Source organism: Scyliorhinus canicula, chromosome 4 (genome assembly GCF_902713615.1).
Source record: "Scyliorhinus canicula chromosome 4, sScyCan1.1, whole genome shotgun sequence".
NCBI lineage: Eukaryota > Metazoa > Chordata > Chondrichthyes > Carcharhiniformes > Scyliorhinidae > Scyliorhinus > Scyliorhinus canicula.
The window spans coordinates 234,306,077-234,378,165 of record NC_052149.1 but is presented as its reverse complement, the minus strand read 5'-3'; the positions used below and the strand labels follow the sequence as shown (position 1 = coordinate 234,378,165).

The 72,089-nt window shown below is 43.7% G+C and overlaps 6 protein-coding genes and 1 pseudogene across 6 annotated transcripts; all 7 read right to left on the bottom strand.

Annotated features, from left to right (window-relative positions):
• The window catches only part of LOC119964284, a 3,304-nt pseudogene extending 2,887 nt beyond the window's left edge, over nt 1–417 (bottom strand).
• Nucleotides 418–6,671: 6,254 nt separating this feature from the next.
• LOC119965475 (protocadherin-10-like) lies at nt 6,672–11,066 on the bottom strand. Its single transcript, XM_038796294.1, has one exon. It carries the CDS (start codon nt 10,499–10,501, stop codon nt 7,727–7,729), a length of 2,775 nt encoding a protein of 924 aa, XP_038652222.1. The 5' UTR covers nt 10,502–11,066; the 3' UTR covers nt 6,672–7,726.
• A 5,065-nt stretch (nt 11,067–16,131) lies between these two features.
• On the bottom strand, nt 16,132–19,554 carry LOC119965478 (protocadherin-10-like). The gene has a single exon (XM_038796297.1). It carries the CDS (start codon nt 18,711–18,713, stop codon nt 16,320–16,322), a length of 2,394 nt encoding a protein of 797 aa, XP_038652225.1. The 5' UTR covers nt 18,714–19,554; the 3' UTR covers nt 16,132–16,319.
• A 6,733-nt stretch (nt 19,555–26,287) lies between these two features.
• Nucleotides 26,288–29,049, bottom strand: LOC119965476 (protocadherin-10-like). Its single transcript, XM_038796295.1, has one exon. It carries the CDS (start codon nt 28,883–28,885, stop codon nt 26,489–26,491), a length of 2,397 nt encoding a protein of 798 aa, XP_038652223.1. The 5' UTR covers nt 28,886–29,049; the 3' UTR covers nt 26,288–26,488.
• Nucleotides 29,050–41,541: 12,492 nt separating this feature from the next.
• Nucleotides 41,542–44,431, bottom strand: LOC119965477 (protocadherin-10-like). Its single transcript, XM_038796296.1, has one exon. It carries the CDS (start codon nt 44,127–44,129, stop codon nt 41,733–41,735), a length of 2,397 nt encoding a protein of 798 aa, XP_038652224.1. The 5' UTR covers nt 44,130–44,431; the 3' UTR covers nt 41,542–41,732.
• A 4,953-nt stretch (nt 44,432–49,384) lies between these two features.
• On the bottom strand, nt 49,385–52,193 carry LOC119965473 (protocadherin-10-like). Its single transcript, XM_038796292.1, has one exon. The coding sequence runs from the start codon at nt 51,978–51,980 to the stop codon at nt 49,584–49,586; it is 2,397 nt and encodes a 798-aa protein (XP_038652220.1). The 5' UTR covers nt 51,981–52,193; the 3' UTR covers nt 49,385–49,583.
• An 11,380-nt stretch (nt 52,194–63,573) lies between these two features.
• Nucleotides 63,574–66,395, bottom strand: LOC119965472 (protocadherin-10-like). Its single transcript, XM_038796291.1, has one exon. It carries the CDS (start codon nt 66,171–66,173, stop codon nt 63,777–63,779), a length of 2,397 nt encoding a protein of 798 aa, XP_038652219.1. The 5' UTR covers nt 66,174–66,395; the 3' UTR covers nt 63,574–63,776.
• Between the last annotated feature and the right edge of the window lie 5,694 nt (nt 66,396–72,089).

Here is a 72,089-nt window from a genome sequence, read left to right as displayed (position 1 = left end):
AAGAAGACAAGCTGGTCTCTGCCCACGCAGCTGTTCCCTATCTATCCTTTCGTTCACAAATAAAATGCCGGTTTCGAAATTCACCTCCTAACATTGCCTTTTATCAGCTGGAGCCCGTCGGAATTTTCGAGCTGACAGCCTCCGTTCAATTCCAAATCTTCGGCCACATTCCTAACAAATGCGCTAGGCTCTATTTCTTCCCGAATAGAATAGTGAATCTTTCCGAAAACCAGATCCGATACAAGAAGAAGGAAAATAATATCCAATGGCCTGAATTTTAGGGCGTTGGTTATCCGTGGCTCTGCCATTACCGGTTATATTTGGAGACGCGCAAAAATAAACCGATAATCTATTCAGCTCAAGCGCTGCCCGATCGCATAGTCCACAAAATAGCTCAATATCAGAATGCCTAGCGAATTGACAGATACTTTTCCACAAAGTGAACGCAGGAAACGATTATATTTCTGTTTCTGTTCTGGTTCCGTTTCGTCGGAGGAGAAATAGATCTCTGCTTGTATTTGAGATCCTCATCAGTCCGCAGCGACACAGCGAGTCCCTCCCTATCATTACACCAGTTTTTCTTAAAGTGACAGACCTCCTGATGTGAAGGCCTCCAATCATGGATCGTATTAATAGTGTACAACCATAATACGCGTACACCGACATAAATTTCCTCCTGGCAGCCTTTCTCTTTAACGATCATCACTACTCCTTTGAAATGCAATTAAATTACCATCTGGAATCTTTCCATTAATTTCCTTTGCATAAAGACTGCCATGAAACAATTTCAGCAGTTGTCAGGTCAGAATCACACGTATTTTCCACCTATCACCAGGCGATCTTGTTTTGCGAAGGAGAAGCTTCCATACCTATACCTTTTGACAAAGGAGCATGTGGACTCAAAACATTAGCTCTATTCTCGCCCGACAGATGCTACCAGACCTGCTGAGATTTCGCAGCATTTTCTCTTTGGCTTTCTTCAGTACCTATAAATGTATTGATGCCCGTCTTCTCTCATTCACTTTGAATCTTTGAGGAGTTGTTCGACTGTTTTCGTGAAGTACTTTGGAATGCTGCCAATATCGCCTTTTCGGATGCAGAAATTGAACTTTCTTTCGAATCTAAACTTGATTATTTTTCATCGCAGCATTTCAAGTTTAGTTAGAAAACTATATCTTCTGACCAAACGGACACCGACAAGATACATGAAGTATGTCATTCAATTTCGGTTTCTCTAACGAGCTAGCTAGTTTCTAACTTCAGCTAACCTTATCAGAATTCTAAACGGGGGAAATTTGAAAACTGAATTACTAGAAACAATTAAATCATTGAAATAAATTGCGACGGATATGCAAAAAGTATATAAAATGGCACATGAATCATCGCTACTGCTGTGCAAGTCAGTTGTGGAATCATGAATATTTGAAAACTATGTTTTCTCACTCAATCCTAAAACTGCTGAGCTGAGCAACCAATACATTCTATCTCGGACTCAGGCTCGGACTTTCTAATTTATTGATCAGAATGCATTTTGTCCTCAGCGAAATATGATTTTCGATGTTGGTGAACTTGTGATTGGCACATATTTGCCACATTACTCTTCTCGTTATTTTGATTATCGTGTTAATCGAACTGTGTTAGATGGGTTGGACCCTACAGAGAAACGTTCTGAATGTGTTCAGTATTTAGGAACTATTGCGGCTGACCACAATTTGTTGATTCTGGGCATGTTCATGCCAGATCACAGCCCATGAGAATTATACACTATCATTAAGTAGGGCGCAAAGCGCTTAATCATAACGAGAATGAGATATGGAAAATGATAAATGAAATGCAACTCCAGCGTCAGAAACTGTGGTTTTAGATTTTTTAATACAAAAATATTAACGTACAATAAACTGGCAAAGAATTATAAACTAATAAGAAGTAATTTTAATGAGAGTCAGCAACTTACTTCATCCAAAGAAGCAGGATCGGTTTATTGTTGGGTAAATGGACCTTGAAACTGGAACTGGGATTGCCAATGAAATTTCAAGCTTCACTCACCCCGCGGGTAAATCAACCTGGAGTCACAATCACCATTATTTTACTTGATGAAACGATTTCTGCACAGAACCTTGAAACAATTCGCTGTGATGCAAATGTCTGTCACCCTCTGTTACTTGGGTTGTTTGAGTAAAATCATCCTCTACTTTTGTAAATGTTGTTTTCTCCCATTGTACATTTCTCCATACATTGTAAACTGTCAAGCTTCTGTAATTGCTTATCAGATTCACAGTTTGCATATTTCCAGACTAGAGATCAGCCCGTCTGGCACCAATCAGCAAATGTTCAGTACCCTAGAAGAATGTTCTGTTATTGACTACTCAAATGGAGGCATCACGTTATGTAACATGAATGGGATAACATGACCACAAAGGTAATGATCATCCGAATGTCCAATGAACTTACAAGTACAAATACAGCTCAGTTGCAAGTTATGAATCGTGTGTTCTGACCTTTGTTGTGAAAATATTTTCGTAATTTTTCAGCCTTAGCTATTCTGCTTCAGCGCTATTAGTGTGGTTTTGGTCCAATTGATTTTACAAGTCAACGAATCACGGTATACACGGCAAAAGTTCAAACCTTCAGCATTATTGAGGTAACAATACCTCCGAGTTTTGTTATTTTGTTTAACTGAGTTTAGAGGGGGTAAGTCCCTTTCTCTTTTCTGAGGTTCAATCTCAGACCCCGATTTACGACCAAGTTAATGTCAGTTCACGACACTGAGGAAGCCTGGGTCGAGCTCAGGAACATGAAGGGGGCAATCACAATGTTGGGGGTTATTACAGGCCCCCCAACTGCCAGCGAGAGATAGAGGAGCAGATAGGTAGTGCGACTTTGGGTAGGTGCAAATGTAACAGGGTTTTTGTGGTAGGGGAATTTAACTTCCCCTATATTGACTGGGACTCACATAGTGCTAGTTGCTTGAATGAGGCAGAGTTTGCAAGGTGTACGCCACGAAGGCCTCTTGATGCAATATGTCGATAGTCCAACGAGGGAAGGGGCAGTACTGGACATCGTAATGGGTAATGAACTTAGAAAGGTGGTTCAGGTGTCAGTAGGGGGAAGATTTGGGAGTAGTGACCACAATTCCGGACTTTTAAGGGTACTTTTGGATAGGGATGAGCGTAACACTCGAGTTAAAGTGCTAAAATGAGGAAAGGCACATTACGATGACATTAGACAGAATTTGAAGAATTTGGATTGGTTGCGGCTGTTAGAGGGTAAAACAGCATTGGACATGTGGAGTATTTCAAATGACAGTTGATCAGGATTCAGGAAGTCACTTCCCTGAGAGAACGAAGGCTAAGTATGGGAATTTTGGGGACCCTTGGATAACGAGGGATATTGTGAACCTCGTCAAAAAGAAAAAGGAGGATTTTGAACGGTCTAGAAGGGTGGTGACAGTGGAACCTTTGAGGAGTATAAAGAAAGTAGGAAGGTACTTCAGCAAAAAATTAGGAGGGGTAGGGGGGATCATGAAAAGTCCTTTGCAAGTAGGATTAAGGTGAATCTCAAAGTTTCTTATTCATATATATAAATCAAAAGGGTGGCCAGGAAAAGGATTGGATCATTTCAGGACAGTGAGGGCAATCTATGATTTGAGCCAAAAGAAATGGACGAGGTAATAAAAGAGTGCTTTACATCAGTTTTCACCAAGGAAAGGGCTTTCTGTAAGATGATTCTTGGGTAGGGTGTGTGGGTAGTGTGGGTCATGTTTGCATCAAAATGGAGGAGGCATTGGGTGGTTTAAAATACATTAAAGCAGATATGTCTTCTGGGCCACATGGGATTTACACAGAATACTGATGGAAGAACGGAAGGAAATTGTTGGGACCTTAACTGACATTTTTGTATTCTCATTGGCTGCAGGTGAGATCCCAGAGGACTGGAGAATACGTAATGTGCGACAGCTGTTTAACAATGTAGCAGGGATAATCCTGGAAACAATAGGCTGGTGAGCCTCACATTGGTAGTAGGTAAATTATTGGAGATAATGCTCGGGGCAGGATTTATGCCATTTGGAAACAAATGGACTCATCAGCCATAGACCATAGTTTTGAGAAGGGGAGGTCGTGCCTCACTAACTTCATCGGGTTCTTTGAGGAGGTGACAAAGATGATTGATGAGGGAAAGTCGGTGGATGTTGGTTTCATGGACTTCAGTAAAGCCTTTCACAAGGTGCCTCATGGCAGACTGGTACAAAAGGTGAAGTCACACGGGATCAGAGGTGAGGTGGCAAGATGGACACAGTACTGCCTCATTCACAGAAGTCAGAGTGTAGCTGTAGATGGGTGATATTTTTCTGAATGGAAGTTTGTGACTAGTGATGTTCCAAAGGAATCGGTGCAGTGGCCTCTGTTGTTTGTAGTATACATAAACGATTTGGAGGAAAATGTAGCTGCTCTGATTAGTAAGATCACCGATGACACCAAGTTTGGTGGAGTGGCATATGGTGTTGAGGATTGTCAGAGGATACAGAAGGACATAGATAGGTTGGAGACTTAGGTAAAGAAGTGGCAAGTGGAGTTTAATCCTGACAAATGTGAGCTAATGCATTTTGGTAGGTCGAACATATGGGGGAAATATACAGTAAATCGCAAAACTCTTAGGGATGTAGAAAGTCAGAGAGATCTGGGCGTCCAGGTCCACAGATCTTTCGAAGTGGCAACACAAGTGGAGAAGTTGGACAAGAAAGCATAGGGAATACTTGCCTTCATTGGACAGTGCATCGAGTGTAATAACTGGCAAGTCATGCTACAGCTGGAGAGAACCTTGGTAACGCCGCACTTGGAATATTGCACACAGTTCTGGTCGCCATATTACCAGAAGGAAGCAGAGGATTTGGCGAGGGTGCAGAGGTTTATTAGGATAGAACATAGAACACAGAACACTACAGCGCAGTACGGGCCCTTCGGCCCTCGATGTTGCGCCGACCTGTGAAACCATCTGAAGCCTATCTGACCTACACTATTCCATTTTCATCCATATGTCTATCCAGTGACCACTTAAATGCCCTTAAAGTTGGCGAGTCTACTACTGTTGCAGGAAGGGCGTTCCACACCCCTACTACTCTCTGAGTAAAGAAACTGCCTCTGATATCTGCCCTATATCTATCACCCCTCAATTTAAAGCTATGTCCCCTCGTGTTGGTCATCACCATCCGAGGAAAAAGACTCTCACTGTCCACCCTACCTAACCCTCTGACTACCTTATATGTCTCTATTAAGTCACCTCTCAGCCTTCTCCTCTCTAACGAAAACAACCTCAATTCCCTGAGCCTTTCCTCGTAAGACCTTCCCTCCATACCAGGCAACATCCTAGTAAATCTCCTCTGAACCCTTTCCAAAGCTTCCACATCCTTCCTATAATGTGGTGACCAGAACTGCACGCAGTACTCCAGGTGCGGCCGCACCAGAGTTATGTACTGCTGCAGCATGACCTTGTGGTTCCGAAACTCAATCCCCCTGCTTATAAAGGCTAGCACCCCATATGCCTTCTTAACAGCCCTATTAACCTGGGTGGCAACTTTCAGGGATTTATGTACCTGGATGCCGAGATCTCTCTGTTCATCTACACTACCAAGAATCTTGCCATTAGCCCAGTACTCTGCATTCCTGTTACTCCTTCCAAAGTGAACCACCTCACACTTTTCTGCATTAAACTCCATCTGCCACCTCTCAGCCCAGCTCTGCAGCTTATCTATGTCCCTCTGTATCCTATAACATCCTTCAGCACTATCCACAACTCCACCGACTGTCGTGCTATCTGCAAATTTACTAACCCAGCCTTCTACAACCTCTTCCAGGTCATTTATAAAAATGACAAACAGCAGTGGCCCCAAAACAGACCCTTGCGGTACACCACTAGTAACTGAACTCCAGGATGAACATTTGCCATCAACCACCACCCTCTGTCTTCTTTCAGCTAGCCAATTACTGATCCAAACCGCTAAATCACCTTCAATTCCATACTTCCTTATTTTCTGCAATAGCCTACCGTGGGGAACCTTATCAAACGCCTTACTGAAATCCATATACACCACATCAACAGCTTTACCCTGATCCACCTGTTTGGTCACCTTCTCAAAAAACTCAATAAGGTTTGTGAGGCATGACTTCCCCTTCACAAAACCGTGTTGACTATCGCTAATCAACTTGTTCTTTTCAAGATGATTATAAACCCTATCTCTTATAACCTTTTCCAACATTTTACCCACAACCGAAGTAAGGCTCACAGGTCTATAATTACCAGGCTTGTCTCTACTCCCCTTCTTGAACAAGGGGACAACATTTGCTATCCTCCAGTCTTCCGGCACTATTCCTGTCGACAAAGACGACATAAAGATCAAGGACAAAGGCTCTGCAATCTCCTCCCTGGCTTCCCAGAGAATCCTGTTGCCTGATCTAGAGTGTTAGCTCTACGAAGAAGCTGAATAGACACGGACTGTTCTCTCTAGAACAAGAAGGTCGAGGGGCGCCCTGATAGAGGTATACAACATTATGAGGTGCAGAGATAGAGTGGATGGGCAGGCGCTCTTTCCCAGGGTGGAGGGGTCAGTCACTAGGGTCACAGATTTAAGGTCCGTGGGGCAAACGTTAGTAGAATGTGTGAGGCAGGTTTTTTACGCAGACGGTGGTGAGTTCCTGGAACGTGCTGCCAGGGAGATTGTGGAAGCAGATACATTAACGGCATTAAAATGGCATCTCGAAAATCCATGAATAGGATGGGTATAGAGGGAAATGACACTAGGAAGCACTAAGGGTTTTGGCCAAAGTTGTGTCATGGTCGGTACAGCCTTGGGGGGCTGAAGGGCCTGTTCTTGTTCTGATTTGTTCTTTGTAAACCAAACGTCTTCCCAGCAGTACGTATAAAAGGTATGCTGATTGGGTTTGATAACTATAAGTGGGAGGAGACAGGTGCGGAATATCATAACCTTCATTGACCTTCTGGGCAGAAATCAATGTTCCAGTGTTGAAGATTTATTGTAAATTATGTAATTCGCTGTAACCTATGATTTCAGACAGTATTAGTGAACTTCTCGAAATGGTGTGAATCACATCGGTGAAATAAACCTTTTCCCGCTCTTGTTTCTTATCGTGGTTGTTACATCCGATTTGCAGGGTTCCATGATTTGTTGTAGTTTATCACACTAATAAGCTATATTTTGGAAGTATTTTTACGCCATTTCCGCGTCATTGTGCAAAAACCTCGGGACAGCATCTACGTGGGAGTCAAGAGAAGAATCCATTGGGCAAGCTCCGAAAATGTATTGCCCTTCTCGATGTTATGAGGGTATAAAGGCCTTCCAATCGCTTATGCTGGTATTTCAAAGAGCAAACCGTTCAAGGGAAACTATCCAAATGCATTCAGGCATCAATGCACCGAGGTCACTTTTGGAGCCCAACTTACAGCAAAAACAATGTTGTAGCTTGTGGAATACCACGCCTATCGGCTTCCTTTCCGAGTTAACAGATACCAGTTTCAGACAAGTCGATGTGGTATCATGGAGCCTTTTATTTTTCACAATTTCTTTGGATGAACAACACTTGACAATTTCATGACAAGTTCGATCCTTTGATTCTATAATAGAGATCCACGAGAGGAAAGAGTTTAAATAATTCAACCGACAGGAACGAATTTACCAGAAATGGCCATTAATTTCACCTTTGCCATGATGTTGTCAATTATTTTGAATTGGACATTGGTCCTGAGACATGGGCGATGTGTAGGGCTTTAAAAACAAAAAATCGCTCTTTGCTGATTCGGGAGACAGACAAACTGAATAATGATGCGTTTCAGGGATGTGAATAATCTCGCCAGCTCCAGTATAATTTAAAGATTCTTTCAGTGTTGGTCTCAGATTAAAGGCATTATTAGAATCGTCCAGTCCATAGCTAATACTTGTGGAGTTGTAGTCTTCAGGAGTATTTCTGTCCTGTTTACACTTGATGCCAATCAGCAAAATGATGGTTATAAGAAATATAAAGGAAGTTGAACCTAAAATGATAATTAAATAAAGATTTATATCAGAGACATATTCAGGATTTGTCACGAAGTTACTGCTTTCGGCGAAAATTCCACTAACATTGCCCAAGATGGAAAAGTGGATTGTAGCCGTGGTGGAGAGACTCGGCTGTCCATTATCCTTCACCAAGATCACAAGACTCTGAGTGGGAGAATCCTGCTCCAAAATTCCTCGGGCTGTTCTGATTTCTCCAGAGTGAAGCCCCACGATGAACAGACTGGGATCATTGGCTTTCAGCAGCTGATAGATGAGCCGTGCGTTCTGACCAGAATCAGCATCAGTTGCGATTATCTTGGTGACCAAGTGCCCCTGGCCCGCTGACTGAGGCACAATCACGACTCCTGCTGATCCGCTCTGTGCTGAAGGTGAAACAATTACTGGAGCGTTGTCATTCTGATCCAGGATGATCACATTCAATGTTGCGCTGCTGCTCAGAGGGGGAACGCCAGCGTCTCGGGCTTGAACTTGAATCTGGAAGTTTTTCATTCGCTCGTAGTCAAAGGGGCGCAGCGCGTAAATGGTCCCGTTCTTCGAATTAAGATTGAGATAATTTGACAACGGTAAATCTCGAATTAGATTTTCCATGAAAGAGTAAGTGATGTAGGAATTCTGATCCTGGTCAGGATCGAAAGCAGTCACTGCGAAAATAGAAGAGCCGGGAGCGGTGTTCTCCATCACATACACAGTGTCCATAGGTCGAGCAAACCTTGGGGCGTTATCGTTTATATCAGATACAGTTATCTGAATTGTTTTATTTGTTGATAAAGGAGGAGACCCCGAGTCCCTGGCTACAATAACTATGTTGTACAGAGGGGTGGTTTCACGGTCCAACATGTCACTGGTTATCAATTTGTAATGACCTCTCGAAGATGACTGAAGTTGAAAGGGAACGTTCTTAGGGATTTCGCAGTGCACCTCTCCGTTTTTTCCTGAATCTCGGTCGATTACATCAATCAGAGCTGTCACAGTCCCGGGAGCAGCATCTTCAGGGACTATGCCAGCAACGGACGTCAGTAAAATCCCAGGGGCGTTATCATTTACATCAATTACCTTAACCAGAACTTTAGAATGTCCTGCAATTGCCGGTGAACCATTGTCGACAGCATGAATATCAAGTGAAAAATTGTCATCTTCCTCATAATCAATTATACCCTGAACACGAATCTCTCCTGTTCGAGGATCCAAACTAAACAGTTCCTGCATTTTCTGTGAAACACGGTTACTGAAAGAATAAGTTACCTCCCCGTTCGTACCTTCGTCTGGATCAGTGGCAAGGACTGAAACTACCAAGGAGCCTCTTGGAGAGTTTTCTATTAGGCTGGCTTTGTATGACTTGCTAACGAACGCAGGCGCATTGTCGTTGATATCCAGCACAGTAATGAGAATCCGAGCGGTCCCAGATCTGGGAGGATTCCCTCCGTCAGTGGCCGTCAGCATCAGCTGAAAGGATGATTGCCGTTCGCGGTCCAGCGGCTTCTCCAATAACAACTCGACAATTTTAGTACCGTCTTCTGCAGTCTCCACTTTTAGACCGAAGTGCTCATTGGGGCTGATGTTATAAACAGAGACCGCATTTGTCGCCATGTCTGGATCGAGAGCGCTCTCTAGCGGAAATCGAGAGGCTGGCGCCATGGTTTCGGCCATTTGCAAGAGAATGACACTCTCCGGGAAACTGGGTGAATTATCATTTATATCAAGAATCTCCACTTCGCCGCGGTACATCTCCAAAGGTTCTTCCACTACAATCTGGAAAGAAAGAACACAAGCTGGCATCTGCCCGCACAGCTGCTCCCTATCTAACCTTTCGCTCGCAAATAAAATGCCGGTTTCAGAATTCACCTCCAAACATTGCCTTTTATCAGCAGGAACCAGTCGGAATTTCCGAGCTGACAGCCTCCGAATGCTCAATCCCAAATCTTCGGCGACATTCCCAATAAACGCGCCAGACTCCATTTCTTCGCGTATAGAATAGTGTATCTTTCCGAAAACCAGGTCCGATACAAAAAGAAGGAAAATAATACCCAATGGTCTGAATTTTAAGGCGTTGGTTATCCGTGGCTCTGCCATTGCGGTTATATTTGGAGAGGCGCAAAAATAAACCGGTAGCTTATTCAGGTCAAGCGCTGCCCGATCGCATAATCGACAAAATACCTTAATGTCAGAATGTCGTGCGAATTCGCAGAGACCTTTCCACAGAATGATTGCAGGCACCGATTGACTTTCTGTTCCTGTTCTGCTTATGTGCCGGAGGAGGAGCAATAGATCTCTGCTTGTATTTGAGATCCTCATTGGTCCGCAGCGACACAGCGAGTCAGCCCCTTGCATTACACCAGTTTTTCTTAAAGCTGCACAGCTCCTGATGTGAGGAGCTGCAATCAGGATGATTATTTTAACAGTGTACAACCATAATACGCACAATCCGGCATTCATTACATTCGGGGAAGAATCTTTTTAGAGGCCATCACTACATCTTTCAGATGCAATCAAATTATAATGTCAAGTCTTCCATTGATTTCCTTTGCATGCAACCCGCGCCAAAACAATTTCAGTACTTGTCACGGCAGCATCATATGCATTGTCCCACATACCACCAGATGATATCGTTTTGCAAAGAAACAGAATCCATATCTACATTGTATAAATGACAGTCTTCTCATAATTACTTCCAACTTATCATGGGTTTTCCAAAAGCTTTCATAAAGAACTTTGAAATACTATTAGTGTCCCCGATCCAAATGCAGAAATTGAACATTCTTTTGAATCTCAGCTTATTTAGTTTTGATAACATCATTTTATGCTTATTTTGAAAACAGTTAACTTATGAACAATAAAATTGATGTTTTTGGAAATAGGCATCGACAAGAGATGTAAAGTATGTAATTCAATTTCGGTACTCCATGTACAGCTAACTTATAGCTGCAGTTAACTTCATAGAGGCATAAAACAGAAAAAGGAGCAGGAGGAGGCCTTTCGGCCATTTATTCAATTCATGGCTGGTCATCCAACTCAATAGCCTAATACCCCTCACCCCCCCCCCCCCCCCCCCACCCCAAGCCATTTGATCCCCTCCCCTAAGTGCTATATCTAACTGCTTCTTGAACATATGCAATATGTTGGCCTCAACAACATCCTGTGATAACAAATTCCACAGGCCGACCACTCTCTAGATAAATACATTTCTTCTCATATCTCTCCTATATGGCCTATCGCAAATCCTCAACTGTGACCCCTGATATTGGACGCACCCACCATCCTTCCTGCATCTACCTAGTCTAAGTCTGCTAAATTTGATAGGTTTCTACGAGATCCGCCCCCCCCCCCCCCCATTCTTCTCAGCTTCCGCAAATACAATCCTAACTGATTCAACCTCTCCTACATCAGCCCCGCCATCCCAGGAATCATTCCGGGATACCTTCTCTGCACTCCTTCTAGAGCAAGAATACCCTTCCTCAGATCAGGAGACCAAAATTGCGCACAATGTTCCTGGTATGGTCTCACGAAGACACTGCATAATTGCAGCAAGATATCCCTGCTCCTGTACTCGAATTCTCGCGCAATGAAAGCCAACATCCATTTGCCTTCTTTAACACCAGCTGTACCTGCAAGCTTACCTTCACTGATTGTTGGACAACGACACACAGGTCTCGTTCACGTCCCCCTCTCTTAATTTATTGGCATTCAGATGATAGTCTACCCTCTCCGTTTTGCTACCAAAATGGATAACCACGCATTTCCCAAAATTATTCTTCACCTGCCATTCATTTGACTGCTCACTCAACTTGTTCGCATAACACTGAAGGATCTCTGCATCCTCCTCACAGCTCACCCTCCCAGCAAACTTGGTATCAGCTACAAATTTAGAGATATTACATGCTGTTCCCTCATCTAAATCATTCATATATATTGTGAATAGCTGAGGTAGTAGCACCGATCCCTGTGATACCCCATTAGTCACTGCCTGCCAATACAAGAAACACCCATTAATTTTATTCTCTGTTTCCTGTTTGCCAACCACTTTTCTATCCATCTCAGTACACGAACCGTTAACCCATGTGCTTTAATTTTGCACACTAATCTCGCATGCGGGACATTGTCAAACACCTTCTGAAAGTCAAAATATATCTCATCCACTGGCTCCCCCTCATCAACTTTACTAGTTACATCATTGAATAATTCCAGGAGATTTGTCAAGCATGACTTCCGCCTCATAAATCCATGCTGGCTCTGTCCAAGCCTGCCATTATTTTCCAAGTTGTTTGCTGTAAAATCCTTCGAATGGATTCTAGAATTGTCTCACTACTGACGTCAGGCTTACTGGTCTTTAGTGCCCTGTTTTCTCTCTACCTCCCATTTTACTTAGTGGAGTTTCATTACCGACCGTCCAATCTAAAGGAACTATTCCAGGGTCTATAGAATCCTGGAAGATGACCACCAAAGCATCCACTATGTCTCGAGCCACTTCCTTAAATACTCTAGTTCGGAGATTATGAGGCCCTGGGAGTTTATCAGCCTTCAATCCCATCAATTACTCCTACACCATCTCTCGACTAATAGTGATCTCCTTCTGTTCCTCCTCTCACTAAACCCTGTGTTCCTCAAAAGTTCTGGTATCTGATTTGTGCCATTTGTGAAGACAGAACCAAAGTATATGTTTAGTTTCATAGCTTCTTATCATAACATTTACAGGGCAGAAGGAGGCCATTCGGCACATCGAGTCTGCACCAGCTCTTGGAAAGAGAACCCTACCCAACCCCACACCTCCACCCTATCCGCATAACCCAGTAACCTCACCCAACACTAAAGGCAATTTTGGACACTAAGGGAAATTTAGCATGGCCAATCAACCTAACCTGCACATATTTGGACTGTGGGAGGAAACTGGAGCACCGGAGGAAACCCACGCACACACGGGGGAGAATGTGCAGACTCCGCACAGACAGTGACCCAAGCCGGAAATCGAACCTGGGACCCTGGAGCTGTGAAGCAATTGTGCTAACCACTATGCTACCGTGCTGCCCTTAGTTATTCAGTCAATTATTTGCCCCTGTTATACATTCCCTTATTTCTGACTGTAAGGAACCTACATTTGTGTTCACCAATCTATTTCTCCTCACGTTCCTGTAGAAACATTTACAGTCAGTTTTTATGTTCCCTGCGAGATTACTGTCGTATTCGAATTTCCACTTCTTAATCGATCCCTTGATTCTTCTTTGCTGAATTATAATCTGCTCCCTATCCTCAGACCTGTATTTTTCTTGCTCAATTTGTATGCGTCTTCCTTGGATCAAATACTATCTCTAATTTCCCTTGTTAGCCATGGTTTGGCCAACTTCCCCATTTTACTTTTGTGCAAAAAGACAGGAATAAACAATTGTTGCAGTTCGCCCATGTGGTCCACTGCCATCACTTTAAGTAACATTTTCCAATCTATCATAAACAATTTCAACTTATATCATTGTAGTTTCCTTTATTAAGATTCATGGCTCTAGTCTCAGAGTCAACTACTTCACTCTCCATCTAGATGAAACATTCTATCATATTATGCTTGCTCATCCGCAAGGGGTCTCACACAACTAGATTGCCAATGATTCCGTTCTCATTACACAGTACCCAGGATTGACTGTGCTCTCGTCAATCGCATACACTCCAGAAATTCCTCCTCTTTAGTATTGGGGCTAATTTAATTTGCCCAATGCATATGCAGATTAAATTCACCCATAATTACATATGTTCCTTTAACGCATGTGTCTCTAACCTGATCGCTATTATAAACAGGAGGGGAATTAGAAAACTGAAGTACGAGAAAAAAATCAGTATTTGCAATAAATGGCAATGGATGTGCAAAAAAATATTTAAAAGGGTGCTTGAATCATCGCCATATCTGTGCAAGGTAGGTGTGGAATCATGAACATTTGAAAAATATTATTTCTTAAGCAATCTTCCAATACTAATCTCAGCAACCAATACATTTTATCCAGCAGTTATGCGGACATTCTAATGAGAATGAGATACCACAAATGATTGCGGAAGATGAAATGCCTGGGTCCGAAACTGTGGTTTTATGTAAACATAAAAAGAAAAATATTAATTTGCATTAAATCGGCAAAGAACTCAAAATTAATAGAAAGCAATTTTTATGAGAGTTAGCAACTTATTTCATCCAAACAGAAGAATCGGTCTAATTGAGTAAGTGGACCTTGAAACTTGAGGTGGGATTCCCAATGAAATTTCAAGCTTCATTCACCCTCTGGGAAAATCAATCCGGCTTCACAATCATTTTACTATTACGGCTATCATTTCTGCTGAGAATCTTGATATTATTCGCTGTGATTAAAATGTCTGTCGGCCTCAGTTACTTGGATAGTTTGGTTACAATCACGCTCTGCATTTGTGACTTTTGATTTCATTAATACTACTATGAATTTTGAACGTTCAGTTTCGATAATTACTCATCATTTTCACAGCTTGCATAATGCCAGTCTAGTGGCCAGACTGCCCAGCACCAACGAGCAAACGTTATCTACCGTGGGACAATGTTCATATATTGACGGCTCAAATTGAAACACCACGTCATTTAACATGAATACGTTACACTACCACCAACGTCATAATCAGGTGAATGTCCCACCAACTGTCAAGTATAATTACAGCTACGTTACAAGTTATGAATCGTGGGTTCTGATTATTGGACTGTATACATTTTCATAAACCTGAGCCTTATCTATTCTACTTCAACGCCATTAGCGTTGGTCCAGCTCATGCTGGGCAGCAATGCGCTGGCTAGACAGCAGAAATTCAAACCCTCAGCTTTGTCCTGACAAAAATATCTGAGAGTTTTGTTGGTATTTTTACACTCCCTTTGGAGGGGGTAAGTATCTTTCTCTTCTCTGAGGTTCATTGTTAGACCCCGATTTAGGATCTGGTCAATGTCAGTTCTAAACTACTTCCCAGCAGTCCATATAGTAAGTATGCTGATTGGGTTCAGTAACCAAAGGTGGGAGGAGTCGGAGGTGGAACATCAAAACCTTCATTGACATCCTGGGCCGAAAGCATTTTTGGTCCCTGGTGCTGTGTTGATCATTCTATGTAAATTATGCAATTCTCCGTAGCGTATGATTGAAGACAATATTAGCTTACTTATAGAATCATGTCGGTCAAATAGTGTTTTTTTCCACGCTTACTTAATAATAATCCTTATTGTCACAGGTAGGCTTACACCGCAGTGAAGTTACTGTGAAAAGCCGCTAGTTGCAACATTCCCGCGTCTGTTCGGGTTCACAGGGGGAGAATTCAGAATGTCCATTTCGCCTCACAAGCACATTTTTCGGGATTTTGGGAGGAAACCGGACCACTCGGAGGAAACCCACGCAGACAAGGGGCGAGCCTGCAGGCTGCAAGCAGACAGTGAACCATGTCGGGAATCAAGCCTGGGACCACGGTGCTGTGAAGCAACAGTGCTAACCACTGTGCTGCCGTGCCACACTTCTTATCTACGTATATTATATTCGAGGGTATCACAATATGTTATAGTATATAACACCAATATGCTATATTTAGCACACATTTAGCAGGGCTGTTTAGCACAGGGCTAAATCGTTGGCTTTGAAAGCAGACCAAGCAGGCCAGCAGCACGGTTCAATTCCCGTAACAGCCTCCCCGAACAGGCGCCGGAATGTGGCGACTAGGGGCTTTTCACAGTAACTTCATTTGAAGCCTACTCGTGACAATAAGTGATTTTCATATTTTGGAAGCGGTTTTACATCAATCTCGTGTCATTGTGAAATAGATTCGGTACAGCATCAATGTGGAAGTCAGCAGAAGTATCCATTGCGCAAGCTGTGAAATTTTAAAGCTCACACTATTCGATGTCACCCTAATCGCTTATGCTGGTATTTTTGAAATTATAAACCATGAATAAAATTATCCAAATGCATCCAGGTAGCAATGCCCATAGTGCAATTTTGGAGCGGATCTTACAACAAACTTAATTGTGTATCTCGTGGAATAACTCGCCTAACGGCTTTCCTTCCCAGTCAACAGATGCCAGTTTCACACGCGTGTGGCTGTATCATGGAGCCTTTATTTTTCACCATGTCATTGGATGAAAAACATTTGACAGTTGAAGAACAAGAACGACCGTTTCATTTTATAATACAGATCCTGGAAGTGAAGTCGCTTCAGAGACGGATTTACCACAGATGACGAAGAATTTCACCCTGCCTCAATGTTGTGAATTCTTTTGAATTTATCATTGGTGCTGAGTCAAGGGTGCTGTGTAGGGTTTCAAAAACAGAAAATCGCTCTTAGCTGATTCGGGAGACAGACAAACTGAATAATGATGCGTTTCAGGGATTTGAACAATTTCTCCAGCCCCAGTATAATTTAACGATTCTTTCAGTGTAGGTGTCAGATTAAAGGCATTATTAGACTCCTCCAGTCCATAGCAAGAACTTGGAGAGTTGTAGTCTTCTGGAGAATTTCTGTCCTGTTTACACTTGATGCCAATCAGCAAAATGATGATTACAAGAAATATAAAGGAAGTTGAACCTAAAATGACAATTAAATAAAGATTTATATCAGAGACATATTCAGGATTTGTCTCTAAGTTACTACTTTCGGGGAAAATTTCGGTAACATTCCCCGAGATTGAAAAGTGGATTGTAGCCGTGCTGGAGAGACTCGGCTGTCCATTATCCTTCACCAAGATCACAAGAGTCTGGGTGGGAGAATCCTGCTCTAAAATCCCTCGGGCTGTTCTGATTTCTCCAGAGTTAAGCCCCACGATGAACAAACTGGGATCAGTGGCTTTCAGCACCTGATAGAGAAGCCGTGCGTTCTGACCGGAATCAGCATCAGTTGCGATTATCTTGGTGACCAAGTACCCCTGGCCCGCTGACTGAGGCACAACCCCCACTCCTGCTGTTCCGCTCTGTGCTGAAGGTGAAACAATTACCGGAGCGTTGTCATTTTGATCCAGGATGATCACATTCAATGTTGCGGTGCTGCTCAGAGGGGGGACGCCAGCGTCTCGGGCTTGAATTTGAATCTGGAAGTTTTTCACTCGCTCGTAGTCAAATGTAAGGAGAGCGTAAATGGTCCCATTCATCGAATTAAGATTGAGGTAATTTGACAATGGAAAATCTTGAATCAGGATGTCTATGAAAGAGTAAGTGACGTACGAATTCTGATCCTGGTCAGGATCGAAAGCAGTCACTGTGAAAATAGAAGTACCGGGAGCGTTGTTCTCCATCACATACACTGTGTCCATGGGTCGAGCAAACCTTGGGGCGTTATCGTTAATGTCAGATACCGTTATCTGAATAGTTTTAATTGTTGAGAGCGGTGGAGACCCCGAGTCCCTGGCTAAAATAGCTATGTTGTACAGAGGGGTGGTTTCACGGTCCAACATGTCACTGGTTATCAATTTGTGATGGCCACTCGAAGATATTTGAAGTTTAAAGGGAACATTCTTAGGGATCTCGCAGTGCACTTCTCCGTTTCTTCCTGAATCTCGATCGATTACATTGATCAGAGCTGTCACAGTCCCGGGAGCAGCATCTTCTGGGACCATGCTAGCAACGGACGTCAGTAATATGCCAGGGGCGTTGTCATTCACATCCATTACCTTAATCAGAACTTTACAATGTCCTGCAATTGCCGGTGAACCATTGTCTACAGCTTGAACATCAAGTGAGTAATTGTCACCTTCTTCATAATCAATTATGCCCTGAACACGAATCTCTCCTGTTCGACGATCCAAACTAAACAGTTCCTGCATTTTCTGTGAAACACGGTTACTGAAAGAATATGTTACCTCCGCGTTCGAACCTTCGTCTGGATCAGTGGCCTGGACTGAAACCACCAAGGTACCTCTGGGTGAGTTTTCTATCAGGCTGACCCTGTAGTTCTCGCGACCGAAATCAGGGGCATTATCGTTGCTGTCCAGCACAGTGATGAGAATCCGAGCGGTCCCAGATCTGGGGGGATTCCCCCCGTCAGTGGCCGTCAGCATCAGCTGAAAGGATGACTGCCTTTCGCGATCCAACGGCTTCTCCAGCAGCAACTGGACAATTTTAGTATCGTCCTCTCCAATTTGCACCTTGAGACCGAAGTGCTCATTCGGGCTAATATTGTAAACAGAGACTGCATTTGTCCCAACGTCTGGATCGAGAGCGCTCTCTAGCGGAAATCGAGAGCCTGGCGCCATGGTTTCGGCCATTTGTAAGAGAATGACACTCTCCGGGAAAGTGGGCGAATTATCATTTATATCCAGAATCCCTACTTCACCGCGGTACATCTCCAAAGGTTCGTCCACGACAATCTCGAAAGAAAGGACACACGCAGGCAGCTGCCCACACAGCTGTTCCCTATCTATCCTCTCGTTAGCAAATAAAATGCCGGTTTCTGAATTCACCTCCAAACAATGCCTTTTATCAGCAGGAGCCATTCGGAATTTTCGAGCTGACAGCCTCCGAATGTTCAGTCCCAAATCTTCCGCAATATTCCCAACAAACGCGCCAGACTCTATTTCTTCGCGAATAGAATAGTGAATCTCTGCGAAAACCAGATCCGATACAAAAAGAAGTAAAATAACATCCAACGGTCTGAATTGTAAGGCGTTGCTTATCCGTTGCTCTGTCATCGCCGGTTATATTTGGAGACACGGAATAATATACGTTCGCCTATTGAGGTCAAACGCGGCCTCAAGATCAGAATGCCGAGCGAATTCACAGAGTCGTTTCCACAAAATGAACGCCGGCAACGATTGTCTTTCTCTCCCTGTTCTGGTTCTGTGCCGGAGGAGGAGCAATGGATCTCTGCTTGCATTTGAGATCTTCATTGGTCCGCAGAGACACAGCGAGTTCCTCCCTCTCATTAAAGGAGTTTTTCTTAAAGGTGCACAGCTCCTGATATGAAGGCCTTGAATCAGGACGGTTCGTTTAACAGTGTACAACCATAATTCACGCACGCCGGCAACCTTTCTTTTTAAACGTCATCTCTACTCCATTGAAATACAATTAGATTATGATCTCAAATCTTTCCATTCATTTCCTTTGCATGTAATCTCTGAGAAAACAATTTTCAATATCAATCAGGGCAGCATCATAAACATTGCTCCACTTATCACCAAATTATATTCTGCGATGGAAAATGTTCCATATCTGTATTTTATTAAGGGCAGCCCTCTGTTAATTACTTTCAATCTATGTTGATATTTCCAACTGCTGTCGTAAAGAACTTTGAAATGCTATCAGTGTCCTCTCTCCAAATGCGGATATTGAGCAATGATTGAATCTCAGCTTATTTATTTTTGCTCACAGCATTTGATGCTTATTTTCAAAACAGTTAACCTCTGGCCAATAGAAATTATGTATTTAGTAACAGAAATCGACAATGTATGTAAGTATGCAATTTAACTTCGGATACTCCATCTACAGCCAGCTTATAGCAGCAGCTAACCTCATATAATCATAACGTAGAAAATAGGAGCAGGAGGAGTCCATTCGGCCCTACGAGGCTGCTCTGCCATTCATGCCATTCATTCTGATCATGCCTGATCATCCAACTCAACCCCGTAATCCCACATTCCCCCCCATACCCTTTGATCCCTTCACCCCAAATGCAATATATAACTGATTCTTGAATACTTCCTGTGGTAACAAATTGCACAGACCGACAACTCTCTGGATGAATAATTTTCATCTCATCTCTTTCCTAAATGGTCTACCCCATATCCTCAGACTGTATCCCTGGTTCTGGACACTCCACCCATCGGGAACATCCTTCCTGCGTCTACCATGTCTAGTCCTGTTAGAATTTGATGGTTCTCTAGGAGATCTCGCCTCCTTTTCTGATCTCCAATCGTAACCAAATTAATATCTGCTCATACGTCAGTCCCACAATCCCAGGAATCTGTCTGGTAAACATTTGCTGCACTCCCTCGAGAACAAGTACATCATTCCGCAGATAACGAGACGGAAACTGCACACAATATTCCAGGTGTGGTCTCACCAAGGCCCTGAATAATTACAGCAAGACACCCCTGCTCCTGTATTCGAATTCTTTCGCTGTAAAGACCAACATACTATTTGCCTCCTTTAACGCCTGCTGTACCTGCATGCTTATGTTCAGTGACGGGTGTGTGAGGGTACCCAGGTCTCGTTGCACATTTCCGTCTACTACCTTATGGCCATTCATAAAATAGTCTTCCTTCTCGTATTTGCTACCAAAGTGGGTAACATCGCATTTCTCAAAACTACACTGCATCTGCCATTCATCTGCTCCCTCATGCAACATGTCCAAATAAACTGAAGGATCTCTGCATCCTCCTCACAGCGCACCCTCCCAACCAACTTGATCTCATCTGCAAATTTTGAGATATTACATTTTGTTCCCTCATCTAAATCGTTAATATATATTGTGAATGTCTGTGGTCCTGGCACCGATCTCTGCGGTGCCCCACTAGTCACTGCCCGCCAAGACAAAAAAGACCCGTTAATTTCTGCTCTATGTTTCCTGTCTGCCAACCAGTTTTCTATCCATTTCAATACATTAGTCCTAATCCCATGTGCTTCAATTGTACACACCAAACTATTCTGCGGGACTTTGTCAAAAAAAACCTTCTGAAAGTCCAAAGATACCAGATACACTGGCTCACCTTGTCAACTCTACTAGTTGCATCCTCGAATAATTGCAGTAGATTTGTCGAGCACGATTTCCCCTTCACAAATCTATGCTGTCTCTGTCCAATCCTGTCATTATGTTCTAAGTGCTCTGGTATAAAACCATTGATGATAGATTCTAGAATTTTCCCACTACTGACGTCAGGCTTACTGGTCTGTGATTCCTTGTTTTTTCCCTAGATCTCGTTTTACATAGTGGAGTTACATTAGCTACCCATAATCTGCAGGAACTTTTCCAGAGTCAATAGAATCCTGGAAGATGACCACCACTGCATCCATTACTTCTATAGCCACTTCCTTACCTACTCTAGGATGGAGATTATCAGGTGCTGAGGATTTATAAACCTTCAATCCCATCAATTTCGCCAACACCATTTCTCTATTAACATTGATCTCCTTCAGTTCCCCCTTCTACGAAACCCTGTGTTCCCCAACATTTCTGTCATCTGATCCGTGTCCTCATTTGTGAAACAGAACCGAAGTATGTGTTTAGTTGCTCAGCATTTCTTTGCCCCTACTATACATTCCCCTGTGTTTGACTGTAAGAGAGCTACATTTGCCTTCACCAAACTTTTTCTCTTCATGCACCTATAGGAAACTTTACATTCACTTTTCAAGATTCCTGCAAGCTTACTCTCACACTCTACACTCCCCTTCTTATTAAATATCTTGGTCCTTCTTTGCTCAATTCTAAACTGTTCCCGACACTCAGACCGTTTGTTTTTTTGGCCAATATATATGCTTCTTCCTTGGATCGAATTATGTCTCTAATTTCCATCTTTCCCATTTTAATTCTGTGCCAGAGAGGAAGAAACAATTTTTGCAGTTCCCCCATACGCCCTTGTGTGTTTGACATTGCCCATCCACTGTCATCCCATTAAGTAAAGTTTTCAATCTGTCCGAGCCAATTTACGCCTCATACCATCGCAGTTTCCTTCACTAAGATTCAGGGCAGCAGCCTCAGAGTCAACTACTTCACTCCCCAGCTTGATGAAAAATGATATCATGCTATGGTCGCTTTTCCCAAGGTGTCTCGCACAACTACATGACCAATGATTCCCTTCTCCTTGCACAGTAGTACCTAGTCTAGGATTGTCTGCTCTCTACGAGGTTGCTCAACATATTAGTACCGAAATCCATCTCGCAATCATTCCAGGAATTCCACCTCAGTGCTATTGGGGCTAATTTGATTTGCTCAATATGTTCGCAGATTAAATTCAGCCATACCTACGGATGCTCCTGTACCGCATGTGTCTCTAATCTTACCACTATTATAAACACAAGGGAAAGTAGAAACGGAAATACTAGAAAAAAAGAAATATTTGGCATGAATGGCAATCCATAAGCAAAAAAAAACCCAAAAAGGCACATGAATCATCGCTAGGAATAATCAAGTCAGGTGTGGAATCAAGAACATTTGAAAAATGTTTTTCCTTCATCAATCAAAGATGTGAAAATTAGGCGGAATGACCATGCTAAATTGCCCCTTAGTGTCATAAAGGTTGGGTGCGATTACTGGATTATGGGGATAGGGCGGAGGTGTGGGTTTAAGTAGGGTGCTCTTTCAGAGGGTCAGTGCAGAATCGATGGGCCGAATGGCCTCCTTCTGAACTGTATATTCTATGATTCTATGCTTCTGTCTTGAAATGCTGATCAAAGCAACCAATACATTGTATCTATACAAATAATTCTGGGCAATTGCCATCCACCACCATTCTCCTCTGCCTGGCTGAACTCGTTCTATCGCTCAACAACCTCTCATTTAACTCATCCCATTTTCTGAAAATCAAATGTGCAGCAATGGGTACCCACATGGGTCCTAGCTACGCTTGCCTTTTTTGGGGGCATGTGGACCATACCTTGTTCAAGGCCTAACCGGGTTCCCGCCCACAACTCCTTTACAGGCACACTGATGACTATTTTGGTGCCGCTTCATGCTCTCGCCCTGACCTGGAAAATTCATCATCTTCGCTTCAAATTTCCGCCCCTCCATCACTTTCACCTGCTCCATCTCAGGCACTTCCCTTCCCTTCCTTGATCTTTGTGTCTCTATTTCCGGCAATAGACTATCTATTAATATCCACTACAATCTCATTGCTCCCACAGCTATCTAGACGACAGCTCTTCGCACCCTACATCTTGTAAGGATTCCATGCCTTTCTCTCAGCTCCTTCGCCTCCGTCTCATTTGTTCTGATGATGCCACTTTCCAAAATGGTGTTTTGAAAATGTGTTCCTCCTTCCTCAACCTTGATTTCCCACCTACAGTTGTTGACAGGGCCTTCAACAGTGTTCAGTCCATCACCCCGCCACTATCCCACCTCCATTCCAGAACAAGGATAGAGTCCCCCTCGTGCTTACGTTTCACCTCACCAGCCTCCGTTTGCAAAGCATAATCCTCCACCATTTCTGCCAACTCCAGTGTGATGACACCACCAAACACATCTTCCCTTCACTCCGTCTGTCAGCATTCCGCAGAGACGGTTCCCTCCGAGATAATCTAGTCAGTGGAATCACAGAAGGTGTAACACCTGCCCATTTACCTCTTCCATGCTTCACATCCCTGGCGCAAAACACTAATTCCAGATTAAGCATTGTTTCACTTCCACCTCTTTCAATCTGGTCTATTGCATTCGCTGTTCCCAATGTGGTCTCCTTTATATTGGAGAGACCAAACGCAGACTGGTTGATCACTTTGCAGTGCGGCTGCGGGCTGTGCGCTTTCAGGACCCTGACCTTCCCGTTGCTTTCCATTTTAACACAAGTCCCTGCTCCCATGCCCACATGTCGGTCCTTGGCCTGCTGCACTGTTCCAGTGAAGCTCAACGCAAACTAGAGGAACAACATTTCATCTTCCAGTTAGGCACGCTACAGCCTTTCGGTCTGAACATCGAATTCAACTATTTCAGATGATTAGCTGTATCCCACCTTAACCCATTTGTTTTCATTCCATTTCATTTTAACAGCCTTTTACCATTTATTTCTTTATATATATATATATATGTAACTCACACATCTTATCCACCTGTCCTTACCTTTTCTCCTCTTTGATTCTCCTTCCACTCCCCCCAAATCTACATCTGTCACAGTTTACCCTCTGATGTCAGTTTCTCTGCTGCTTGGCCTTTCACACCTTTTGTTCTCTCTGGAGACTGCCATTAGCGCACTTTCCCCGTGGTTCCTGCGACTATCAGCACCCCGTTTCTCTGGATTTCTGTGGCTATGAGTCATCTTTCATTTTCCCTCCACCGTATGAATATTTCCCACTTTCTCTGTCTAATAGCTTTGATAAAGGGTCATCTGTACTCGAAATGTTAGCTCTTTTCTCTCCCTACATATACTGCCAGACATGATGAGATTTCCCAGCATTTTCTCTTTGGTTTCAGATTCCAACTTCCGCAGTAATTTGCATTTGATACATTTTATCTTGCAGTTATGCTCTGACAGTCTAAAGAATTGCTCAGAAAGCCTTTTATCCTCGTGAAATATGATTTCAAATTTGTGCAATGTGTGATTGGCACACATTTTCCACACTTTCCTTCTCGTTATTTTGATTGTATGTGAATCAAATTGTGTTAGGTCGGTCAGAGCCTACATTTGATTTTTACAGAAGAATTTTCTGAATGTGTTCAGTATTTAGTAACTATTGCTGCCAATCATAATTTGGAGATTCTGAATATGTTTATGCCTGATCACAGCCCACGAGAATCACACACTCGCGTTCAAGATATAAATATAAAACTATTAATTTACATTAAACTGGCAAAGAACTGTAAACTAATATGAAATCATTTTAACGAGATTGAGCAACTTATTTGATCCAGAACAGCAGAATAGGTTTTATTATTGGGTAAGTGGAACTTTAAAACTGGAGGTGCAATTCTCAATAAAATTTCAATCTTCAGGTACCCTCCAGGTAACTGAATCCTGTTTTGCGACCATGTTGCTGTCACTTGCTGTAAATCATTTCTGCTAAGTGTCTTGATATTAGTCACTGTGATTAAAATGTCTGTCGTCTTCTGTTACTTCGGTGTTATGACTAAAATCATCATTTAATTTTGTGTATTTTGTTTTCTTTGATGCTACCTTCTCCACGTACAGTGACGGGTCAGCTTCTATAATTACTCATCAATTTCAAAGTTTGCATTATGCCACTCGAGGGACCAGCCCGTCTAGCACCAATCAGCAAATATTTAGTGCGCTTGCACAATGTTCATATATTGCCGACTCAGATGGAGACACCAAGCTATTTAACATGAATGCGTTAACGCTACCACAACGTTAAAAGTACGATGAATGTCCCGCCAACTGTCAAGTACAAATACAGCCATGTTACAATTGTGCGTTCTGACCAGTGGATTGTAAACATTTTCATAATCTCTGAACATTAGCTCCTCAGCTTCAGTCACATTTGCATGGTTTTGGTCTAACTGTGGGCAGAAAATCGCGGGCTGGACAGTAAAATCTCAAACACTCAGCTTTGTTCTGACAAAAATACTTCAGGGAATTGTTTTTTATAAAGTCTTTTGGAGGGGGTAAGTCTGTTTCTCTTTGCTGAGGGCCAGCTTAGACCCCAACACTAAAATAGCGCAACACCATCCAGGACAAAGCAGCACGCTTGATTGCCCCCCTTCCACAAACATTCAAACTCTCCACCACCGATGAACAGTGGACTACCGTGTATACCATCTACAAGATGCACTCATTAACTCACCAAGGTTTCGACGACAGCGCCATCCAAACCCACGACAACTACCATCTAGAAGGACAAGAGCAGCAGATGCCTGGGAAAGCCACCGCCTGGAGGCTCCCCTACAAGTCACTAACTTGGAAATATATTGCCGTGTTTTGGCTGTAACTGGGTAAAAATCCTGGAACTCCCTCTCGAACAGCTCTGTGGATGTACCTACACCCGAGGGACTGCAGCGGTTCAAAAAAGCAACTCACCACCTCCTTCTGAAGGGCAACTCTGGATGGGCAATAAATGCTGGCATAACCAGCGATGCTCACATTCCGGAAATGATTTTTTCCAATTAGTATCAGGAAAATGTCAGTTCTAAACCAAAGGACTTCCCAAAAGCACTTACGAAGAAGTATGCAGATTAGGTTTGATAACTAAAGATGGGGGATGCTGATATGGAGCATTAAAACCTTCATTGACTTACTGGGCCAGAAGCTATTTTGAAAGTAAAACTCCTTTGAAAGTAGTTTTACGCCAATTTCGCGCCATTGTGAAATAACTTCAGCAGAGTATCTATGTGGAAGTCACCATAAGAATCCATTCAGCAAGCTATGAAATGTAAAGCTCACCCATTACTTTTTTCGATGTTATGAAGGGATAAGGTCCTTCCAATCGCTTATGTTGGAATTTCAACCGCAAACGGTGAAGAGAAAATATCTGAATACATTCAGGTATCAATTAGACCAATTTTGGAGAGGCCCTGAACAACAAACTTAATTGGGTAGCTCGTGGAATAACTCGCCTGCCGACATCCCTTCCCAGTTAACAGAGGCAGGGTTCACACGCGCGTTGCTGTATTTTCATGGAGCCTTTTATTTTTCACCATATTTTTTGATGAACAACACTTGACAGTTGCAGGACAAGAACGATCCTTTCATTCTATAATAGCGATCATCATAAGGTAAATAGTTTCAGTAATTCAACCGGCAGAGACTGATTTAACAGAGAAGGCCATTAATTTCACCCTGCCTCAATGTTGTCAGTTCTTTACAATTTAACATCGGTCCTGAGACATGGATGGTGTGTAGGGTTTCAAAAACAGAAAATCGCTCTTAGCCGATTCGGGAGAGAGACAAACTGAATAATGATGCGTGTCAGGGATGCGAATAATTTCTCCAGCCCCAGTATAATTTAAAGATTCTTTCAGTGTAGGTCTCGGATCAAAGGCATTGTTAGAATCGTCCAGTCCATCGCAACAACTTGGGGAGTTGTAAACTTCAGGTGAATTTCTATCCTGTTTACACTTGATGCCAATCAGCAATATTATGGTTATAAGAAATATAAAGGAAGTTGAACCAAAAATGACAATTAAATAGAGATTTATATCAGAGACATGTTCAGGATTTCTCACTAAGTTACTACTTTCGGAGAAGATTTCAGTAACATTGCCCAAGATTGAAAAGTGGATTGTAGCCGTGCTGGAGAGACTCGGCTGTCCATTATCCTTCACCAAGATCACAAGCCTCTGGGTGGTAGAATCCTGCTCCAAAATTCCTCGGGCTATTCTGATTTCTCCAGAGTTAAGCCCCACGATGAACAGACTGGGATCAGTGGCTTTCAGCACCTGATAGAGGAGCCGTGCGTTCTGACCGGAATCAGCATCAGTTGCGATTATCTTGGTGACCAAGTACCCCTGGCCCGCTGACTGAGGCACAACCTCCACTCCTGCTGATCCGCTCTGTGCTGAAGGTGACGCAATTATTGGAGCGTTGTCATTCTGATCCAGGATAATCACATTTAATGTTGCGCTGCTGCTCAGAGGGGGAACGCCAGAGTCTCGGGCTTGGACTTGAATCTGGAAGTTTTTAACACGCTCGTAGTCAAATGAGCGGAGCGCGTAAATGGTCCCGTTCATCGAATTAAGATTGAGGTAATTTGTCAATGGTAAATTTTGAATCAGGTTGTCTATGAAAGAGTAAGTGACGTAGGAATTCTGATCCTGGTCAGGATCGGAAGCAGTCACTGCGAAAATAGAAGTACCGGGAGCGTTGTTCTCCATCACATACACCGTGTCCATCGGTCGAGCAAACCTTGGGGCGTTATCGTTTATATCAGACACCGTTATCTGAATGGTTTTATTTGTTGATAGTGGAGGAGACCCGGAGTCCCTGGCTAAAATAGCTATGCTGTACAGAGGGGTGGTTTCACTGTCCAACATATCACTGGTTATCAATTTGTAATGACCACTCGAAGTTTTTTGAAGTTTAAAGGGAACGTTCTTAGGGATGTCGCAGCGCACCTGTCCGTTTTTTCCAGAATCTCGATCGATTACATTGATCAGAGCTGTCACAGTCCCGGGAGCAGCATCTTCTGGGACCCTGCTAGCAATTGACTTTAGTAATATCTCAGGGGCGTTGTCATTGACATCATTTACCTTAACCAGAACTTTAGAATGTCCTCCAATTGCCGGTGAACCATTGTCCACAGCTTGAATATCAAGTGAATAATTGTCACCTTCCTCATAATCAATTGTGCCCTGAACACGAATCTCTCCTGTGCGAGGATCCAAACTAAACAGTTCCTGTATTTTCTGTGAAACACGGTTACTGAAAGAATAAGTTACCTCCGCATTCGAACCTTCGTCTGGATCAGTGGCATGGACTAAAACCACCAAGGTACCTCTTGGAGAGTTTTCTATCAGGCTGACCTTGTAAACGTTACTATCGAAACGAGGTGCATTGTCGTTGATATCCAGCACAGTGATGAGAATCCGAGCGGTCCCAGATCTGGGAGGATTCCCTCCGTCAGTTGCCGTCAGCATCAGCTGAAAGGATGACTGCCGTTCGCGATCCAACGGTTTCTCCAACACCAACAGTACAAGTTTAGTACCGTCTTCTGCAGTCTCCACTTTTAGACCGAAGTGCTCATTCGGGCTGATATTATACACAGAGACTGCATTTGTCCCCACGTCTGCATCGAGAGCGCTCTCTAGCGGAAATCGAGAGCCTGGCGCCATGGATTCTGCCATTTGTAAGAGAATAACACTCTCCGGGAAACTGGGTGAATTATCATTTATATCAAGAATCTCCACTTCACCGCGGTACATCTCCAAAGGTTCTTCCACGAAAATCTCGAAAGAAAGAAGACAAGCTGGCATCTGCCCACACAGCTGTTCCCTATCTTTCCTCTTGTTCACAAATAAAATGCCGCTTTCTAAATTCACCTCCAAACATTGCCTTTTATCAGCTGGAACCAGTCGGAATTTTCGAGCTGACAGCCTCCGAATGTCCAATCCCAAATCTTCGGCGACATTCCCAACAAATGCGCCAGGCTCCATTTCTTCGCGAATCGAATAGTGAATCTTTGCGAAAGCCAGATCCGATACAAAAACAAGGAAAATAATATCAAATGGTCTGAATTTTAAGCCGTTGGTTATCCGTGGATCTGCCATTGCCGTTTATACTTGGAGACGCGCAAAAATAAACCGTTTGTCTATCCAGGTCAAGCGCTGCCCGATCGCATAATCTACAAAATTTCTTCTTTATCAGATGCCGAGCGAATTGACAGAGACCTTTCTACAAAATGAACGCGGGCAACGATTGTCTTTCTGTTCCTCTTCTGGTTCTGTGCCGTGGGAGGAGCAATAGATCTCCTTTTGTATCTGAGATCCTCATTGATCCGCAGCGACACAGCGAGTCCCTCCCTCTCATTACACCACTTTTTCTTAAAGCTGCACAGCTTCTGATTTTGAGGGACTTCAATCAGGATGAACGTTTTAACAGTGTACAACCATAATTCACACACGCCGGCAATATTTATTTTTAAACGTCATCTTTGCTCCATTCAAAAGCAATTATATTATAATATCAAATCTTTCCATTCACTTCATTTGCATGTAATCTGCGACAAAATAATTTCAATATCTGTCACGCAGCATCATAAAAATTTTTCCACTTGTCACAAGATGATATTTTGCGAAGGAAAATGGTCCTTTTCTGTATTGTATTAATGACAGCCCTCTGTTAATTACTTTCAACCTATGTGAAATGAAATGAAAATCGCTTATTGTCACAAGTAGGCTTCAAATGAAGTTACTGTGAAAAGCCCCTAGTCGCCACATTCCAGATTCTGTTCAGCGAGGCTGTTGCGGGAATCGAACCGTGATACTGATCTGCTTTCAACGCCAGCGATGTAGCCCTGTGCTAAACAGCCTGTATGTTGACCTTTCCAACTGCTTTCTTACAGAACTTTGAAATGCGATCAGTATGTCCTATCCAAATGCAAAAATTGAGCAATGATTTCAACCTCCGTTTATTTATTTTTGATCACAGCATTTTATTTTATTTTCAAAACAGTCAAATTCTGAACAATTGAAAGGATGGTTATGGAAACAGACATCGGCAAGAGATGTCAAGTCTGAAATTGAATTTTGTATACTCCATGTATAACTAGTTCATAGCTGCAGCGAATCTCATAGAAATATAACAGAAAATCGAAGCAGAATGAGTTCATTCGGCCCCCTGAGCCCGCTCCGCCATTCATTCTGATCATGGCTGATCATCCAACTCAATAGCGTAATCCCACCTTCCCCCCAACCCTTTGATCTTCTTCACCCTAAGTGCTATATAAAACTGCTTGCTGAACTCATCCAATGTGTTAACCTCAACTACATCCTGTGGTAACACAAGTCGATAACTCTCTGGGTGAATAGATTCATTCTCATCTCTGTCCTAAATTGTCTGCTGCGTATCCTCAGATTTTGACCCCTGGTTCTGGACACAACAACCATGGGGAGCATCCTTCCTGCATCTACCTTGAATAGTCCTATTAGAATTGTAGGGCTTTCTATGAGATCCTCACTCATTTTCAGAACTATAGTGAATACAGTCCTAACCGATTCAATATCTGCTCATACAGAATTCCCCCATCCCAGGAATCAGTCTGGTAAACGTTATGTGCACTCCCTCAAGAGCAAGAACATCCTTTCTCCGATAAGGTGATCAAAACTGCAAACAATATTCCAGGTGTGGTCTCACCAAGGACCTGTATAATTGCAGCAAGACATTTCTGCTCCTGTAATCGAATCCTTTCGCTATCAAGACCAACATACTATTTGCCTTCTTTACTGCCTGCTGTACCTGCATGCTTACCTTCAGTGACTGGTGTACGAGGACACCCAGGTCTCGTTGCACATTTCTCTCTACTACGTCATGGTCATTCAGATAATAGTCTGCCTTCTCGTTTTTGCTACCAAAGTGGATAACGTCGCACTTCTCCAAACTATATTGCATCTGCAATTCATTTGCCCACTCGCCCAACTTGTCCAAATCACACTGAAGGATTTCTGCATCCTCCTCATAGCTCAACCTCCCACTCAACTTGGCTTCATCTGCAAATTTGGAGATATTACGTTTTGTTTCCTTATCTAAATCGTTAATATTTTTTGTGAATAGCTGGGGTCCTAGCACCGATCCCTGCGGCACCACACTAGTCACTGCCTGCCAATACAAGAAACATCCGTTCATTTCTGTTCATTATTTACTGTCTGCCAACCAATTGTATGCCCATCTCAATACACTATCCATACTTTCATGCACTTTAACTTTGCAACTAATTTAGAATGCGAGGCTTTATCAAAAGCCTTTTGTAAGTCCAAATATTCACTGGATCCCCCTCGTGAGCTCTACTGGTTACATCTTCGAATAATTCCAGTAGATTTGTCAGGCATGATTTTCCCTTCATAATCCATGCTGGCTCTGTCGATCCTGCCATTATTTTCCAGGTTTTCTGCTTTAAACATTGATAATGGATTCCAGAATGTTCCCACTACTGTCGTCAGGCTTACTGGTCTATAATTTCCTGTTTTTTGTTTTCTCTAGCTCCCATTTTAGGTAGTTGAGTTACGTTAGCTACCCTCCAATCTGCAGGAACTGTTCCAGTCTATAGAATGCTGGAAGATGGACACCAATGCATCCACTATTTCTAGAGCCACATCTCTTGGGGCGGCAGGGTAGCACAGTGGTTAGCATGATTGCTTCACAGTGCCAGGGTCCCAGGTTCGATTCCCGGCTTGGGTCACTGTCTGGGCAGAGTCTGCACGCTCACCCCATGTCTGTGTGAGTATCCTCTGGGTGCTCCAGTTTCCGACAAGTCCTGAAATTCGTGCTGTTCAGTGAATTGGACATTCTGTATTCTCCCTCAGTGCACCCGAAGAGGTGCCAGAGTGTGGTGGCTAGGGGATTTTCACAGTTACTTCATTGCAGTGTTAATGGAAGCCTATTTGTGACAATAATAAAGCTTATTATTATATGCTCTAGGATGTAGATTATCAGTTGCTGGGGATTTATCAGCTTTCAGTCCCATGAATTTTCCCAACAATATCTCCACGAATACTGATCTCCTTCAGTTTCTCCCTCTCACTAAAACCTGCGTTCCCTTTATATTTCTGGCATTAGATCTGTGTTTCTCACTTGTGAAGGCAGAACCAAAATGTGTGTTTCGTTGCTCAGGTATTTCTTTGCCCTATTATACATTCCCAGGTTTCTGACTGGAAGGGATCTCCATTTGTCTGCACCAATCTTTTCATCTTCACGTACCTCTGTAGGTACGTTTGGAGTCATTTTGTAAGGTCCTTGCATGTTTACTCTCGTACTCTACCCCCCCCCCCCCCCCAATCAATCCCTTGGTCCTTCTTTGCTGAATTCTAAACTGCCCTTATTTCTCAGACCTGCTTCCTTGGCCGATTTGTCTGTTTCTTCCTTGGATCGAATACTGTCTCTAATTTTAGTTTTGTGCCAGAGATGGATAAACAATTTTTCCGCTCCTTGAAGATTTTCCATTGGCTATCCACCGTCATTCCTTTAACTAATTTTCCAATCTATCATGGCCAACTTACGCCTCAAACCATTGTAGTTTCCTTTACTAAGATACAGGGCCCGAGTCTCAGAATCAAAGACTTTACTCTCCATCTTGATGAAAAATTCTATCATGTCCAGGAGGTCTCACAACTAGATTGCCAGTGATTCCGTTCGAATTACACAGTGGTTCCTAGTCTAGGATTACTTGCTCTCTACTTGGTTGCTCAACATATTAGTCCAGAAATCCATCCCGCATACATTCGGGGAATTTCTCCTCAATGGTATTGGGGCTAGTTTGATTTTCCCAATGTCCCTATGGGGCGAAGAGTGCCTGGAACGTGTTGCCAGGGGAGGTTGTGGAAGAAGATACATTAACACTGTTCAAAAGGCATCTCAACAAATACAGTAAGAAGTCTTACAACACCAGGTTAAAGTCCAACAGGTTTGTTTCAAACACGAGCATTAGGAGCGTAGCTCCTTCCTCAGGTGAATGGAGAGGTATGTTCCAGAAACATTTATATAGACAAAGTCAGAGATGCTGGACAATGCTTGGAATGCGAGCATTTGCAGGTAATCAAATCATTACAGATCCAAGGAGAGGGATAATAACAGGTTAAAGAGGCGTGAATTGTCTCAATCCAGAACAGTTGGCAGTATTTTGCAAGTCCAGGCCAGATGGTGGGGGGTGGATGTAATGCGACATGAATCCATGATCCCGGTTGAGGCCACACTCATGCGTGCCGAACTTAGCTATAAGTCTTTGCTCGGCAATTCTGCATTGTCACGTGTCCTGAAGACCACCTTGGAGAATGCTTACCCGGAGATAAGAGGCTAAATGCCCTTGACTGCTGAACTGTTCCCCGAATGGAAGGGAACATTCCTGCCTGGTGATTGTCGCACGATGCCTGTTCATTCGTTGTCGCAGTGTCTGCATGGTCTCGCCAATGTACCACGCTTCGGGACATCCTTTCCTGCAGCGTAAGAGGTAGACTACATTGGTCGAGTCGCACGATGACCCACAGCGAAGAATCACTGAAACGACTACACGATGAGGTCAATAAATTCCATCCCACCATCAGACTCACCATGGACTATTCTCCAAATTCTGTTGCATTCTTAGACGCACTCATCTCCATCAAGGACGGTCACCTTAGCACTTCGCTTTACCGCAAGCCCTCAGACAACCTCACGATGCTCCACTTCTCCAGCTTTCACCCGAAACACATTAAAGAAGCCATCCCCTATGGACAAGCCCTCCATATACACAGGATCTGCTCAGACGAGGAGGAGCGTAACAGACACCTACAGATGCTGAAAGATGCTCTCGTACGAATGGGATATGGAGCTCAACTCATCGATCGACAGTTCCAATGCACCACAGCAAAAAACCGCACTGACCTCCACAGAAGACAAACACGGGACACCACTGACAGAGTACCCTTCGTCGTCCAGTACTTTCCTGGGGCGGTGAAACTACGACATCTTCTCCGCAGCCTTCAACACATCATCAATGAAGATGAACATCTTGCCAAGGTCATCCCCACACCCCCACTAATGGCCTTCAAACAACCGTGCAACCTCAAACAAACCATTGTTTGCAGCAAATTACACAGCCTTCAGAACAGCGACCACGACACCACACAACCCTGCCAGGGCACTCTCTGCAAGACATGCCAGATCATCGACTTGGATACCACCATTAAACGTGGTAACACTACACACCAGGTACGTGGCACATACTCGTATGACTCGACCAATGTCGTCTACCTCTTACGCTGCAGGAAAGGATGTCCCGAAGCATGGTACATTGGCGAGACCATGCAGACACTGCGACAACGAATGAACGGGCATTGTGCGACAATCACCAGGCAGGAATGTTCCCTTTGACTCGGGGAACACTTCAGCAGCCAAGGGCATTCAGCCTCTGATCTCTGGGGAAGCGTTCTCCAAGGCAGTCTTCAGGACACACGACAATGCAGAATTGACGAGCAAAAACTTATAGCTAAGTTCGGCCTTAACCGGGATCTTGGATTCATGTCACATTACATCCACCGCCCACCATCTGGCCTGGACTTGAAAATCCTACCAACTGCTCTGGCCTGAGACAATTCACACCTCTTTAACCTGTGATTATCCCTCTCCCTGGATCTGCAATGATTTGATTACCTGCAAATGCTCGCATTCCAAGCATTGTCCAGCATCTCAAACTTTGTCTATATAAATGTTTCTGGAACATACCTCTCCATTCACCTGAGGAAGGAGCTACGCTCCAAAAGCTTGTGTTTGAAACAAACCTGTTGGACTTTAACCTATTGCTGTAAGACTTCTTACTGTGCTCACTCCAGTCCAACGCCGGCATCTCCACATCATGGTCAATAAATACATGAACAGGATGGGTATCGAGCAATACGGCAGTGGGAAGTGTTGAGGGTTTTGTCCAAGGGTGGTTTCATGACAACTACAGGCTTGGAGGGCCGAAGTGCCTGTTCCTGAGCTGTATTGTTCTTTGATGTTCTTATATGGAGATTAAATTCAGCCATACTTACAGATGTTCCTTTACCATAGCACGGTAGCACGGTAGCATGGTGGTTAGCCTAAATGCTTCACAGCTCCAAGGTCCCAGGTTCGGTTCCCGGCTGGGTCGCTGTCTGTGCGGAGTCTGCACGTCCTCCCCGTGTGTGCGTGGGTTTCCTCCGGGTGCTCCGGTTTCCTCCCACAGTCCAAAGATGTGCAGGTTAGGTCGATTGGCCATGCTAAATTGCCCGTAGTGTCCTTAAAAGTAAGGTTGGGGGGGGGGGGGTTGTTGGGTTACGGGTGTAGGGTGGATACGTGGGGTTGAGTAGGGTGATCATTGCTCGGCACAACATCGAGGGCCGAAGGGCCTGTTCTGTGCTGTACTGCTCTATGTTCTACATGTGTCTCTAACTTTATCACTTTTCTTTTATAAATTTAGGCACATGCATTGTCGCTAGTCAGTGCAGACTCGATGGGCCGAATGGCCTCCTTCTGCATTATAAATTCTTTCATTTTATGCTTCTATCTTCGAATGCTGATATAAGAAACCAATACATTTTATCTGGCAGTTATGTTCTAACATTCTAACGCATTGCTCAGAATGCATTTTATCCGAGTAAAATATGATTTTAAAGTTGCGCAATGTGTGATTGCCACATATTTTCCACGTTTCCCTTCTCGTTATTTTGATTATATGTTAATCAAATTGCATTGGTAGGTTGGTCCCTACATTTGATGTTTATAGAGGAATTTTCTGAATGTGTTCAGTATTTAGGCACTATTGCTTCCAACCACAATTTGTAGATTCTGGATATGTTTATGCCTGGTTACAGCAAGTGAGTCATACATTAGTGTTAAAGAGGGCACAAAGCGCATAAACCTAACTTGGATTGGATTGGATTGGATTTGTTTATTGTCACGTGTACCGAGGTACAGTGAAAAGTATTTTTCTGCAAGCAGCTCAACAGATCATCCAGTACATGGGAAGAAAAGGGAATTAAACAGAATTCAAGAGCTTTAGAACTAATTTTTAAAAGTTAGAACGAGTATAAATAAAGTTAAAAGTGGATCTGTTGGGGAGAGCTTGCAGAGAGTCGCCTTGCTCCGGCGCCATCCTCTTTGACACCTCGAGAACGAGAATAAGATCTCAAAAATGAATGCGGAAGATGCAATTCCTGGGTCCAAAACAGTGGATTTAGGTAAAAAATGAAAATATTAATTTCCATTAAACCGACATAGAACTGTAAACTAATATGAAGTAATTTTAACTAGAGTTAGCAACTGGCTTCGTCCAGACTGGCAGGATCGGCATCATTATTGGGTAAGTGGAACTTTGAAACTGGAGGTGGAAGTCCCAATGAAATTTCAACCTTTGGGTACCCTCCAGGTAAATCAACCTCTAACCTCTTAGCTTTTATAGGAATTGAGTTTCGGAACAATGAGGTCATGTTGCTGTTGCACAAAACTCTGGTGCGGCTGCATTTGGAGAATTGCGTGCAGTTCTGGTAGGCGCATTATAGGAAGGATGTGGAAGCATTGGAAAGGGTGCAGAGGAGATTTACCAGGATTTTGCCTTGTATGGAGGGAAGGTCTTATGAGGAAAGGCTGAGGGTCATAAGGCTGTTTTCGTGAGAGAGAAGAAGGTTAAGAGGTGACTTAATTGAGGCATACAGGATGATCAAAGGATTAGATAGGGTGGACAGTGAGAGCCTTTTCCTTGGTTGCTGATGTCTAGCACGAGGGGACATAGCTTTAAATTGAGGGGAGATAGATATAGGACAGATGTCAGAGGTAGGTTGTTTACTCACAAAGTATTAAGTAGTAAGTAGTGGTGTCGCCCTGCCTGCAATAGTCGTGGACTCGCCAACACAAAGGGAATTCAAATGGTCATTGGATAGACATATGGACGATAAGGGAATAGTGTAGAAGGGATTTAGAGGGGAACCTGGATTGTAGTTTTGGGGTACGGGAGATTGAGAGTATAGAGGTCAGGAGCACAGATTTGACTTCGCAGGAGGGTGCCAGTGTTCAGGTAGGTGGTTTGAAGTGTGTCTACTTCAATGCCAGGAGTATACGAAATAAGGTTGGGGAACTGGCAGCATGGGTTGGTACCTGGGACTTCGATGTTGTGGCCATTTCAGAGACATGGATAGAGCAGGGACAGGAATGGTTGTTGCAGGTTCCGGGGTTTAGGTGTTTTAGTAAGCTCAGAGAAGGGGGCAAAAGAGGGGGAGGTGTGGCGCTGCTAGTCAAGGACAGTATTACGGTGGCGGAAAGGATGCTAGATGGGGACTCTTCTTCTGAGGTAGTATGGGCTGAGGTTAGAAACAGGAAAGGAGAGGTCACCCTGTTGGGAGTTTTCTATAGGCCACCTAATAGTTCTAGGGATGTAGAGGAAAGGATGGCGAAGATGATTCTGGAAAAGAGCGAAAGTAACAGGGTAGTTGTTATGGGAGACTTTAACTTTCCAAATATTGACTGGAAAAGATATAGTTCGAGTACATTAGATGGGTCATTCTTTGTACAATGTGTGCAGGAGGGTTTCCTGACACAATATGTTGACAGGCCAACAAGAGGCGAGGCCACATTGGATTTGGTTTTGGGCAATGAACCAGGCCAGGTGTTAGATCTGGAGGTAGGTGAGCACTTTGGAAACAGTGACCACAATTCGGTGACCTTTACGTTAGTGATGGAAAGGGATAAGTATACCCCGCAGGGCAAGAGTTATAGCTGGGGGAAGGGCAATTATGATGCCATTAGACATGACTTAGGATGTGTTGGTTGGAGAAGTAGGCTGCAAGGGTTGGGCACACTGGATATGTGGAGCTTGTTCAAGGAACAGCTATTGCATGTTCTTGATAAGTACGTACCAGTCAGGCAGCGAGGAAGGGGTCGAGCGAGGGAACCGTGGTTTACCAAAGAAGTGGAATCTCTTGTTAAGAGGAAGAAGGAGGCCTATGTGAGGATGAGGCATGAAGTTTCAGTTGGGGCGCTTGATAGTTACAAGGAAGCGAGGAAGGATCTAAAGAGAGAGCTGAGACGAGCAAGGAGGGGACATGAGAAGTCTTTGGCAGGTAGGATCAAGGAAAACCCAAAAGCTTTCTATAGGTATGTCAGGAATAAAAGAATGACTAGGGTAAGAGTAGGGCCAGTCAAGGACAGTGGTGGGAAGTTGTGTGTGGAGGCTGAGGAGATAAGCGAGATACTAAATGAATACTTTTCGTCAGTATTCACTCAAGAAAAAGATAATATTGTGGAGGAGAATGCTGAGACCCAGGCTATTAGAATAGATGGCATTGAGGTGCGTAGGGAAGAAGTGTTGGCAATTCTGGACAAGGTGAAAATAGATAAGTCCCCGGGGCCGGATGGGATTTATCCTAGGATTCTCTGGGAAGCCAGGGAAGAGATTGCTGAGCCTTTGGCTTTGATTTTTAGGTCATCATTGGCTACAGGAATAGTGCCAGAGGACTGGAGGGTAGCAAATGTGGTCCCTTTGTTCAAGAAGGGGAGTAGAGATAACCCCGGTAACTATAGGCCGGTGAGCCTAACGTCTGTGGTGGGTAAAGTCTTGGAGAGGATTATAAAAGATACGATTTATAATCATCTAGATAGGAATAATATGATTAGGGACAGTCAGCATGGTTTTGTGAAGGGTAGGTCATGCCTCACAAACCTTATCGAGTTCTTTGAGAAGGTGACTGAACAGGTAGACGAGGGTAGAGCAGTTGATGTGGTATATATGGATTTCAGTAAAGCGTTTGAAAAGGTTCCCCACGGTCGGCTATTGCAGAAAATACGGAGGCTGGGGATTGAGGGTGATTTAGAGATGTGGATCAGAAATTGGCTAGTTGAAAGAAGACAGAGCGTGGTAGTTGATGGGAAATGTTCAGAATGGAGTTCAGTTACGAGTGGCGTACCACAAGGATCTGTTCTGGGGCCGTTGCTGTTTGTCATTTTTATAAATGACCTAGAGGAGGGCGCAGAAGGATGGGTGAGTAAATTTGCAGACGACACTAAAGTCGGTGGAGTTGTAGACAGTGCGGAAGGATGTTGCAGGTTACAGAGGGACATAGATAAGCTGCAGAGCTGGGCTGAGAGGTGGCAAATGGAGTTTAATGTGGAGAAGTGTGAGGTGATTCACTTTGGAAAGAATAACAGAAATGTGGAATATTTGGCTAATGGTAAAATTCTTGGTAGTGTGGATGAGCAGAGGGATCTCGGTGTCCATGTACATAGATCCCTGAAAGTTGCCACCCAGGTTGATAGGGTTGTGAAGAAGGCCTATGGTGTGTTGGCCTTTATTGGTAGAGGGATTGAGTTCCGGAGCCATGAGGTCATGTTGCAGTTGTACAAAACTCTAGTACGGCCGCATTTGGAGTATTGCGTACAGTTCTGTTCGCCTCATTATAGGAAGGATGTGGAAGCTTTGGAACGGGTGCAGAGGAGATTTACCAGGATGTTGCCTGGTATGGAGGGAAAATCTTATGAGGAAAGGCTGATGGACTTGAGGTTGTTTTCGTTAGAGAGAAGAAGGTTAAGAGGTGACTTAATAGAGGCATACAAAATGATCAGAGGGTTAGATAGGGTGGACAGCGAGAGCCTTCTCCCGCGGATGGAGGTGGCTAGCACGAGGGGACAAAGCCTTAAATTGAGGGGTAATAGATATAGGACAGAGGTCAGAGGTGGGTTTTTTACGCAAAGAGTGGTGAGGCCGTGGAATGCCCTACCTGCAACAGTAGTGAACACGCCAACATTGAGGGCATTTAAAAATTTATTGGATAAGCATATGGATGATAAGGGCATAGTGTAGGTTAGATGGCCTTTAGATTTTTTCCATGTCGGTGCAACATCGAGGGCCGAAGGGCCTGTACTGCGCTGTATCGTTCTATGTTCTATGTTCACAGGTCGGCACAACATCGAGGGCTGAAGGGCCTGTTCTGCGCTGTAAAGTTCTATATTCTAAACCTGTTTCACGACCACGTTGCTGTTACTTGCTGTAAATGATTTCTGCTGAGAGTCTTGATATTAGTCGCTCTGATTAAAATGTCTGTTGCCCTCTGTTACTTGGGTGTTATGACAAAAATCACCATCTGATTTTATGAATTTTGTTCTCTCTCATGCTACCTTCTCCATGTACTGTGACCATCAGCTTCTGTAATTACTCATCAATTTCACAGTTTGAATTATGCCACTCTGGGGACCAGCCCGCTAGCACCATTCAGCAAAAGTTCACTACCCTTGCACAATGTTCGTATATTGCCGACTCAGATGGAGACACCAAGCTATTTAGCATGAATGCGTTAAAACCACCACAAAGGTCATAAACAGATGAATGTTCCACCAACAGTCAAGTACAAGTGCAGCTAAGTTACAAGTTATGAATCGTGCGTTCTGTCCAGTGGATTGGAAACATTTTCATATCCTCTAAACCATAGATATTCGCCCAATTAGCGTGGTTCGTCCAACTCATTATGCTGGGTAGAAAATCGCGGGCTGGACAGCAAAACCTCATACACTCAGCTTTGTTCTGAAAAGATACATCAGATTTTTTAAAATCATCTTTAAGAGGGGGTAACTCTCTTTCTCTCAGACCCCGACACGCAAGAAGCTCGACGCCTTCCGGGACAAAGCAGCCAGCTTGGTTGCTCCCCCTTCCACAAACATTCAAACCCTCCACCACTGACGAACAGTGGCAGCCCATGTGTACCATCTACAAGATGCACTGCAGTAACTCACCAAGGTTGCTTCGACTGCACCTTAAAAACCCACAACCACAACCATTTAGAATGACAAGAGCATCAGATAACTGGCAACCCCACCGTCTGGAGGATCCATCCAAGTCACTCACCATCCTGACTTGGAAATATATCGTCGTTCCTTCGCTGTCACTGAGCCAAAATCCGGAATCTCCCTCTCTAAAAGCACTGTGGGTGTACCTACACCTGACGGCCTGCAGTGGTTCAAGAAAGTAACTGACCACCACCTTCTGAAAGGCATCTCGGGACGGGCAATAAATGCTGGCATAACCAGCGACGCCCACACACTTTTAAGTTAAAAAATTAGGATGAGGATAATATCTGTTCTAAGCCAAAGGACATCCCAGCAGTATTATGAAAAAGTATGCAGATTAAGTTTGAAAACTAAAGGCGGGAGGAGACTGATATGGAGGATCAAAACCTTCAGTGACTTACCGGGCCAGAAGCAATTTCTCTGTGTTGTACATTCTTTGTAAATTATGTAATTCTTTGTAACCGATGAGTGCAGATAATATTAGCATACTTATAGAAATGAAGTGAATCATGCAGATCAAACAGTATGTTTTCGGCGTTTACTTCTTCTCTCAGCTATTACATTTGAGTGTGCAGGGTCCGAAAATGTATTATACTTTATCACACTAATATTCTGCACTTTGAAAGTAGTTTTAAACCAATTTCGCGGGTCAATGCGGAATAACTTCAGTCGGGCATCTCTATGGAAGTCACCATAAGAATCCATTGAGCAAGCTATGAAATTACCCTTTTCGATTTTCTGAGGGAATAAGATCCTTCCAATCGCTTTTGTTGGTATTTCAAATTGCAAACCGTGAGGGAATTAATCCAAATACATTCAGGTATCAATGCCCCGAGGTCAATTCTGGAACGGACCTTAACAACAAACTTAATTATGTAGCTCGTGCAATAACTCGCCTGCCGGCATCCCTTCCTAGATAACAGATGCCAGTTTCAGACACGTCGCTGTACTTTAATGGAGCCTTTTATTTTTCACAATATCTTTTGATGACCACCACTTCACAGTTGCAGGACAAGGACGAACCTTTCATTCTATAATGCATGTCCTTGGTAGGTAAATAGTTTCAGTAATTCAATCGGCAGTAACTGAGATGGCCATTAATTTCACAATGCCTCAATGTTGTCAAACCTATACATTTTAACATTGGCCCTGAGACATCGGTGGTATGTAAGGCTTCAAAAACAGAAAATCGCTCTTAGCTGATTCGGGAGACAGACAAACTGAATAATGATGCGTGTCAGGGATGTGGATAATCTCTCCAGCCCCAGTATAATTTAAAGATTCTTTCAGTATTGGTCTCTGATTAAACGCATTGTTAGAATCGTCCAGTCCATAGCAAATACTTGGGGAGTTGTAGTCTTCTGGAGAATTTCTATCCTGTTTACACTTGATGCCAATCAGCAAAATGATGGTTGCAAGAAATATGAAGGAAGTTGAACCTAAAATGACAATTAAATAAAGATTTACATCAGAGACATATTCAGGATTTGTCACTGAATTACTACTTTCTGAGAAAATCTCAGTAACATTGCCCAGGATTGAAAAGTGGATTGTAGCCGTGCTGGAGCGACTCGGCTGTCCATTATCCTTCACCAAGATCACAAGGCTCTGGGTGGTAGAATCCTGCTCCAAAATTCCTCGGGCTGTTCTGATTTCTCCAGAGTGAAGCCCCACGATGAACAGACTGGGATCAGTGGCTTTCAGCACCTGATAGAGGAGCCGTGCGTTCTGACCGGAATCAGCATCAGTTGCGATTATCTTGGTGACCAAGTACCCCTGGCCCGCTGACTGAGGCACAACTTCCACTCCTGCTGATCCGCTCTGTGCTGAAGGTGACACAATTACTGGAGCGTTGTCATTCTGATCCAGGATGATCACATTCAATGTTGCGCTGCTGCTCAGAGGGGGAACGCCAGCGTCTCGGGCTTGGACTTGAATCTGGAAGTTTTTCACCCGCTCGTAGTCAAAAGAGCGCAGCGCGTAAATGGTCCCGTTCATCGAATTAAGATTGAGGTAATTTGACAATGGTAACACTTGAATAAGGTTGTCTATGAAAGAGTAAGTGACGTAGGAATTCTGATCCTGGTCAGGATCGAAAGCAGTCACTGCGAAAATAGAAGCACCGGGGGAGTTGTTCTCCGTCACATACACTGTGTCCATGGGTCGTGCAAACCTTGGGGCGTTATCGTTTACATCAGACACCGATATCAGAATGGTTGTATTTGTTGATAGTGAAGGAGAGGCCGAGTCCCTGGCTAAAATAGCTATGTTGTACAGGGGCGTGTTTTCACGGTCCAACATGTCACTGGTTATCAGTTTATAATTACCTATCTTAGTCGATTGAAGTTTAAACGGAACGTTCTTATGGATCTCGCAGTGCACCTTTCCATTGTTCCCAGAATCTCGATCATTTACATTGACCAGAGCTGCAACAGTCCCGGGAGCAGCGTCTTCTGGGACCATACTTGATATTATGGTCACTTTTATCTCAGGGGCGTTATCATTGACATCTATTAATTTAATCAACACTTTAGAATGTCCTATTATTGCCGGGGAACCGTTATCAGCAGCTTGAACATCAAGTGAATAACTGCTTGCTCCTTCATAATCAATTATACCCTGCACCCGAATCTCTCCTGTTCGAGGATCCAAACTAAACAGTTCCTGCATTTTCTGTGAAACACGGTTACTGAAAGAATAAGTTACCTCCGCGTTCGAACCTTCGTCCAGATCAGTGGCATGGACTGAAACCACCAAGGTACCTCTGGGTGAGTTTTCTATCAGGCTGACCTTGTAGATCTCGCGTGCGAAAGTAGGCGCATTGTCGTTGCTGTCCAGCACAGTGATGAGAATCCGAGCGGTCCCAGATCTGGGAGGATTCCCTCCGTCAGTGGCCGTCAGCATCAGCTGAAAGGATGACTGCCGTTCGCGATCCAACGGTTTCTCCAACAGCAACTGGACAATTTTAGTACCGTCATCTACAAATTTCTCTTTTAGACAGAAGTGTTCATTGGGGCTGATGTTATAATCAGAGACTGCATTTGTCCCCACGTCTGGATCGAGAGCGCTCTCTAGCGGAAAGCTGGAGCCTGGCGCCATGGTTTCGGCCATTCGTAAGAGAATGACACTCTCCGGGAAACTGGGAGAATTATCATTTATATCAAGAATCTCCACTTCACCGCGGTACATCTCTGGAGAATTTTCAAACACTATTTGGAAGGAAAGAACACATGTCGTGATTGGTCCACAAAGCTTGTCTCTGTCTATTCTTTCATTGGCAAGTAACAAGCCATTTTCCAAATTGACTTCCAAATAGCGTTTTGTGTAGTCAGCGACCAGCCGAACTTTCCGACCTGACAATGTTGCAATATTCAGCCCCAAATCTTCAGCAATATTACCAATTACAGCTCCTTGCTCCATTTCCTCGGGAACAGAATACCGAATCTGCGCAGAAACCACATACAGTGCACAAATCAATACAACAAAAACCATCATCATGAATTTCCAGGCGTTGTTGCTTTGTGAATCCGCCATTGTTGCCGGACTGGAAAGCTCACAAAAGCACAAATGGTGGTTTTCAGCCGGTTGCTCCGGCCGCTCGGTGCTGTTAATCAGCCTTCCAATATTTTGAACTGTCGAATGTACCAAATATTTCGCTCTACCCTTCGTCAAGTGGACGCACAATCGACGCGCAGTCAACCTATACTGATTTTCAGTGATTCTGCTCTCCTTCTGTGATGGGGGTGGAGCAATGGATCTCTCGCCCTTTTTTGATTTTTATTGGTGGACAGCGACACAACGCGTTCCTTTCAATAATGACACCAGAAATTCTTAAAGCTGAGCTATTCCTGTTCTGATAGTAATCGTAATGAACCTTTTAATCGTGTGCAACTCTAATACCCACACTATTTTCCAGGCCTCTGCTCAATCCATTTTATAGAATTTCTCTTTCAGGTTATTGTCCATGCTTTGAAATGCGAGTTCGCTTGAACGTTTGACGTTTTATACGCGCTAGATCATAAGACCACCCCATATATTAAAGTAATGTCCATGTAATATGTTCCTTCTGAGTACCAACAATACAATCGCTCTCTATTACAACACTTAATTGTTTCCTGGATGGGTTTACATTGGCACCTTTTCATCAACCACTGATGCCACAACCCTAACTGCTAATTTCTTCTGAATAGAGGTATGGCTTCTAACTCCATTATTCACTGACATAATAAGTTTTTACACTCTGCACCTAGTACGTATATGAGCGAGAATTTGGAGAATCCCTTTGAATTTTGGAGGCCAATAATTTCGTTTCCTTTCAATATAGTTGGTAGTAACAGTCAAGAGGTAAGACCCAATTTGATTGTGGAGGGCAGCACTATGAGGCCTCCTTAAGTGGTATTTGCAGCACCATTTGTGTTTGACATCACACAGAATGCAATTCAAATGCGGCGCCGAATCTCTTTTATGCAGACCGCACAAAATCTCATCTTCCTTTACAACACATCCATAATATTTCAAGATGTGTTGCTAAAGGGACTGTTCATTCTGTACTGTAAAATATTTAGTGGCATTATGCACAAGAACATTCATACGTTCATACATAGTGTTCTCTCCTGATTAAAATAATTGCCATAGGAACCAGAAACCTGGAAAGCAGTATTACAAGTGATATTGTTTCGGTGGCATGGTTGGCTCAGTGGTTAGCACTGCTACATCACGGCGCCGAGAACCTCTATTCAATCCTGGCCCCGTGTTTACATGGTTCTGACCCCAAAGGTGTGTAGGGTAGGTGGATTGGCCACGTTAAAATTGCCTTTAATTGGAAAAATGTGTTTAAATAACAAGCAAACGAAATTGTCATGGAAACTTATACTGTACGTTTATTCTCACTTAAGTGTCACTACTGAATATAATCGATATGTGCCCTAAATACCCCTTATTTTAAAAAAAAATCAAGTTAGATGTGGCTTATTATTAACCAAGTATCATGATTAAAAACATAGCTGAAGGTGGATCAGTCGACCAGGAGTGGTATGTTAAAACAAGGTCGTTATAACCGACCTCCAAATCGTGGAAGGGAGGCGGAGGGTGAAATATATCAGTAAATTTAATGAATCAGGGAAAGTTATAGAGATGTATGTATGATCGATTGAAATCACAGCCAAACAAATTGGCAAGAAAGTGGAAAAGTGAATGCCTCGAACTCTTCTCACCCAGCACAAGAGAGGGACCATTTCTGGATCGAGTGATAGAAAATTAATCTGAACAGTTAAGAAAAACAAAAATCGAGGACAATCCCAGAATAAGAACCGATAAAATAATAAGGTGTAAATAAATAAATAAATAAAAGATAAATGATAAATGAGACAAAGACTAAAATAATAGATTGGATGAAATACCTGTAAAAATGAAACGATAGACAAAGTCATGCATTAAGTACACAGGAAACCATGTGAACACAGTCAACAGAAAGGTATAAGAAGAATTAGTCAAAAACACTGAAAATAAAAAATAACTGCAAAGGTAAATTATCAATGAACATACAAATAAATAATGTATATGGCAGAAAGATGCACAGGAGAAGAAAACTGAAGATCGGAACATGGTTGCTAAAAGATGACCAAAGGAACTGAAGCATTTTTGGTGTTTTACCAGAATAATAATCTCACTATGGCTGGGGAATTTAACTTTAAATAATTAATCACACCTGGATTAATACGTTAGCAACTGTAATGCTGGTCAGAAAACTGAGGGGTGAAAATAGAAAAGCGTGTTTTTCCCTTTGTGCAGGACACTACCTTTCTTCCTCTTGTGGTCTATGTTTGGTTGCAGACCCATTGCAATGGATTCACTCTGAGGGTGACTCTGAAATGTCCGAACCAATCACTAAAGGCCAGTTATGAATGAGTAATAAATGTTGGGCTCGTCAGACATACCTACAGCCCCTGCGATTTTGTAAGTGAAATCACAAATGGTGGTAGAAATATTTTGGAAGTTACGTTTCAGTTACTCATTTACTAGTGAGAGTTTACATTGTGTCATTTCGACAGTGCCAGAACGAGAAGAAATAAGAGACATTTAACATGAAAACAAAAGGAACAATTGAAAAAATAATAAATCTTAGAAAGAGTAATACCTCTATTTCGAATGGATTGGCTATTCAGTGCTAATATAATCAGTAGAGGAGATGGAAGGAGCACAATTGCATACCTTTATAAATGTATGAAAAAATGAAATGTTGCCAAAGACCTTGGGGGAGGTCGCTTTTATCCTGTATTTAAAAAGGGTGTTCAGTATTGGAGCCCATGCTGTTTGTGGTTTACATAAACGTTTCATATATGAATGCAGGAGGATTAATCAGTAAGTTCGTAGATGATACACACATTGGCGGAGTGGTAAATAGGAGTAAGGTAGCTTTAGTTTAAACGAGGATTGAGATGGGCTGATCAGTGGCAAATAGTATTCAATCCAGTTAAGTGTGAGATGATGCACTTGGGCAAGGTAACAAGGCAAGTGGTACACGATAAACGGAAGGACCCCGGGAGGCACCGAGAATCAGAGGGACATTGATGTGCATGTACATTGGTTACTTAAGGTAGTAGGCCACTGTCTCTCAATCCGCGCATTCATCGTGTAAATCCTGTCATTCCTACTTTGACTAGCACGTGGCACGAGGAGCAATCCTGAAATTACTACACTTGAGGTCCTACGTTTTAGTTTACTTCCTAACTCCATACATTCAGCAAGTAGGAACTCATCTCGTTTTGTACCTATACCGCTGGTGCCTATATGCACCACGACAGCTAGCTGTTCACCCTCCCCCTTTAGAATGTCCTGCAGCCGCTCTGAGACATCCAGGACCCTTGCACCCGGGAGGCAACATACCTTCCTGAAATTACGTTTGCGTTCGCAGATACGCCTGTGTACTCCCCTCACAATCGAACGCCCTATCACTATACCTCTACCAGTCTTTATCCTGCCCTCGTGCGCAGTTCAGCCAGCCACGGTGCCATGAACCGGGCTACTGCTGCCTTCCCCGGTGAGCCATCTCCCTCAACTGTATCCAAAATGGTTTACCTGTTTTAGAGGGAGATGACCGCAGGGGACCCCTGCCTTCCTGCTCTTCCTCCGTCTGATGGTAACCCATTTTCCATCTCCCTCAGAGCTCTTTATCTGCCGTGTAACCAACTCGTTAAACGTGCTATCCAGGACTCTCTCAGCATCGTGGATGCTCCAACGTGCCCATCCACAGCTCCAGAGCCGTCAAGCGGTCTAATAGGACCTGCAGCTGGACACACTTCTTGCAAGTAAAGGAGCCAGATAACACTACCGCAAAGATAATAAAAAGATGAAAGTCCTACCAACTGTCAAGTACAGGTACAGCTAAGTTACAAGTTATGAATCATGCGTTCTGACCTGCGGATTGTAAACATTGTCATAATCTCTGAACCGTAGATTCTCTGCTTCGTCCAATTAGCGTGGTTTTGGTCCACCTCATTATGCTGGGTCGAAAATCGCGGGCTGGACAGCAAAACCTGTCCAGCACTTAGCTTTGTTCTGGCAAAAATACTTCAGAATCTTTTTTAAATCATCTTTTGGAGGAGCTAAGTCTGTTTCTCTTTGCTGAGGCCAGTCTTAGACCCAGACACTCAAGACGCTCTACACCATCTGGGACAAAGCAGCCCGCTTGATTGCTCCCCCTTCCACAAACATTCAAACCCTCCAACACCGACGAACAGTGGCAGCCGTGTATACCATCTACAATATGCATTGCAGTAACTCACCAAGGTTCCTTCGACAGCACCTTCCAAACTCACGCCCACCACCGTCTAGAATGACAAGGGCAGCAGATGCCTGGGAACCCCGCCATCTGGAGGCCCCTCAAAGTCACTCATCATCCCGACCTGGAAATATATCGTTGTTCCTTCGCTGTAACTGGGGCAAAACCCTGAAACGCCCTCTCTCAGAGCACTGTGTATGTACCTACACTTGAAAGCCTGCAGTTGTTCAAGAAAGCAACTCACCACCGCCTTCTGAAGGGCAACTTGGAATGAGCAATAAATGCTGGCCTAACCAGCGACGGTGACATTACGGAACTGATTCGGTTTAAATTAGGTTCAGGAAAATGTCACTTCCAAATCAAAGGACTTCCCAGCAGTACTTATGAAAAAGTATGCAGATTAGGTTTGATAAATAAAGGCGGGAGGAGGCTGATATGCAGGACCAAAACCTTCATGACCGATTGAGCCAGAAGCAATGTTTTTGTGTTGTACATGCTGTGTAAATTATGTAATTCTTTGTAAATTATGAGTGCAGACAACAATAGCGTACTCATACAAATGGTGCGAATCAAGTACTTTTTTGACGCTTACTTCTTATCTAAGTTATTATATTCGAGTCTGCAGGGTTCGAAAATGTATAATACTTTCTCAGACTAATATGCTGTTCTTTGAAAGTAGTTTAACGCCAATTTCGCGTCATTGTGAAATATCTTAACGAGAGCATCTATGTGGAAGTCAGAATAGTGATCCATTGAGAAAGCTTTGAAATGTTAAAGCTCACCCATTATCCCTTTCCATGTTACGAGGGAGTAAGTTCCTTCCTTCCAAACGCTTATGTTTGTATTCCAAATGCAAACCGTGCAGGAATATTATCCAAATACTTTCAGATATCAATGAGCTCAATTTCGAAGCGGACATTACAACAAACTTAATTCTGTAGCTCGTGCAATAACTCGCCTGCGGCCTTCCCTTCCCAGTTAACAGAGGCCAGTTACATACGCGCGTCGCTGGAGTATCATGCAGCATTTTATTTTTCACCACATCATTTGGAACACCACTTGACAGTCGCAGGACAAGAACGATCCTTTCATTCTATGACAAAGATCTCAAGGTAGGAACTAGTTTCAGTGATTCAACCAGCAGAGATGGATTCAACAGGGATGGCCATTATTTTCACCCTGCTTCAATGTTGTCAAATCATTACAATTTAACATTGGCCCTGAGTCATGGGCGGTGTGTAGGGCTTCAAAAACAGAAAATCGCTCTTAGCGGATTCGGGAGACAGACAAACTGAATAATGATGTGTGTCAGGGATGCGGATAATCTCTCCAGCCCCAGTATAATTCAAAGATTCTTTCAGTGTTGGCCCCTGATTAAAGGCATTGTTAGAACCGTCGAGTCCATAGCACATACCGGGAGAGTTGTAGTGTTCAGGAGAATTTCTGTCCTGTTTACACTTGATGCCAATCAGCAAAATGATGGTTACAAGAAATATGAAGGAAGTTGAACCTAAAATGATAATTAAATAGAGATTTATATCAGAGGCATATTCAGGATTTGTCACCAAGTTGCTACGTTCGGAGAAGATTTCAGTAACATTGCCCAGGATTGAAAAGTGGATTGTAGCCGTGCTGGAGAGTCTCGGCTGTCCATTATCCTTCACCAAGATCACAAGGCTCTGTGTGGTAGAATCCTGCTCCAAAATTCCTCGGGCTGTTCTGATTTCTCCAGAATTAAGCCCCATGGTGAACAAACTGGGATCAGTGGATTCCAGCACCTGATAGAGGAGCCGTGCGTTCTGACCAGAATCAGCATCAGTTGCGATTATCTTGGTGACCAAGTACCCCTGGCCCGCTGACTGAGGCACAACCTCCACTCCTGCTGATCCGCTCTGTGCTGAAGGTGACGCAATTACTGGAGCGTTGTCATTCTGATCCAGGATGATCACATTCAATGTTGCGCTGCTGCTCAGAGGGGGAACGCCAGCGTCTCGGGCTTGGACTTGAATTTGGAAGTTTTTCACTCGCTCGTAGTCAAAAGAGCGCAGCCCGTAAATGGTCCCGTTCATCGAATTAAGATTGAGGTAATTTGAGAGAGGTAAATCTTGAATCAGGTTGTCTATGAAAGAGTAAGTGACGTAGGAATTCTGACCTTGGTCAGGATCGAAAGCAGTCACTGCGAAAATAGAAGCGCCGGGACCGTTGTTCTCCATCACATACACAGTGTCAATGGGTCGAGCAAACCTTGGGGCGTTATCGTTTATATCAGATACCGTTATCTGAATGGTTTTGTTTGTTGATAGCGGAGGAGACCCTGAGTCCCCGGCTAAAATAACTATGTTGTACAGAGGGGTGGTTTCACGGTCCAACATGTCACTGGTTATCATTTTGAAATGACCACTCGAAGATGTTTCAAGTTTAAAGGGAATGTTATTCGGGATTTCGCAGTGCGCCTGTCCGTTTTTTCCAGAATCACGATCGTTTACATTGACAAGAGCTGTCACAGTCCCGGGAGCAGCATCTTCTGGGACCATTCGTGACACTACGGTCACTTTTATCTCAGGGGCGTTGTCATTGACGTCTATTACCTTAATCAAGACTTTAGAATGTCCTGCAATTGCCGGTAAACCATTGTCTTGAGCTTGAACATCAAGTGAATAACTGCTTGCTCCTTCATAATCAATTATGCCCAGAACACGAATCTCACCTGTTCGAGGATCCAAGCTAAACAGTTCCTGTATTTTCGTTGAAACACGGTTACTGAAAGAATATGTTACCTCCGCGTTCGAACCTTCGTCTGGATCAGTGGCATGGACTGAAACCACCAAGGTACCTCTGGGTGAGTTTTCTATCAGGCTGACCTTGTAGACCTTGCTATCGAACGCAGGCGCATTGTCGTTGCTATCCAGCACAGTGATGAGAATCCGAGCGGTCCCAGATCTGGGAGGACTCCCCCCGTCAATGGCCGTCAGCATCAGCTGAAAGGATGACTGCAGTTCGCGGTCCAAAGGTTTCTTCAATAACAACTCGACAATTTTAGTACCGTCTTCTGTAGTCTCCACGATTAGACCGAAGTGCTCATTGGGGCTGATATTATAAACAGAGACTGCATTTGTCCCCATGTCTGGATCGAGAGCGCTCTCTAGCGGAAAGCTGGAGCCTGGCGCAATAAATTCGCCCATTTGTAAGAGAATAACACTCTCCGGGAAACTGGGCGAATTATCATTTACATCAAGAATCTCCACTTCACCGCGGTACATCTCTGGTGAATTTTCAAACACTATTTGGAAGGAGAGAACACATGTAGTGATTGGTCCACAAAGCTTGTCTCTGTCTATTCTTCCATTGGCAAGTAACAAGCCATTTTCCAAATCTACTTCCAAATAGCGTTCTGTGTAGTCAGTGACCAGCCGACCTTTCCGACCTGACAATGTTGCAATATTCAGCCCCAAATCTTCAGCAATATTACCAATTACAGCTCCTTGCTCCATTTCCTCGGGAACCGAATAACGAATCTGTGCAGAACCCATATCCAGTGCACAAATCAATACAACAGAAACCATCACCATGAATTTCCAGGCGTTGTTGCTTTGTGAATCCTCCATTGTTACCGGACTGGAAAGCTCACAAAAGCACAAATATCGGTTTGCAGTCGCTGACTCTGACCACTTTCGTGCTGTTAATCAGCCTTCCAGTATCTTGTACTGTCGAATTTACCAACTATTTCGCTCTGGCCTTCGTTAAGTCGACGCACTATCTGAGCGCATCCAACCTATTCCGATTTTCTGTGATTGTGCTCCCCTTCAGAGATGGATCTCTCGCCCATTTCTGATTTTTATTGGTGGACAGCGACACAACGCGGATCCTGTCAATAATGACACCAGAAATTCTTAAAGCTGAGCTGTTCCTGGAATGGTAGTAATCGTAATGAGCCTTTTAAAGGTGTGCAACTATAATGATACTATATCATTCTAGTATAATAATGATATAATAATACTATAATAATACTAAAATACACTATTTTCCAGGCCTCTGCTCAATCTATTTTATAGAATTTCTCCTTCAGGTTGTTATCCATGCTTTGAAATGTGAGTTCGCTTGAACTTTTGAAGTTTCCTACCCGCTAGATAATAAGACAACCCCATATATTAAAATAATATCCATTTAATATGTTCCTTCTGAATACCAAAAATGTAATCACTCTCTGTTGCAACACTTAATTGTTTCCGACATGCGTTCACTTTAATACCTTTTCCACAAACACTGGTGCCACTAACACTAACTGCTGATTTCTTCTGCACAGAGTTATGTTTTTTAACTCCATTTAGAAAACAAGAAAGGAGCAGTCACTTTATTGGGAGTTTTCTGTAGACCCCCCCCCCCCTCCCCCAATAGCAGCAGAGAGATGGAGGAACAGATTTGGCGGCAGCTCTCGGAAAGGTGTAAAAGTAGCAGAGTTGTTGTCATGGGTGACCTCAACTTCCCTAATATTAACTGGAGCCTCATTAGTGCAAATGGTTTGGTTGGAGCAGATTTTGTCAGCTGTGTACAGGAAGGATTCCTGATTCAATATGTAGATAGGCCGAGTAGGGTGGAGGTCATATTGGATTTGGTGCTTGGCAGCGAACCAGGCCAGGTGTCAGATATCTCGGTTGGAGAGCATTTGGGTGACAGTGATCATAACTGCTTGGCTTTTACCATAGTAATGGAGAGGGATAGGAACAGACAATGTGGGAAGGTATTTACTGGGGGAGCGAAAATTATACTGCTATTAGACAGAAGCTGAGGAGCATAAATTGGGAACGGTTGTTCTCGGGGAAAAGCACAACAGTAATGTGGGAGTTGTTTAAGGATCACTTGCTGCTGGTGCTGGATAGTTTTGCCCGGCTGAGACAAGGAAGAAATGACGAAGTGAAGGAGTCTTGGATGACAAGAGAAGTGGAGCTTCTAGTCAAGAGGAAGAAGGAAGCTTATGTCAGGTTGAGGAAGCAAGGATCTGGTACGGCTCCAGAGGGTTACAAGTTATGCAGGTAGGAATTCAAATATGAACTTAGGAGAGCTAGAAGGGGGCATGAAAAAGCCCTGACGGGAAGGATTAGGGAAACCCCAATGCGTTCAAACTAATGTGAGACATAAGAGGATGATCAGAGTGAGAGGAGGACCGATCAGGGATAGAGGAGGGAACTTGTGCCTAGAGTAGGAGGAGGTAGGGGAAGCCCTAAATAAATATTTTGTTTCAGTATTCACGAGAAAGAGTGACCTTGTTGCTCGTGAGAACACAGTGAACCAGGTTAATAGGCTCGAACAGATAGTTATTAAGAAAGTGGATGTGCTGGAAATTTTGAAAATCCTCAGGATAGATAAGTCCCCTAGGCCTGATGGGATATACCAAAGGTTAATACGGGAAGCAATGGAGGATATTGCCGCGCCATTGGCGATGCTCTTTGCGTCCTTAATCTCCACTGGAGCAGTAGTGGATAAATGAAGGGAGGCAAATGTTGTTCCCCTGTTCAAGTAAGGGAAAAGGGGAATCCCCAGAATTACAAAACAGTCAGTCTTACGTCTCTGGTGAGCACAATATTGGAAATGTTTCTGTGTGATAGGATTTATGATTATATAGAAAATCATAGTTTGATTAAAGGTAGCATTGAAAGCAGACCAAGGCAAGCCAGCAGCACGGTTCCATTCCCGTAACAGCCTCCCTGAACAGGCGCCGGAATGTGGCGACTAGGGGCTTTTCACAGTAACTTCATTTGAAGCCTACACGTGACAATAAGCGATTTTTATTTTCATTGTTTTCTGAGTGGCAGGTCATGCCTCACAAGCCTCATTGAATTCTTTGAGGATGTGATGTGACACATTGATTAAGGTCGGGCAGTGGATGTGGTGTATATGGATTTCAGAAAGGCATTTGAGAAGGTTCTTCATGGTAGGCTCATTCAGAAAGTTAGAGGCATAGGATACAGGGAGATCTGGCTGCCTGTATTCAGAATTGGCTGGCCGAAAGAAGATAGCGAGTGGTAGTGGATGGATTATATTCTGCCTGGAGGTCGCTGGCCAGTGATGTCCCACAGGGATCTGTTCTGGGACCTGTGCACTTTGTGGTTTTTATAAATGACTTGGATGTGGAAGTGGAAGGATGGGTTAGGAAGTTTCCCGATGACACAAAGGTTGGTAGAGTTGTAGATAGTATTGAGGGCTGTTGCAGGTTACAGCAGGATATTGACAGGATGCAGAGCTGGGCTGAGAAGTGGTAGATGGAGTTCAACCTCGATAAATGTGAAGTGATTCATTTTGGAATGTCGAACTTGAATAGAACAAAGAACAAAGAACAAGAAAAAGTACAGCACAGGAAGAGGACCTTCGGCCATCAAACATGTGCCGACCATGCTGTCCGCCTAAACTAAAACCTTCTGCACTTCCTGGGTCCGTATCCCTCTGTACAGCAGCACGATAGCATGGTGGTTAGCATAAATGCTTCACAGCTCCAGGGTCCCAGGTTCGGTTCCCAGCTGGGTCACTGTCTGTGCGGAGTCTGCACGTCCTCCCCGTGTGTGCGTGGGTTTCCTCCGGGTGCTCCGGTTTCCTCCCACAGTCCAAAGATGTGCGGGTTAGGTGGATTGGAGATGCTAAATTGCCCGTAGTGTCCTAAAAAGGGTGAGGTTAAGGGGGGGTTGTTGGGTTGCGGTATAGGGTGGATACGTGGGTTTGGGTAGGGTGATCGTTGCTCGGCACAACATCGAGGGCCGAAGGGCCTGTTCTGTGCTGTACTGTTCTATGTCTATTCCCATCCTATTCATGTATTTATCAAAATGCCTCTTAAATGTCACGATCGTCCCTGCTTCCACCACCTCCTCCGGCAGCGAGTTCCAGGCACTCATTACCCTCTGTGTAAAAAACGTGCCTCGTACATCTCCTCTCAACCTTGCCCCTCGCACCTTAAGCCTATGCCCCCTGGTAATTGACCACTCTACCGTGGTAAGGAGCCTCTGACTATCCATTCGGTCTATGCCCCTCATAATTTTTTAGACCTCAATCAGGTCGCCCCTCAACCTCCGTCGTTCCAGTGAGAACAAACCGAATTTATTCAACCGCTCCTCATAGTTAATGCGCTCCATACCAGGCAACATCTTGGTAAATCTCTTCTAAACCCTCTCTAAAGCCTCCACATTCTTCTGGTAGTGTGGCGACCAGAATTGAACACTATACTCCAAGTGTGGCCTAACTAAAGTTCTATACAGCTGCACCATGACTTACCAATTCTTATACTCAATGCCCCAGCTAATGAATTCAAGCACGCGGTATGCCTTCTTGACTACCTTCTCCACCTGTATTGCACCTTTCAGTAACCTGTGCACCTGTACATCTATATCTCTCTGAGTTTCAATACTCTTGAGGGTTCTACCATTCACTGTATATTCCCTACCTTCATTAGACTTTCCAAAATGCATTACCTCACATTTCATAGAATTTACAGTGCAGAAGGAGGCCATTCGGCCCATCGAGTCTGCACCAGCTCTTGGAATGAGCACCCTACCCAAGCCCATACCTCCACCCTATCCCCATAACCCAGTAACCCCACCTAACACTAAGGGCAATTTGGACCCTGAGGGCAATTTAGCCTGGCCAATTCACCTAACCTGCACATCTTTGGACTGTGGGAGGAAACCAGAGCACCCGGAGGAAACCCACGCACACACGGGGAGAACGTGCAGACTCCACACAGACAGTGACCCAAGCCGGGATTCGAACTGGGGACCCTGGAGCTGTGAAGCATTTATGCTAACCACTATGCTACCGTGCTGCCGCGGATTAGACTGACTGGATTAAACTCCATCTGCTATGTCTCTGCACAAGTCTCCAAACAATCTAAATCCTGCTGTATCCTCTGACAGTCCTCATCACTATCCGCAATTCTCCCACCCTTGTGTCGTCTGCAAACGTACTAATCAGACCATTTACATTTTCCTCCAAATCATTTATATATACTGCGAACAGCAAAGGTTCCAGCACTGATCCCTGTGGAACACCACATGTCACAGCCCTCCAATCAGAAAATGCTGAACACAGGATTAAAGGCAGGAATCTTGGAAGTGTGGAAGGAACTGAGGGATCTTGGGTTCTACGTCGAAAGATCACTCAAAGTTGCCACCCAGGTTGTTCAGGTTGTTCAGAAGGTATATGGTAGGGCAGCACGGTGACACAGTGAATAGCACTGCTGCCTCACGGCGCTGACGTCCCAGGTTTGATCACAGCTCTGGGTTAATGCCCAGGTGGAGTTTGCACATTCTCCCCGTGTTTGAGTAGGTTTCGCCCCCACAATCTAAAAATGTGCATGGTAGGTGGATTGGCCATGCTCAACTGCCCCTTAATTGGAAACAATGAATTGGGTAAGCTAAATTATAAACAAAGGAAGGCGAATAGTGTGTTCGTGTTCATTAACAGGGGGATTGGAGTTTAAGAGTGGCGAGTTTTGCTGCAGCTTCATAAAACCCTAGTTCGACCACACTTGGAATATTGTGTCAGTTCTGGTCGCCTCATCATAGAAAGGATGTGGATGCTTTGGAGAGGGTGCAGAGGCGATTTACCAGGATGGTGCCTGGACTGGAGGTCATGTCTTATGAATAAAGGTTGAGGGAGCTAGGGGTTTTCTCACTGGAGCGAAGAAGGAAGAGAGGTGACATGATAGAGGTGTTCAAGGTGATGAGAGGCATGGATAGAGTGGACAGCCAGAGACTTTTCCCAAAGGCGGAAATGGCTATCACGAGGGGACATAATTTGAAGGTGATTGGAGGAAGCGAGAGGGGAGATGTCAGAGGTAGGTTATTTTCACCGAGAGTGGTGGGTGTGTGGAATGCACTGCCAGGGGAGGTGGTAGAGGCTGGTGGACAGGTACATAGGCAGCAGTAAATTGAAGGGGTGTAGATTAGGTTGATCTTAGAGTAGGATAAATGGTCGCCACAACATCGTGGACCAATGGGTCTGTACTGTGCTGTACCGTTCTATGTGCTATGTTTTCGATCACAGAATAAGCTTTTATACTCTGCGCCGAGTATATATGTGATCGAGTGTTTGATTTTTAGAGGCCAATAATTAGTTTCTGCTTTATATAATTGGTAGTAACAGTCATGTGGTGAGTCCCAATTTGGCCGTGGAGGGCAGAACTATGGGACCTCCTTAAGTGGTATTTGTCCAACCATTTGTGTTTGAATGTAATCAGAATGTAATTCTGATGCGGTCACTTTTCTGCAGACAGCATGGAATCTCATCTTCCTTCACAACACATCCATAATATTTCAGAATGCATTGCTAATGGGACTGCTCATTCTGTACTGCAAAATATTTGGTGTAATTATGCACAAGAGCATTCATACGTTCATACCTAGTGTTCTGTCCTGATTAAAATCATTTCCATATGAACCATGAAGCAGGAAAGCAGTATTACAAGCGATGTCGTCTGGCGGCACAGTGGCACAGTCACTGTGCCGCCAGAACCTGGATTCGGTCCCGGCCCCGTGTCTGCGGGTTCTCACCCCACAACCCAAAAATGTGTCGGGTAGATGCATTGGCCACATTAAAATTGTCCTTTATTTGGGAAAATATTTTTTTAAAAACAAGCAAACGATATTGTCAGGGCAACTTGTACTGTAGGTTTATTCTCACCTAATTGTCGGTACTGAATATAAAATCGATCTGTGCCCTAAATGACCCTTCTTTAAAAAAGATAAAATTATTCATGGCTTATTACTAACGAAGCACCAATATTAGAATCATAGCTGAAGGTGGATCATTCGACCATGCATCGAATGGTAAAACAAAGTCGTTTAAACCGACTTCCAAATCGTGGAAGGGAGGCGGAGGGTGAAATAGGTCAGTAAATTTAATGAATGCGGGAAAGTTATAGAGATCAATGTATGATCGATTTTAATCACAGCCAAACAAATTGGCAAGAAAGTAGAAAAGGGAATGCTTAGGACACTTCTTACCCTGTACAAGAGAGGGACTATTTCCGGATGGAGTAATAGACAATTAATCAGAATAGTTAAGAAAAAGGGCAGCAAGGTGGCGCAGTGGGTTAGCCCTGCTGCCTCACGACGCTGAGGTCAGAGGTTCGATCCCGGCTATGGCTAACTGTCCGTGTGAATTTTCCACATTCTCCCCGTGTTTGCGTGGGTTTCGCCCCCACAACCCAAAGATGCGTAGGCTAGGTGGATTGGCCATGCTAAATTGCCCCTTAATTGGAAAATTGAATTGGGTACTCTAAATTTATTTTTAAAAAAGAATAGTTAAGAAAAACAAAAATCGAGTACCATCCCAGCAAAAACAACGATAAAATAATAAGGTGTAAATAAAGGATGAATAAATATATAAGTGAGACAAAGACTAAAATAATAGACTGGATGAAATACAAGTAAAACTGAAACAATAGACAAAGGCATGCACTAAGTACACAGAAAACCAGGAGAAAACAGTCAACAGAAACATGAACAGGTAAAAAAAAGAATTAGTCAAAAATGACTGAAAACAAAAAATAACTGCAAATTTAAATTATCCATGAACATACAAATAAATGATGTATCTGACAGAAAGATACAGAGCAGAAGAAAACAGAAGACCGGGGCAGGGTTGCTGACAGATGCACAAAGGAACTGTTGATGTTTTACCAGGATAATAATCTCACTCTGGCAGGTGAATTTAAATTCAAATAATTCATCACACCTGGAATAATACGTTACTATCTATAATGTTAGTCAGAAAACTAAGAGTTTACAATATAAAAACGTCGTGTTTCACTTCATGAAGGACACTGCCTTCCTTCCTCTTATGGCCTATGTTTGGCTGCAGAGCCATTGCAATGGCTTGACTCTGAGGGGAACTCTGAAATGTCTTAACAAGTCGCTAAAGGCCAGTTATGGATGAGTAATAAATGCTGGGCCTGTCAAAGATGCCTACAGCCCCTGTGGTTTTGTAAATGAAATCACAAATGATGGTCGAAATATTTAATAATTTTGTTTCAGTTACTCATTTACTAGGGAGCGTTGACATTGTGTCATTTAGATAGTGCCATCACATGAGAAGAAATAAAAGCCATTTAACATGGACACAAAAGGGACAATTGAAAAAACAATCAAACTTAGTGAGAGTTTTACCCGTATTCCGATTGGATTTGGTATTCAGTGCCAGTTTAATCAGTTAGAGGGGATGGAAGGAGTACAATTACATACCTTTAGAAATGTATGGAATAAATGAAATATTGCCAAAGGACTTGGGGGAGGTTGATTTTATCCTTTATTTAAAAAGAGTGTTCAGTTTTGGAGCCCTTTGTGTTTGTGGTTTACATAAATGTTTCAGATATGAATGCAGGAGGATTAATCAGTAAGTTCGTAGATGATACACACATTGGCGGAGTGGTAAATAGGAGTAAGATACATTTAGTTTAGACGAGAATTCAGATGGGCTGATCAGTGGCAAATAGTATTCAATCCAGTTAAGTGTCAGATGAAGCACTTCGGCAGGGTAACAAGGCAAGTGACAAACGATAAAAGGCAGGACCCCCGGAAGCACAGAGAATCAGAGGGACCTTGATATACATCGGTTACTTAAGGTGGCAGGACATCATTCCTCAATCCGCACAGTCATCCTATCTAACCTGTCATTCCTACTGTAACTAGCACGTGTCACTTGTGGCAATCCTGAGATTACTACTTTTGAGCTCCTACTTTTTAGTTTATTTCCTAACTCCCTAAATTCAGTTTGTAGGACATCATCCCGTTTTTTTTACCTATATTGTTGTTGCCAATATGCATAACGAAAGCTGCCTGTTCATCCTCCCACTTTCGGATGTCCTGCAGCCCCTCTGAGATATCCAGAACCCTTGCACCCGGGAGACTACATACCTTCCTGGAGCCTCGTTTGCGTCTGCAGAAACGCCTGTATACCCCCTTACAATGAATCCCCTATCACGATAGCTCTACCACACTTTTTCCTGCCCTCCTGGGCAGCAGAGACAGCCACGGTGCCATGAACGTAGCTACTGCTGCCTTCCACTGGTGAGTCATTTCCCTCAACTGTAACCAAAGCAGTATACCTGTTTTAGAGGGAGATGACTGCAGGGAACACCAGCGACGCTTTCTTACTCTTCCTCTGTCTGGTAGTGTCCAATTTCGTATCTCCCTCATAACTCTTTATCTGCGGTGTGACCAACTCACTAAATGTGCTAACCACGAATCCCTCAGTATCGTGGATGCATCCACAGCTCCAGAGCCGTTAAGCAGTCTAATGGGAGCTGCGGCTGGGGACATTTCTTGTAAGTGAAGGAGCCAGATAACACCACCACAAAGCTAATAAAAAGATGAATGTCCCAACAACTGTCAAGGACAAGTAGAGCTCAGTTACAAGTTATGAATCGTGCGTTCTGACCAGTGAATTGTAAACATTTACATAATCTCTGAACCATAGATACGCTGCTTTGTCCAATTAGCGTGGTTTTGGTCCAACTCATTATTCTAGGTAGAAAATCGCGGGATGGACAGCAAAGCCTCAACCCTGAGCTTTGTTCTGACAAAAATAGCTCAGATTCTTTTTAAAATCATCTTTTGTAAGGGGTAAGTCTGTTTCTCTTTGCTGAGGGCCTGTCGTAGACCTCGACACTCAAGAAGCTCAACACCATCCAGGCCAAAGCACACGCTATATTGCTCCCCCTTCCACAAACATCCAAACCCTCCACCACCGACGAACAGTGGCAGCCGTGTAAGATGCACTGCAGTAACTCACCAAGGTTCCTGAGACAGCACCTTCCAAACCCATGACCACTACCATCTAGAAGGACAAGAGCAGAAGATGCCTGGGAACACTACCATCAGGAGGTTCCCCTCAAAGTCACTCACGGAAATCACTCTTGGAAATATATCGCCGTTCCTTCGCTGTCACTGTGCGAAAATCCTAGAACTCCCCCTCCAACAGCACTGTGAGTGTACCTACATCTGAATAATAATAATAATACTACAGAAGGACTGCAGTGATTCAAGAATGCAACTCACCACCAACTTCTGAAGGGCAACTAGGGAGGGACAATAACTGCTGGCCTAACCAGCGACGCCCACATCCCGGAAATGATTTTTGTTTAAAAATTAGGATCAGGATAATGCCAGTTCTAAACCAAAGGACATCCCAGCAGTACTTATGAAAAGGTATTCCAGATTAAGTTTGAAAACTGAAGGCGGGGAAAACTGATATGGACCTACTGGACCAGAAGCAAGTTTTTTGTGTTGTACATTCGTTGTAAATTATGAAATTCTTTAAGTGCAGACGATATTTTTAAAAAGGAGGTAGGCAGAGAGCAGGAAATTATAGGCCAGTGAGCTTAACTTCGGTAGTAGGGAAGATGCTGGAATCAATCATCACGGAAGAAATAGCGAGGCATCTGGATAGAAATTGTCCCATTGGGCAGACGCAGCATGGGTTCATAAAGGGCAGGTCGTGCCTAACTAATTTAGTGGAATTTTTTGAGGACATTACCAGTGCAGTAGATAACGGGGAGCCAATGGATGTGGTATATCTGGATTTCCAGAAAGCCTTTGACAAGGTGGCACACAAAAGGTTGCCGCATAAGATAAAGATGCATGGCATTCAGGGTAAAGTAGTAGCATGGATAGAGGGTTGTTTAATTAATAGAAAGCAAAGAGTGGGGTTTAATGGGTTTTTCTCTGGTTGGCAATCAGTAGCTAGTTGTGTCCCTCAGGGATCCGTGTTGGGCCCACAATTGTTCACAATTTAAATAGATTATTTGGAGTTGGGGACCAAGGGCAATGTGTCCAAGTTTGCAGATCATGCTAAAATGAGTGGTAAAGCAAAAGGTGCAGAGGATACTGTAAGTCTGCAGAGGGATTTGGATTGGTTAAGTGAATGGGCTAGGGTCTGGCAGATGGAACACAATGTTGACAAATGTGAGGTTATCTATTTTGTTTGGAAGAACAGCAAACGGGATTATTATTTAAACGATAAAATATTAAAGTATGCTGCTGTGCAGAGAAACCTGGGTGTGCTAGTGCATGAGTCACAGAAAGTTGGTTTACAGGTGCAACAGGTGATTAAGAAGGCAAATGGAATTTTGTCCTTCATTGCGAGAGGGATGGAGTTTAAGACTAGGGACGTTATGTTGCAATTGTATAAGGTGAGGCTACACCTGGAGTATTGTGTTCAATTTTGGTCTCCTTACTTGAGAAAGGACGTACTGGCACTGGAGGGTGTGCAGAGGAGATTCACTAGGTTAATCCCAGAGCTGAAGGGGTTGGATTATGAGGACAGGTTGAGTAGACTGGCACTGCACTCGTTGGAATTTAGAAGGTTGAGGGGGGGTCTCTTAGAAACATTTAATATTATGAAGGGAATAGATAGGATAGATATAGGCAGGTTGTTTCCACTGGCGGGTGAAAGCAGAACTCGGGGGAATAGCCTCAATTTCAGGGGAAGTAGATTTAGGACTGGGTTTAGGAGGAACTTCTTCACCCAAAGGGTTGTGAATCTATGGAATTCCTTGCCAAGTGAAGCACTTGAGGCTCCTTCATTAAAGATAGAAGGGATTAAGGGTTATGGTGTTCGGTTCGGAAAGTGGAGATGAGTCCACAAAAGATCAGCCATGATCTCATTGAATGGCGGAGCAGGCTCGAGGGGCCAGAGGGCCGACTCCTGCTCCTAGTTCTTATGTTCTTATATTAGCGCACTTATAGAAAAGGAGTGAATCATGCAGATCAAACAGTATTTTTCGGCGCTTACTTCTCTCGGCTATTGCATGCGTGCATGCAGGGTCCGAAAATGTATTATACTTTATCAGATTAATATGCGGCACTTTGAAAGTAGTTTTGCGCCAATTTCCAATTCCGCGCGTCACTATGAAATACCTTCAGTCGAGCATCTGTGTGGAAGTCAGCACAAGAATCGATTGAGCCAGCTATGAAATGTAAAGCTCGCCCATTAACCCTTTCGACGTTATGAGGGGTTAAGGTCCGTCCAATTGCTTAAGCTGGGATTTCAAATTGTAAACCGTGAATGGAAATTATCCGAATACATTCAGGTATCAATGTCTCGTGATCAATTCTGGAGCGGACCTTAAAAACAATCCTGATTATGTAGCTCGGAGAATGACTCGTCTGTCGGGTTCCCTTCCTAGTTAATAGACGACAGTTTCAGACACATCGCGATAGTATCATGCAACCTTTTATTTTAGACCATATCTTTTGATGAACAACACTTGACAGTTGCAAGACAAGAACGATCCTTTCATTCTATGATAGAGATCTTCAAGGTCGGGAAATAGTTTCAGTAATTCAACCGGCAGGGACGGAGTTAACAGAGATGGCCATGAATTTCACCCTGTTTCAGTGTTGTGAAACCTTTACAATTTAATATTGGTCCTGAGACATGGGCGGTGTGTAGGGTTTCAAAAACAGAAAATCGCTTTTTGCTGATTCAGGAGACAGACAAACTGAATAATGATGCGCGTCGGGGATGCGAATATTTTCTCCAGCTCCAGTATAATTTAAAGATTCTTTCAGTGTGGGTCTCAGATTAAAGGAATTTTTAGAATCGTCCAGTCCAGAGCAACAACTTGGGGAGTTGTAGTCTTCAGGAGTATTTCTGTCCTGTTTACACTTGATGCCAATCAGCAAAATGATGGTTACAAGAAATATAAAGGAAGTTGAGCCTAAAATGACAATTAAATAAAGATTTGTATCAGAGACATATTCAGGATTTGTCACTAAGTTGCTACGTTCGGAGAAGATTTCAGTAACATTGCCCGAGATTGAAAAGTGGATTGTAGCCGTGCTGGAAAGACTCGGCTGTCCATTATCCTTCACCAAGATCACAAGGCTCTGGGTGGTAGAATCCTGCTCCAAAATTCCTCGGGCTGTTCTGATTTCTCCAGAATTAAGCCCCACGATGAACAAACTGGGGTCAGTGGCTTTCAGCATCTGATAGAGGAGCCGTGCATTCTGACCGGAATCAGCATCAGTTGCGATTATCTTGGTGGCCAAGTACCCCTGGCCCGCTGACTGAGGCACAACTTCCACTCCTGCTGATCCGCTCTGTACTGAAGGAGAAACAATTACCGGAGCGTTGTCATTCTGATCCAGGATGATCACATTCAATGTTGCGCTGCTGCTCAGAGGGGGAACGCCAGCGTCTCGGGCTTGGACTTGAATCTGGAAGTTTTTAACTCGCTCGTAGTCAAAAGAGCGTAGCGCGTAAATGGTCCCGTTCATCGAATTAAGAATGAGGTAATTTGACAATGTTAACTCTTGAATAAGGTTGTCTATGAAAGAGTAAGAGACGTAGGAGTTCTGATCCTGATCAGGGTCGAAAGCAGTCACTGCGAAAATGGAAGCACCGGGAGCGTTGTTCTCCATCACATACACTGTGTCCATGGGTCGAGCAAACCTTGGGGCGTTATCGTTTATATCAGAAACCGTTATCTGAATTGTTTTATTTGTTGATAGTGGAGGTAACCCCGAGTCCCTGGCTAAAATAGCTATGTTGTACAGAGGGGTGGTTTCACGGTCCAACGTGTCACTGGTTATCACTTTGTAATGACCACTCGAAGATGTTTGAAGTTTAAAGGGAACGCTGTTCTGGATTTCGCAGTACACCTGCCCATTTTTCCCAGAATCTCGGTCGATTACATTGACGAGTGCTGTCACAGTCCCGGGGGCAGCATTCTCTGGTACCCTGCTAGACACTATGGTCACTTTTATCCCAGGGGCGTTATCATTGACATCTATTACGTTAATAAACACTTTAGAATGTCCTGCAATTGCCGGTGAACCATTGTCTACAGCTTGAACATCAAGTGAATAAGTGCTTGCTCCTTCATAATCAATTATGCCCTGAACACGAATCTCTCCTGTTCGAGGATCCAAACTAAACAGTTCCTGCATTTTTCGTGAAACGCGGTTTCTGAAAGAATAAGTTACCTCCGCGTTCGAACCTTCGTCTGGATCAGTGGCATGGACTGAAACCACCAAGGTACCTCTGGGTGAGTTTTCTATCAGGCTGACCTTGTAGGTCTTGCTATCGAACGCAGGGGCATTGTCGTTGCTGTCCAGCACAGTGATGAGAATCCGAGCGGTCCCAGATCTGGGAGGACTCCCTCCGTCAGTGGCCGTCAGCATCAGCTGAAAGGATGAGTGCACTTCGCGATCCAACGGTTTCTCCAATAACAACTCGACAATTTTAGTACCGTCCTCTGCAATCTCCACTTTTAGACCGAAGTGCTCATTGGGGCTGATATTGTAATCAGCGACTGCATTTGTTCCAACGTCTGGATCGAGAGCGCTCTCTAGCGGAAAGCTGGAGCCTGGCGCCATGGTTTCGGCCATTCGTAAGAGATTGACGCTCTCCGGGAAACTGGGCGAATTATCATTTATATCAAGAATCTCCACTTCACCGCGGTACATCTCTGGAGAATTTTCAAACACTATTTGGAAGGAGAGAACACATGTGGTGATTGGTCCACAAAGCTTGTCCCTGTCTATTCTCTCATTGGCAAACAACAAGCCATTTTCCAAATCTACTTCCAAATAGCGTTCTGTGTAGTCAGTGACCAGCCGACCTTTCTGACCTGACAATGTTGCAATATTCAGCCCCAAATCTTCAGCAATATTACCAATTACAGCACCTTGCTCCATTTCCTCGGGAACCGAATAACGAATCTGCGCAGAAACCACATCCAGTGCACAAATCAATACAACAGAAACCATCACCATGAATTTCCAGGCGTTGTTGCTTTGTGAGTCAGCCATTGTTACCGGACGGGAAAGCTCACAAAAGCACAAATATCGGTTTGCAGTCGGTGACTCTGACCACTTTCGTGCTGTTAATCAGCCTTCCAGTATCTTGTACTGTCGAATTTACGAACTATTTCGCTCTGGCCTTCGTTAAGTGGACGCACTATCTGAGCGCAGCCAACCTATTCCGATTTTCTGTGATTGTGCTCCCCTTCAAAGATGGATCTCTCGCCCATTTCTGATTTTTATTGGTGGACAGCGACACAACGCGGATCCTGTCAATAACGACACCAGAAATCCTTAAAGCTGAGCTGTTCCTGGAATGGTAGTCATCGTAATGAGACTTTTAATGGTGTGCAACTATAATATCCACACTATTTTCCAGGCCTCTGCTCAATCTATTTTATAGAATTTCTCTTTCAGGTTATTGTCCATGCTTTGAAATGTGAGTTCACTTGAACTTTTGACGTTTCCTACCCGATAGATAATAATGCAACCCCATATTTTAAAATAATGTCCATTTAATATGTTCCTTCTGAATACCAACAATACAATCACTCTCTGTTGCAACACGTAATTGTTTCCGACATGCGTTCACTTTAATATCTTTTCCTCAATCACTGTTGCAACAACACTAACTGCTGATTTCTTCTGCATAGAGTTATGTTTTCTAACTCCATTTAGAAAACAAGACAGGAGCAGTCACTTTATTGGGAGTTTTCTGTCGACCAACCAATAGCAGCAGAGAGATGGAGGAACAGATTTGGCGGCAGATCTCGGAAAGGCGTAAAAGTAACAGAGTTGTTGTCATGGGGGTCCTCACCTTCCCTAATATTGACTGGAGCCTCATTGGTGCAAATGGTTTGGGTGGAGCAGGTTTTGTCAGGTGTGCACAGGAAGGATTCCTGATTCAAAATGTAGATAGGCCGAGTAGGGTGGAGGCCATATTGGATTTCATGCTTGGCAGCGAACCAGGCCAGGTGTCAGATATCTCGGTTGGAGAGCATTTGGGTGACAGTGATCATAACTGCTTGGCTTTTACCATAGTAATGGAGAGGGATAGGAGCAGACAATGTGGGAAGGGATTTATATTGGGGAAGAGAAATTATACTGCTGGTAGACAGAAGCTGAGGAGCATAGATTTGGAACAGTTGTTCTCGGGGACAAGCACAACAGTAATGTGGGATAGTTTAAGGAGCACTTGCTGCGAGTGCTGGATAGTTTTTCCCGACTGAATCAAGGAGGAAATGACGAAAGGAAGGAGCCTTGGATAACAAGAGAAGTGGAGTTTCTAGTCAAGAGGAAGAAGGAAGCTTATGTAAGGTTGAGGAAGCAAGAATCTGGTACGGCTCCAGAGGGTAACAAGGTAGCCAGGAAGAAATTCAAATATGGAATTAGGAGAGCTAAAAGGGGACATGAAAAAGCCCTAGCGGGAAGGATTAGGGAAACCCCAATGCGTTCGAACTAATGTGAGACATATGAGGATGATCAGAGTGAGCGTAGGAACGATCAGGGATAGAGGAGGGAAGTTATGTGCCTAAAGTCTGAGGAGGTAGGGGAGGCCCTAAATAAATACTTTGCTACAGAATTTACGAGAAAGAGTGACCTTGTTGCTCGTGAGAACACTGTGAACCAGGTTAATAGGTTCGAACAGTTAGATATTAAGAAAGAGGATGTGCTGGAAATTTTGAAAAGCCTCAGGATAGATAAGTCCGCTGGGCCTGATGGGATATACCAAAGGTTAGTACGGGAAGCAAGGGAGGATATTGCCGCGCCATTGGCGATTTTCCTTGCGTCCTCACTCTGCACTGGAGTAGTACTGGATAAATGGAGGGAGGCAAATGTTGTTCCCCTGTTCAAGAAAGGGAAAAGGGGAATCCCCAGAGTAACAAAACAGTCAGTCTTACGTCTCTGGTGAGCAAAATATTGGAAAGGTGTCTGAGAGATAGGATTTATCATTATTAAGAAAATCATAGTTGGATTAAAGGTAGCATGGTTTTCTGAGTGGCAGGTCATGCCTCACGAGCCTCATTGAATTCTTTGAGGATGTGACGAGACACATTTATGAAGGTTGGGCAGTGGATGTGGTGTATATGGATTTCAGAAAGGCATTTGAGAAGGTTCCTCATGGCAGGCTCGTTCAGAAAGTTAGGGGCATAGGACACAGGGAGATCCGGCTGTCTGTATGCAGAATTGGCTGGCAGAAAGAAGACAGCGAGTGGTAGTGGATGGAAAATATTCTGCCTGGAGGTCGCTGGCCAGTGATGTCCCACATGGATCTGTTCTGGGACCGCTGCACTTTCTGGTTTTTATAAATGACTTGGATGAGGAAGTGGAAGGATGGGTTAGTAAGTTTGCCGGTGACACGAAACTTGGTAGAGTTGTTGATAGTGTTGAGGGCTGGAGCAGGTTACAACAGGACATGACAGGATGCAGAACTGGGCTGAGAAGTGGCAGATGGAGTTCAACCTAGATAAAAGTGAAGTGATTCATTTTGGAATGTCAAACTTGAATAGAAGAAAGAACAAAGAAGAAGGAAAAGTACAGCACAGGAACAGGCCCTTTGGCCGCCCAAGCCTGTGCCGATGATGCTGTCCGCCTAAACTAAAATCTTCTACACTTCCTGGGTCCATATCCCTCTATTCCCATCTTATTCATGTATTTCTCAAGATGCCTCTTAAATGTCACGATCGTCCCTGCTTCCACCATCTCCTCCGCAGCGAGTTCCAGGCACGCACTAACCTCTGTGTAAAAAACTTGCCTCATACATCTCCTCTCAACCTTTCCCCTCGCACCTTAAACCTATCCCCCCTAGTAATTGACCCCTCTACCGTGGGAAAGAGCCTCTGACTATCCATTCTGTCTATGCCCCTCATTATTTTGTAGACCTCTATCCGGTCGCCCCTCAATCTTCGGTGTTCCAGTGAGAACAAACCAAATTTATTCAACCACTCCTCATAGTTAATGCCCTCCATACCAGGCAACATTCTGGTAAATCACTTATACACCCTCTCTAAAGCCTCTACATTCTACTGGTAGTGTGGCGACCAGAATTGAACACGATACACCAAGTATGGCCTAACTAATGTTCTATACAGCTGCAACATGACTTGCCAATTCTTATATTCAATGCCCCGGCCAATGAAGGCAAGCATGCAGTATGCCTTCTTGACTGCCTTCTCCACCTGTGTTGCCCCTTTCAGTGACCTGTGCACCTGTACATCTAGATCTCTCTGCGTTTCAATACTCTTGATGGTTCTACCATTCACTGTCTATTCCCTACCTTCATTAGACCTTCCAAAATGAATTACCTCACATTTGTCTGGATTAAACTCCATCTGCCATCTCCCTACCCAAGTCTACAAACAGTCTAAATCGTGCTGTATCCGCTGACAGACCTCATTCCTATCCGCAATTCAACCAACCTTTGTGTCATCTGCAAACGTACTAATCAGAATAGTTGCATTTTCCTCCAAATCACTTATATATACTACGAACAGCAAAGGTCCCAGCACTGATCCCTGTGGAACACCACCTGTCACAGCCCTCCAATCAGAAAATGCTGAATACAGGATTAAAGGCAGGAATCTTGGAAGTGTGGATGGAACTGAGGGATCTTTGGGTCCACGTAGAAAGATCCCTCAAAGTTGCCACCCAGGTTGATAAGGTTGTTCAGAAGGATATGGTAGGGCAGCACAGTGGTGCAGTGAATAGCACTGCTGCCTCATGGTGCTGAGGTCCCAGGTTCGATTTCGGCTTTGGGTTACTGTCCACATGGAGTTTGCACATTCTCCCCGTGTTTGCGTAGGTTTCGCCCCCACAATCTAAAAATGTGTATGGTAGGTGGATTGGCTATGCGCAACTGCCCCTTCATTGGAAACAATGAATTGCGTAAGCTAAATTAAAAATAAAAGAAGGCGAATAGTGTGTTTGCTTTCATTAATAGGGGGATTGAGTTTAAGAGTGGCGATGTTTTGCTGCAGCTTCATAAAACCCTGGTTCGACCACACTTGGAATATTGTGTCAGTTCTAGTCGCCTCATTATCGAAAGGATGTGGATGCTTTGGAGAGGGTGCAGAGGCGATTTACCAGGATGCTGCCTGGACTGGAGGTCATGTCTTATGAACAAAGGATGAGGGCACTAGGGGTTTTCTCACTGGAGCGAAGAAGGAAGAGAGGTGACATGATAGAGGTTTTCAAGGTGATGAGAGGCATGGATAGAGTGAACAGGCAGAGACTTTTCCCCAATGCGGAAATGGCTGTCATGAGGGGACATAATTTGAAGGTGATTGGAGGAAGTTATAGAGGAGGTGTCAGAGGTAGGTTCTTTTCATCGAGAGTAGTGGGTGTGTGGAATGCACTGCCAGGGGAGGTGGTAGAGGCTCGTGGACAGGTACATGGGCAGCAGTAAATTGAAGGGGTGTAGTTAGGTTGATCTTAGATTAGGATAAATGTTTGCCAAAACATCGTGGGCCGGCAGGTCTGTACTGTTCTGTACTGTTCTATGTTCTATGTTCTTCGATCACAGAATAAGCTTTTATATTCTGCGTCGAGTATATATATGATCGAGTGTTTGACTTTTCGAGGCAATTAAATTAGTTTCTGCCTGATATAGTTGGTATTAACAGTCAAGTGGGAAGTCTACATTTGGCCGTGGAGGGCAGAACTATGGGACCTCCTTAAGTGATATTTGTCGCACCATTTATGTTTGAATGTAATTAGAATGTAATTCTGATGTGGTCTTTTTTATGAGGACCACATGAAATCTCATCTTCCTTCATAGCACATCCATAATATTTCAGGATGCATTGCTAATGGGACTGTTCATTCTGTACTGTAAACTATTTGGTGTAATTATGCACAGGACCATTCATACGTTCATACATCGTGTTCTCTCCTGACTAAAATCATTTCCATATGAACCATGAAGCAGGAAAGCAGTATTACAAGCGGTGTTGTCCGGCGACATGGTGGCGCAGCGGTTAACACTGCTGCCTCACGCCGCTGCGAACCTGGATTCGGTCCCAGCCTCATGTCTGCCTGGGTCTCACCCGCACAACCCAAAAATGTGTCTGGCAGGTGGATTGGCCACGTTGAAATTGTCCTTTATTTGGTAAAATATTTTTTAAAAACAAGCAAACGATATGTCAGGGCAACTTATACTGTAGGTTTATTCTCACCTAAGTGTCGGTACTGAATATAAAATCGATCTGTGCCCTAAATGACCCTTCTTTAAAAAAGATAAAATTATTTATGGCTTATTAATAACGAAGCACCAGTATTACAAACATAGCTGAAGGTGGATCAGTCGACCAAGGGTCGTTTGGTAAAACAAGGTCATTTCAACCGACTTCCAAATCGTTGAAGGGAGGCGGAGGGTGAAATAGGTAAGTAAATTTAATGAATGCGTAAAAGTTATAGATATCTATGTATGATCGATTTTAATCACAGCCAAACAAATTGGCAAGAAAGTAGAAAAGGGAATGCGTAGGACTCTTTTTACCCTGTACAAGAGAGGGACCATTTCTGGATGTAGTAATCGAAAATTAATCTGAACAGTTGAGAAAAACAAAAATCGAGGACCATCCCAGCAAAAGCAACGGTAAAATAATAAGGTGTAAATAAATGATGAATAAATATGTAAGTGAGACAAAGACTAAAATAATAGACTGGATGAAATACAAGTAAAACTGAAACACTAGACAAAGGCATGCACTAAGTACACAGAAAACCAGGAGAAAGCAGTCAATAGAAACATGAACAGGTAAAAGAAGAATTAGTCAAAAAGACAGAAAACAAAAAATAATTGCAAACTTAAATTATTAATGAAAATACAAATCAATAATGTATACGGCAGAAAGATACAGAGCAGAAGAAAACTGAAGACGGGGACAGGGTTGCTGACAGATGCACAAAGGAACTGTTGTTGTT

Bases quoted from the DNA above. Each gene is read 5' to 3' on its own strand.
- LOC119965475 (XM_038796294.1), bottom strand. From the start codon at position 10,501: ATGAATGCCGGATTGTGCGTATTATGGTTGTACACTGTTAAAATAATC.
- LOC119965478 (XM_038796297.1), bottom strand. From the start codon at position 18,713: ATGACAGAGCAACGGATAAGCAACGCCTTACAATTCAGACCGTTGGAT.
- LOC119965476 (XM_038796295.1), bottom strand. From the start codon at position 28,885: ATGGCAGATCCACGGATAACCAACGGCTTAAAATTCAGACCATTTGAT.
- LOC119965477 (XM_038796296.1), bottom strand. From the start codon at position 44,129: ATGGCGGATTCACAAAGCAACAACGCCTGGAAATTCATGATGATGGTT.
- LOC119965473 (XM_038796292.1), bottom strand. From the start codon at position 51,980: ATGGAGGATTCACAAAGCAACAACGCCTGGAAATTCATGGTGATGGTT.
- LOC119965472 (XM_038796291.1), bottom strand. From the start codon at position 66,173: ATGGCTGACTCACAAAGCAACAACGCCTGGAAATTCATGGTGATGGTT.